Below are 72,089 nucleotides of genomic sequence, written 5' to 3' on the forward strand. Positions count from 1 at the left end.
TGTGTGATATGCAGGCACCACCAGAAAGTGGACAGCTGCAGCACTGCAATTCCTCTCTGGGACATGCCTGAAGCACAGTGGTAAAGAGAAATCCCCCCAGTAGCCAGAATTTTTGAGCAGGGCTCCAGGTTGTTCACTTTGCCTCGGAGGAGAAATGCCCAGATATGTGATCATATACTGATTCATGGGCATGATCAATGGTTTGGCTGGATGGTCAGGGACTTGGAAGGAACAATATTGGAACATTGATGACAAGGATATTTGGGGAAGAGGTATGTGGATAGACCTCTCTGGTCAAAAACTGGGAAGACATTTATGTCCCATGTGAATGCTCACCAAAGGGTGACCTCAGTAGAGGAGGATTTGAATAATCAAGTATATAGCATGGCCAGTTCTGTGGATACCGGTCAGCCTCTTTCCCCAGCCACCTCAGTTGTTGTCTAATGGGCTCACGAATAAAGTGGCCATGGTGGTAGGGAGGGAGGTTATGCATGGGCTCAGGAACATGGACTTCCACTCACTAAAACTGACTTGGCTATGGCCACTGCTCAGTCTCCAGTCTACAAGCAGCAGAGACCAACACTGAGTCCCCAGTGTGGCACCATTCACCAGGGTGATCAGCCAGCCATCTGGTGGGAGGTTGCACACGTCAGACTGCTTCTATAATAGAAGGGGCAGTGTGCTGCTGCCTAAGTATCATCTGTGGACTTACAGAACGCCTGATCCGCCATCGTGGTGTTCTTCACAGCACTGCTTCTAGTCAAGGAACTCGCTTTACAGCAAAAGAAGCACCGCAGTAGGCCCATGCTCATGGAATTCGCTGGGCTTATCACCTTTCTCATCGCCCTGAAGCAGCTGTTTGCATAAAATGGTGAGTGGCCTTTGAAGACTCAGTTATAGCAAGTACCAGCTAGACAGCAACACCTCACAGGACTGGAGCCAAGCCCTCCAGAAGGCTGCATATGCTCTAAGTCAGGGTCCAATATACGCTGCTGTTCCTCTTGCAGCCAGAATTCATGGGTCCAGGAATCAAGATGTGGAAATGCGAGTGGCACCGTTCACTGTTACCCCTAGTGACTCACTAGCAAAATTTTTGCTTCCTATTCCTGTGACTTCATAGTGTACCGGCCTAGAGGTTTCAGTTCCAAAGAGAGGAATTCTTCCACCGGGAAACACAACGGTGAGTCCATTAACTGAAAGTAAAGACTGCCACTTGGCCGCTTTGGAGACCTCATGCCCCTGAACCAATAGGGAAAGAAGAGAGTTACTGTGCTGGTCTGGGCAACTGATCCAAACTATCAAGAGGAAATTGGACTATGACTCCACAGTGGAGGTAAGGAAGAGTACATCTGGAATACAGGAGATCCTTTAGGGCTTCTCTTAGTATTTTCATGCCTTGTGATTAAGGTCAATGGAAAACTAAAACAATTCAATCCAGTCAGGACTACTAATGGCCCAGTCTCTTCAGGAATGAAAGTTTGGGTCCCCCCATCAGGTAAAGAACCATGGCCAGCTGAAGGCAAAGGGAATACAGAATGGGTAGTGGAAGGAGGTAGTCATAAACACCAGCTATGATCACATGACCAGTTACAGAAATAAAGATTGTAATTGTCATGAGCATTTCTCCTTATTTTCTTATATCTGTCTATCTGTCTCTGGGTTTTGTTTATATTATATATCTGGGTATCCGGATTACGTACATATTTTATACATGGGATCTATCTATCTATCTAGTTTTTTATTCTATTTCCCTTATCATGTAACATGATATATTGATTTAATATCATAGTATTTAAGTATTGTTAATTTTACATCATAGTATTTAAATTAGGGATATCAAGAAAAAGAAGTGAGCATTGGCCAAGGACTATACCTCCTCTTCTGGGGAAGGAGCTAGTGCATTATGGGTTGTAAATAGGATAGTTGTATTATGTCAGGCAGAATGATGACCTTGGTATTGTGTGTATTTGGAGATTAACTATGATCTAAGGAGATGTGTATGAATGCCAAATTGACAAGGGACGGACTTGTGATGATCAATATTATGTGTGAACTTGACTGGGCCACTGGGTGCCCAGATATTTGGTTAAACACTATTTGGGACGTGTCTGTGAGGGTGTTTCTGTATGAAATTAACATCTGAATTGGTAGACTGAGAAAAGCAGATTGCCTTCCCTAATGTGGGTGGGTCTCATCCAGTCCATTGAAGGCCTGAATAGAAGAAAAAGGCTGAGTGAGATAGAATTCTCTCTCCCTGCTTGACTGTCTTTGAGCTGAGATATTGTTCTTCCCTGCCTTGTAGCTCAAACTTGGACTGGAACTTACACCATGAGTTCTCCTGGGTTTCCAGCTTACCTAGTACAGATCTTAGGACTTCTCAGCCTCTACTATCAAGTGAGATAAACTTCATATATTTATAATAAAAATAGTATATATATACACTGTTATATATATAATATATATAATTACTATATATACTATATATTATATAGTTATATAATAGGATAGTAGTATACATCTATACTATAGCTTTTGTTTCTCTTGAGAACCCAGATTAATATAATCACTAAACTCTATAATTACAGGATTATTGACATAAGGCCTCTACTTTTCAATTTATAGTTAACCTATGGATCAACATTTCTACAACACTTCGTCAGCTCACCATCGACATTTTTAAAGGTCTTTCAAGTTCTATTTAAACCCTAGGACTAAGAATTAAAGTGTAGCACTAAGGGGAAGCTGAAGAAACAGAGGAGAGAGCTAGAATGCTGTTTTGATGGAAGCCAAACACCAGGGATGATGGGGTCTATGGTATGCAGGTTAATTTGGTGTAAAAAGGAGTTAGATTCTCCTACGTGTGAAACAGGCATTCACTAGGATGATAAAGGAAGAAGAGAAACATTAATAATTTGGGCTTTACGTTTGATGGTCCTATCATGAGAAAAGATTTTATTTATATTATAAATACTATTTCCAGGTAAACATAATCAGCATATTATGGACATTGCTGTGGGAATAAGAGAAATTTCGGAGTTAAATGGCTGCAATAAATTATGTAATTCTGTCCTGTTTCTTTCATTTTCTTATTTACTACTTGTCATCAATTTCCGAGTCTTTTGTGTGGACTATGCACATTCTCGAATGTTCGTTTTCAAGAACATATTCTGGACAAAGTAGGAGTGCAATGCGTACAATCAATTGACAGGAGGAAAATATGCACCTATTAATCCTCTAAGGAGCTAATGTTGTACATCCTAATACAAAATCAGGATTCTTGTGCCATGCCATTTTTTTCTCCTGAAATGATTCATCAGCATAAGTTACAACTAAGGATGAACGAGACCAAAGCAGTTCATATTGATTAGGTACAGGTAGACCTTCATTTAATTAGATTCTCTGAATCTATTTTAAAACATCATCTCCTTTTAAAATTCTAGCTATCATATTCTTTAATGTGGCCACATTATTCATTTTAACCATCAGAGGTGTCATATTCCCCTTGAATTTCGAAAACGTTGTTTCTAGTACCATATAACAAAGGAGATGTACAAAATGATGTATTAAAACAATTCATTCTTTAAAACATCATTTTTAGGCCTTGTAAATTTAAAAAGTATGTTTCAGTGTGGAGCAAAAGATCTTCCTAAATACTTTATTTCTTCAGATTCATTCACCCCTAGTAATAGCTTGAGCAAAGGACGTACACAGCATGTACTTCCGTGAAAAGTAAAGTGCCCTTACATTTTGCCATAGTACTTTATTTTAACAGTCTCAATAAATGGGAGGTCAAATTTAGTATTCATCACGATATTTTTGAAAATTTATTAAGTATCATAGAAACCCACAACTTAGCTGGAGAAATAGATCTTTCCTTTTCTTGATCATATTTTACTCTTGGTAATTCTTATAGTTCAAGATGACTATTATGTGGCACTATAATTGTATTTTATGTTCTTGACATAAACAGAGGAATTTTATGATTCCCTAATTTGGCAGAATAAGAACAGCACCTATATTATAAATTCCAGGTTAGTGTTAACCTGATTTGGGAAACCAAGAAATGACAGAGACAATTAATAATTTGTGTTTAACCAATCTAATGTCTTTCACATTCAGTTTTTATTATTTATCTATAGGTACAAAAATCATTACCTGTTGCAACAAATTAAAGCCAAATCTCCACTTAACTCATATTATCTTTGTATTTTTCTCTTGCCCATGAGAAATGTATTCCATAGAAGAAGGGTCAGCATTTTTGAGTGTGAATATAATTTCATCAGATATTCTCAAAACTCTTTAATATAACTGTGGTCAGCAAAATTCACAGGAAATATGGCTGGTCACATGTAGCCTTATTCCTAGACTCCAAATTTTCCTGGCAGTTCCTTTTACTGTAAACTTTCAGGCACACTGGAGCTTCTAATGGTTGCCCAAAAGTGATGTAGAAAATCTAGAGACAGAGCTGACAGAGGGTTGGACCAGAGTGCTTCATGCATGAAACTTTACATAATAGAAAGAACATGAGTGATGCAGTCACACAGATGTCTGGCTTCAAGAATTAAAGACTGAGTGACAAGTCACTTCAGCTCTCTGAGGCTCAGTTTCCTATACATAAAATGGGGACCTTGTGAAAGGCAAAAGAATGGATCCCCAAAGATGTTCATGTCCTAATCTTGAGAACCTGTGAATATGTTACCTTACATGGCAAAGGGACGTAGAAGATGTGATTGCTCAGAATTTTGAAATGGAGAGATTATCCTGGATTATCTGTTGGGCACGATATAATCACAAGGGGCCTTATAAGTGAAAGAGGGAGGCAAGAGAGGCAGAGTTGGGGAAGGAGATGTGACAAGAGAAGCAGAGGTTGGAGTGATTAGATCTGCCTTTGCTGGCTTTAAACATGGAAAAGAGGCATGTGCCAAGGAATGTGGGTGGCCTCTAAAAACTGAAAAAGGCAAGAAACTGATTCTTCCCTAGAGCCTCCAGAAAGAATGCAGCCCTGCCAACACCTTGATTTTAGTAACTAAGACCCCTTTCATGCTTGAGACCTCCAGAACTCTAACAGTAAATATATAAGCCACGAGATTTGTGGTAATTTGTTACAGCAGCAATAGGAAGTTAATGGACTCCCCATTATGAGATTTGTAAGGGTTAAATGTTCTCAGCTCAGATGAGGGTCTTGAGAAGTGTGAATTACACAAACTGTAAAGGGGACTCGAGCGGAGATTTGCTGAGAACTGAGCATATGGATATGCTTCTGTCCAACTTGTCTTATCCAGCCAAAAATGATTAGAATTACTTTGGAGAGATGAAATTACTTTGGGCCCAGTGAGAAGCATGTTTGTTTTTTCTTAGCATAAGCAGTTTCAGTGTGCTGAACAGTGGAGCTGCCCGGCCTTTCAAGTACAGTTAGAGCTTTTCTGTGTGCTGTACATCACAGCTGAATATGGAATCATTGGGTTTTCCTTCTGCCACCACCACATTATTGACTGCTTCTCTTTGTCTTTGCCTTGTGGAGTTCAATCACAGGTTTGAAGTTTCAATTGTTTTATTGCTTCAAGGCACATTTAGACTCTTTTGAGTTGACCGAGAAATTTATCCTGACAGGATGAGAAACAAACAACTCTGCGTCTTGGATTGTGTATGATTATGTGTTACTGGTTAGAAATTTACTCCCAGTTCCAGGCGAGAAATTGCCAAGAAGGTCACAGTTTCTTGTACAGCTGCAAAATATTCCAGATGACTTAGCTGTTTTCAGTTGCCATCAATAAACACCCACGTATCCCGACTTACGCACATTTCCTTACCCAGAGGTTGATTCTTAAAACCATTGTCTTCTTACACAGAATGAATGGCCTCAATCAGAAAATGAAACAGATTTTATTTAACAGATTGAAAGGCACTATATAGAACTTTACACCATGTTTTATCTGCTATCCTGTGACATGCGCTTTTAATTATTTCAGACATTTTTAAATGTAACAAATGTCTCAGAGACCTAAGGTGTAAGATAAAAGTTACAGTTATGATTTGTATTCATTTCTGGATGATCTGACAGCCTGGAGATAGAAGTGACTCTTTGCCCTGGAATTTAAAACAAAAGTAGATGTTTAATTTAGAAAATAAATTAACTCCATACCTTCATATTTTTAATATATGAAATGAATCATTCAGTATAATTTCACCTGGAGATGTACATATTTTAATTGCCCTTTTTTTGTAGTAATCACTTTTCTTTTATTCTCTGGCACTGAAATATAATTTGAATGACTTCCTTATCCAGGGGCCATGTAAATCCAGCATATTTTCTTAGATTCTGTAGAATCCACTAATGCATATTAAAATGATTAAAGTTAGCTATGCCAGTTTTGACCTGTCGCATTATCAGGATATTTAATTTAACAGCGCATTTATGTAGAAGGGTTTTCTTAATAGTAATGTTATTGAAAGTCGTGGGGATGTGATCTCTTCATGGAGAGAAGCAGCCACTAGCAGCTGGAGGATAAGCTGTGAGGGAGGTTGTTATTTACAGTCCTGCACTGGTCGGAGGAGTGACTTCGTATTGTATAATCACCTTCCTGTAGAAATAAAAATAAAGCTACAAAAGACTAAATAAATTAATTAGACATAAAGGAAAAGAGAAAAAAGGAAAGAAAAGGATAGTACACTATATTTCTGCTTAACCATTGTGTTTCAAACAGAATTGGGACAAAAGATTATGCACATTAATATAAGTGAAAAATTAACTTATCAGATACTAGATTCTAGGTATGCTTTTGACATGCCCAGTGTACTTGTCACCACACCACTCTGCTTCTCTCGCATTCCACTGCTTCAGCTCCTACAATGAGGCTACAATTCTTCATGTGAGAACTACAGACCCAGAGGGAAATTCAGCAATCTCAGTGGCTTATGAAACCCTCAGGCTTTCTTTCTTTCTGGGGTTGGGTGGGAGGAAGGAGAACAGCTCACTTCACAACAGTACACGTTGGCAAGAAGACAAAAGCATATCTTGAAAACTGAAAAATATGAGTAATGCAGAGAACACAATTATTTTTCCAAAATTTGATATAGATTGGAAATATAAAGACTTCCTTACTATACATAAATTTGTTACTATACGTAAATTATTTGCTACCACATTCAGAAGAAAAGTTAGGTGAGTCAACAAATGATGGTTCTACTATATATAAGCACGTAACCTATGAAAGTGAGGGCATTGAAGCACAAGAACTATTCAATGAATTATACTAGGGCAATTTAAAGACATTCATGAAAAAAAATCAAGTTTTAAAGAGTTAAAAGATTAAACACCTAAATAATGTTTATTAAATTTAAATGCTTAAATAACATTTATTAAATTTCTATACTGTAGGGAAATATTATAACAAAATAATAGAAAAATTCAAAGCGAAAGTTTTTATAAAGTCTATAATATAACTTTGACATGTACATCATTGGCAGGTACTCACTCAGGAAATCATTGAGATAAAAAAAAATACAGGAGGGTTTGACAACTTTAATATATATGAGAAGCTCATACACTTTGATAAGAAAAATGCTAAAATACAAAACAATAACCAGACAAAGTGAGTAAGCAGCTAATTAACAAAAGAAGAAATCTATTGATCTAATAACAAATATGGTGTACAAATCAACACCATTTATAAGCAAATAAATGGGAATTAAAACAAAACTGATGTACCATTTTGGTCCATCAAATTGCCATTTGTTCTATGAGAATAATTACTCATGACACAAGCCCATATAATGTGATATAAAATGATGCAAAACACCTACAACTTCACTGACTCTAATGCTACTGTTAAAGATGGGCTGAGATGAAACCAACCCACCTTCACCCTCAGCTCCAACCTTATTTAGCATTCCCTCTTCCTCAGAGCTTCTCTGTCAATGAGATCCTAGAGTCTTGTTATTCTATGAAATCACATATTTTAAGAGCCGTGAATTCAAATACTTCTACAATGTTGCGAAATCTGGCAGCTTTGGCATGGTCACATCTGAAGAACAGCTATAGAGCAGAAACATGCCAGAACAATAGATAGTGAATGCCTTCTTCTTCGAGACTGCTAATTTAAAAGATACCAGCATAATAAAGTGTACGTTCATCTGTCTTTTATCATCCCCCTTAATCAAGCAGAATTACCCCATGATTCAAGGTTCAAGAATCAGAAGATAGAGTGTAAAATGGAGCGAAGTATTCCACCAGCTCTTTCCTTGTATTTACCTACCTGGTTGAAAAAATGCTGTAAAATGAACATTCCAAAGCTAAGTAGCTGAAAATATGCTTTTGCATCCAAGTGATTTAATGACAATAACCGAAGAAACTTTTTTAAACTCTTATTGCAAGGCCATGACTAAGGAACAAAGAAAACAAAAGACTTGAAAACATACAACATAATAAAAAAGTACAGTAAAGACAAGCCTGATTCATATCAAAAATTCTGTTGGTCTTTATGCCATTAATCACTGGCACTTTTCCAATTAGGAGCGCCTCTGTTGAATAATAACAAAAATTTAATTAATATGAAGAAATGCATTCATCTGAAAAGGTAGATAAGGGAAGAAAACAAAAAAGAGACAGGCAGAGAAAGAAATAAGGACTGAGTCTTTAAGGCTATTAATCCATTTTCCGTCTTTCCATTAAGTGCATATGATGCTGAGTTCAAAAGCCTCCCTTGTTCTTTCCATTTATTTAGCTATGTTTATTAACAATATCTGAGAGAGACAAATCTGTAAGCAAATTAATATAGCTTATGTTATTTAATGTGATAATTAAAGAGAAATTAGAATTTCTCTTTCCATATTCATATTCTCCAGAGATCCACCAATTAAAAATGTATATTATAACTGGAAATAAAGCAACAAAATTTTACATTACATTACAAACCCTTGAATTTTACACCTCCTAATACTATCTTACACATATTTTATTATGATAAATATAAGTGTAACTCAATAAATAGATTTATTTTTTACCACCTAAGAAATTTTAATTAAGAACAACCTCTAGTTTTCAGATCCTCCTTCAAAATGTATATTTAACTTTTAGCAAAAGAAGTTATTCTTTTTTAAAAAAGGTTGCAACTGAGTACTTAGCCAACAAATCAATGTCTAAAGTATGCTCTGGAACCAGTAAACATTTGTTACAGCTTCCAATTTTTCCTATTGCTACAGTATTGTACCAGGAGATAGATGAGTCTACACTATTAAAAGATACTTAATACTTAAAATTCTTTAAAAGATAATTGATTCTACTGCTATATTATACTCTTTTCTTTGGAATGGTTCTTCCCTCACCATTGCTCCAGTTACTCCCATCCCCTGTATCATTTACTACAAACATTTTCAGTATTTTTATTCATCCAATTCTAACCCCCCCATTCCACTCTTATAATTGGCATTATTTCTTAAATTTATGAGATGGAGATCACTTAACATGAGTCTTCTTAAGGTTATTTTTGTCACCCCACTCATATCCTGTATCTTGACCAATTTGTCGTCCTTCTCCCCCGCATCATGAAAAAACAACTTTATCCTTTGCAGATCTGTTGACCAGCTTTAGCTGGTTCCAAAACTTCACACACACACACCCCTTTCAACGAACACACCCTTTTCTCTTCTGTTTTATTCCTTTCCTCCTCACGGTATCTATTCTGTCAGCTACACTTTTTTCCCCCCCGATCTGGCCATAAAATGCTTCAGTTTGTCTTATAAAAAAAAAAAAATCTTGGTTGGTCATAAGTCCCATCAGTCATTCCATTTAAAGAGGGAGAAATTAGTATTTATTGAAGGCATAACATCTGTGCTTTGTAGCAGATATAATACTTCAAGTTTTATTGATGAGTTAATTAAGATCTAGAGGGTTAAGGGTTAATTGATTTGCTCAATGTCACAAGTAAATGGTAGAAGTGGGATTAGATATGACTCTGCCTGACTCCACATCACACTGCCACATTAATTATTTTCATAATAGCAAGATTATTCCCCACACTTCCTTTATACAATATATGCCTCATGAGTTTTGCAATCAACTGCTGCTCCCACATTTCTTTTTAAACTCCTTTCTTGAAGGTAACAAAGGATATGTTTGTCACTAAATGCTATAATATCTTTTAGCATCTTATATTCTTTAAAAATTCTGGGAATTATTACTTATGACCTCTTCTTCATTCTTATAATTATCTGTATTCTTGGCTTTCATGAACCGTAGCCCCTTAGTTCATTTTCATTCTTTATGGCTGCCCTTTTTCTCTTCCTTTCCTTTCTCCTTTTTCCCAATCCTCAAAGTTCTGTGACTTGCTTCTCTATCCTCTAATCTCTCACCTGGACTTGTGATATTATATCCCGGCTGAGCTATTATAAGGGCTGAGCAATTGATAATTTTCTCTCTCTTCATTTTTTGAAAGGCCAAGACTGAGTCTCTCTGTAGAATAGGGTCTGTTTAGTCAGCTAGCAATGAGAGGCTGAAGATGAAAGAAACCTAATTTAAAAAAAATTTTTTGGAGAAAACATACCTACTATTATTTATATCTAAAAAAAGGTACAGTAACAGAATGATAAATAATATTCCGAATGCAAACCACCATTCAGCAAAGAAAAAATGATTTATTGAAACCGTATTAGTAGCTTACAGAATTGTTGGAATAAGGAACCAGACTTGAAACGGAGGCACAAAGGGAAGCCAGGTATCCAGAACGACAGCCCAGTCAGGCACAGAAGCAGGGGCAGTGAGGGAGCTCTGCCATAGCCACTGGGCAGTAGACCACAGCTGCACTTACCACTGCTCCTGGCTCCGGACCAGGATCCCATTGGTATATCATATGATGATGCAATTGGGATCAAAAAACAAAGAAAATAAAAAGTTTTAAAAATGTATTGCTAGAGATGGGTGAATGGAAGTGAGGGATAGGATAAAAGAGCTGTGCAAATGAGGTCATTCTCATATAAAAAGTTTTATATTATTTCTAGATTGGATAAATCATAAAACAACAGCATGAGCAAAATATCTGGGAAATTGAAGGAACTCCATAGAAAAAGTGAAAAAATTATAACTGGAGATTGAGACTGGGCATGGAGGTTACAGTTAGGAAATCCTGACTTTTTATACAGCTTTTTAGACACGGACAAGAATTTCCTAAACAAGCAAATTAAAAAAAAAAATGTAACCTATATATATTTCCATAGTTAGCTTTTCTATCTTTTCTGCTGAACAGATCTACTTTCTCTAATTGCACATCTACTTTTTCTTAGAACTGAAAAAGATACTTATTGGATTGATCTCCTTATTCCTTACTAATATGAAGAAGGCAATTCCCAATAGTATTTCAGTTTTCCTGTCAATAAGTTCTGTTTATATATATACTTTTAAGTTATTGCAGCTAAAATTTTCTTATATTTTTGTCTCCCCATTAATTTTGGCTTGTCTCTAATGATTTTTTTTACATATATAAGCTGCAAGGTATGGAACTGCAGTGTCATAGAAATCTGAGGAAGCAGCATGTTGATGAAAATGCTGTCTCTTCCTCAAACAGGAATTCCATTCAAGGGAAAAATTCTTTCGCCATTGGATTGGATCATGTGGTTTGTGTATGTATCAGAGCCTCTTGGCTAAATTCTGAAAAACTCTTCAAAATTCAATAAATCATATACTCACGTCTGTAGAAAAATTGTAGTAATACCTTTAAAAAATCTATAAACTCACATATTTGCCTCTATATGTTTATGTTAATAAATTATCATTTCAAAAGACATTACATTCAGATTCTGTCATTCAGACTCCCAAGTCATTCCAAGTGAGTGCTCAAAACGTGTTTCCCAAATGAGCAGAGTTGAGCTCAAGGTCAAATTAGATAGTTGTTACCAAAACACTTGACCTACAAAGTATATTGGGATATTTAGTCAATAGTCAAAAAGGCATTTGGCTAAAACATAAAATTGACTTCAACATTTGTACCATGAATTTCTTGAAGAGGATAGAACATCCATGACATGGAAGTAGAAGTCCATTTGAAGATGCTTGGACGAATCCACACAGTATAGACTAAATTATCCATATTGAAGAAACTTTCAAGATGGGGATTGTGACATTACAGATGCACTGTTCATTTTCGTTCTTCTATGTATTTTCTTTTGCTGTTTTCTCTGTCTAGGAGGCTCTTATTCCTGTCTGGCAAACTCCCACTCATTCTTCAAAACAGTTTGAATGTCATTTTATCTGTGAAGCCTACCTCTGACAGAACTAGTTTTACCTCCTTTGGTTCCTTAGTTCTTTAGTGCATATCACCATCTGAATTTTCATATTTTAGTATTAGATAGATAGATGATAAATACATGGGTAGATGTTGAGGTGTATGTGGTGTATGTGTGTGTGTGTGTGCACACGTGTGTGTGTGTATCAACACAACTAGACTATGCTACCTGAAGGGCATAAATTGTGCCTTATTCGTTTATGTATTCCTAGTTCTTGATGCAAAATATTTCACATAACAGGTTTAATAATAATCTATTGAATTAAATTAAATTAAAAGTAATTTGATTATGTTGATATTAAGGTTCCATCATACCATAAGGAAATCATTTAAAGATATTATGTAATTAATGTTAAATATGTGTTAATCTTAGTACATGTAACAAGTTATTAAAGTATTTTGAAATGACAGGGTGTCATGATTAAACACAGATATTTTATCAGTTTGACAGACTTTTCTGTATAATGAACACATGACTTTGGTCTGATTTATCACCATTTCTGCATTAATCGTGAAAATACTTTTGTAAATCTTGATCCATTTCAAAGCATTTGGATATCCATCATCTTATCTGATTGAATTGGTTCAATATCCACAACCAGATTGTGTGACAGTTTGAACAAACGTTATTTTCCCAATATATAAATCTAAAATCAACTAACTTTCCCAAAGTAGCAGAACAAACTACTGGCAAAGTCAGATGTTTACTTTCCACTCTATGCTCTTTATACTTTATCATTCTACCTTTCTCTAATTTGTAATTTGCCTAAATAATACTTGATTTTAATATAGTTTCTCAAAAAATTTTTGTCGTTTTTCAAATACTTCTATGGGAATAGTCCTTGGGCAAGAGGCAGAGTCCAGCCCACAATAATATTCCATCCATTAGGCAATTATAAATCTCTTTTAAACCATAAACTCCTTTCAGTATACTTACAGTTCCTGATAACAAAGGGCAATCTTGCATTTGTTTCCTTAGTGCTAAGTGTGGTGCTTAGTGCATATTGGTAACTATTATATGTCTTTTCAGTAAATTAATTATAATTTTGAATACTTGCAAATCTCAGGCTTTAATTTGATCAAAATCTGATTTGTTTTTAAAGCTTCCCAAGTGATTTTAACATGTAGTGAGGGTTGCATACCGTCTATTGGCTACAGGTGACAGAATACAATAGAGTAGTGGTTCTCAACCATGGATACACATTAGAATTACCACAGGAACTTTAAAAAAATCCCTATGGACAGACTCAACCCAGATCAATTAGAGGAAAATCCCTGGAGTTTGACCTAGGCATCTATAGTGTCAGTGTTTCCCAGATGAAGCTAATGTACTTCTAAGTTTGAGAACCAATGCAATAGAGGAGATTTTTAGTGCTTTAATTGATTTACCACTATCTGAGGATTTCATAATAAATTATGTCCTTTGCTGGATAACAAACACATATTTGAGCAAAATAGCTATAAGTTTGACATGGACAAATCCCTTTACACTTGTTCTTTTCAGGAAAACTCCAATTGTCTTTTTGCCTGTTGAGCTGCTCTCAGTAAATCGTCCATTGTCTGGATGTACGCTTCCTTCAAGAGCTAGCTCTTGCTGTCTTTCCATCTCCATAGCACTCTGCCGAGACACTGCTAATGCAGAAGTGCAAGCTAATTGGTTCGATTGGACCCACGACACTACAAGCTGCCACTCCATTTACCTTGTGCACTGCTTATCCGGGTTGAGCAGTCTTTCTCAGTATAATGTGTCATAAGAAATGCTGCAGCTAATGGTGTCCAGTTCTAGCGCTCACCATGCTAAATTATGCTGCCATTCCACACTATCATTCTTCTGCACCGTGAGGAGATCCGTTTATTAAAACAGATCCTTCTGTGGCACACACCAATCATTTTAGCAAAGGACACACTGGAAACAGGTCCCATAATAGCATGCTGGTCAGCCAGTCAAGTCTGTAAACAAAATCACTCACTCCCTTATTACCTCTTTTACCTTTGTCTACGATTCACTGTCTATTGACTGGAGGTCTTTTCTTATGCTTAATCTTCTCTTTAATTCATCGATAGCAGAACACTTTCAGTCCAAATATCTTAAAACTTTAGGAATTGCTTAGGATGTTTCCATACCTCATGCTTGCTTGCCTATACTGAGAGTTAATGTAGGAAAGCCATTACTGGGACAATGAACATCAGGCCCGAATAATGTTGCTAATTAGCAGATTCAGATGCTGGTAAGAAAGTAAGTTTTTTCTTTACCACTGCAATGACTGGGAGGGAATTAGAGCGGATATTCCCCACAGAGCCACATCTTTCTTTTATTACTCTCGCGCACAATCAGTCTGTCTCCATTGGTTCTCTATGTTCTTATTTTATGTATAGCAGATTAATTTTATCTGATACATATAGAGTCAGCAAGTTAAAGTTCTGACTTTTAAATAAACTGTGGTGACTTCTGCTGCTTCGTTTCCAATTTCTCTCCTAACACCGCTCTGCGGTCAGTGTACACGCTCTGTATTTTAGAACATCCACCTTGTTTTTTGAACTGCGTTCATTTCTTCTGCCTAATCCCCTCCCCGCCCCCCCACCCCAGTTCTATTTGTTACACTGTCTGAGACTTTTGGGAGGGGGTTATTGCCTCACTGTAAGTCAAGACAAAACAGGCATGGCTGTCCTGCTCAAAGTGTGAAGTCTCCCAAGTACTTGCAGCTGCAGGGACAAAGGCTAATTATGGGATCTCCTTGGAGATCTCTCTTTTTTCTTAACTGAAAAATAAAACAAAGCGCAAAACCACTCATTTAAGGGCCTTCCTGCTGCTCTCTATTCTGCACTTTCCATTTGAATATGTAATCAAGGGGCCGCACTGGGGACTATTCTAAGACAGTCCAAACACAGGAGTCAGTTTCCTGCTTTACCAGGTTCTTAAAATGGTGGTCTTCTCTGGGCCCTAAAAGTGGCATGATTGTGAGTGAATGGAACTAAGGAGAGAACGTTTGAGTTAGGCTCCAGATCCACACAGAAAAAATTCACTCTCCTCTCTCATTAGCAAAAACTCTTCAGGAGAAAACATTAAGAGGCATGAGCTGATTACAGGGCAATCGACAATATTGACAACAGCATTAACAAAAATAGATACTAATTATTGATCACTTGTTGTGTGGCAGATCCTATTCTGAACGCTAAGATAATATTTCTAATTTATTTTTACCAAGAGTTCATGAAGAAGGTAGTATGATGACTGATATTCAAGGTGAGGCAGTGGATGATTAGAGAGGCAAAGGCTCTCTAGGAAGAGACCAGGATTTGATTTCAGATATAAGACTGACTTCAAGGTCCTTCTCTTAATCAATATGTTATATTGCAGAGACACTTGAGAACTTCATTTTATAACTTAATGCTCTAGTTTCACATTGATTTAGAAATGATATGCTAGATGTCAACAGGTAAGCCAGAAAATTAAAGTTTATTGCCAATAAAATCTTATCTTAAATAATACTTTATTTTTTTCTTATGGAAGGGCATAGTCATTCAAAAAGTTAATAATGTTTATTTTATAGATAAAGAGACTGAATGAACTTGGTACTTTGAAAAGAAATGGATAAGTGGTGAACTTTTTTGTGATTTTCATGTCTATGTTACAGAATCAGACTATAGCTTCATAATGAAGGACATAGACATTTCCCTTGTTTCATTCTGGAAGTGAATCAAATATTTTTCTGTTTTTGTTTTTGTTTCTTTTTAGGCAGACTTGGAGAAGAGATCTTGCAACTTAGATGAGAGATACACTTTCTCTATCTTTGGGCCTGTGGCAGGTTTGTCCCAGTAGGACTCCAAGAGGTAGAAAGGCCTGCAGCATCTTCAGTGTGAAGTGTGTGGGATGAGGTGAACTGTCTGGGTTTTAGAGTTTCTGGGAGTCAGGATGTAAAAGACTGGCCCTTGGATCAAGCGTAAGTCACACGAGGCAATTGTAACTGTTTACTGTTTAGTACTCTGTGTTGGTATCCACATGTCTTTAGTAAAGCCCTGTTAACTGTTAACAACCGCTACCCACGTGTGCCATGGGAATTAGGGAGGCCTGTACTCACCCTTGGAGGGAAATTATTCAGTGGGAGCAATTTCAAAAAGCAGTTACTTTCTCATTTATTGTTAAAATGTCACTTTTACCCTGGGACAGATTGTGTTTATTTTCTTAAAGTACTGCTACGAAGCAAATTACTGCCAGTTATTGTTCTGAGAGAAAAGGTCAGCAAATTTGGAAATGCATAATTCATCATCTATTCAATAACTTTTAAAAACTTTGCCACGAGATCATCAACTTACCACTGTGTGATACCAACACTGTTCATCAGTCCTGTCCTTCTTTTATTTCAAAATGTTGTGATGAGTAGATTATGTTTTAAGGTCTTATTTTATAAATTAACCATGTTGTGAACTCATACACCACCTTATGCGCATCAAAGTCTTGATCCCACTTTCCCGACCAAGTATCCTCCTATTTATTTTCCCCTTCTTTTTATAGAAAAGCTGGAAAGAATAGTATGCATTCACTGTTTGCAAGCTTTCTTCCTTTGAATTTTCTTAAGCCCACTCATTGAGGTTTTTGATCCCACCAAACCACTGAAACTGCTTTTCTCAAGGTCATCAATGATGTTGAAATGGTTAAACCCCATGGTCATTTCTTGGTACTCATTTTACTTGACCTATCCACAGCATTATACACACTCGATTAATCTCTCCTCCTAGAAATAACTTTTTTCCTTTTGTTCCTGGGAGACCACACAGTATACACCTTCTCCGTTTTTTCCACTGGTACTTTTTTATCTCTTAAACCACTAAATATTGAAATGACCTAGTACTATGTCCTCATACCTCTTCTTTCTTCTGTGTACACTCCCTCTCTTGGTGAGCCTATCCAGGAGCATGGCTTTCAATGCCATTTATGTTCATGACTGCTCAATATATAACTTCAGCCCAGAACTCTCTCTTGAAATCAAAGTACGTATATACACAATTATAATACATATATACATGTGCACAATTGCCTACTTGATATCTCCACTTCAACATATAATAGAAATCTCCAGTTTAACATGTTCAAATTGAACTTCTGCTCTCTCCTTATATTCCAAACCAATATCTTCTTAGGTTTTACAGATTTCAGTTTATAGCAACAAGATTCTTCCAGTTACTTAGGCCAAAATCTTTGTCATCTTTGACTCTTTTCTTTCTTCTTCTCTTCAATCTCCATAGCTGCTCATTCCAACAAGTCCTACCATCTCTACCTTCAAAATACATCCACATTGTTTACAGGTAAAGAGTTTCAGTTTTTCAAGATGAAAAGAGTTCTGGAGAACGGTTTCACAATAACATGAATGTAATTAATACTACCAAACTTAACACTTAAAAATGGTTAAAATGGTATATTTTGTGTTATGTGTATTTCACAATTAAAAATGATTTAAAAAACCCAGCAAGTTTCTAACAAAAAAGTATGTCCAGAATTTGACCACTCCAAACTACTCTCACTCTCAATACCCTCATCTGGGCCACCACTGTCTGTTGCTAGGATTCCTACAATAGTCTTCAAACAGGTCTCTCTGATTCTGCCTCTATTGCCTTGCAAATTTCTTTATACAACAGCAAAACTGACCCTATTAAAATACAAGTCAGATCATGCCTTTCCTCTAATGATCTTCCTTCTCATTTAGGGTAGAAGCTAAATTCATCGATACGACCTATAAAGCTCTATGTGATTTGGCCTTGTTACTTCCCTTAGCTCATCTTCTACGACTTACCTTTTTACTACCTCTGCTCCAGCCCCACTGGCCCCTTCGCAGTCTCTCTGACACTCTCACTTAAGGTCTTTGCACCTGCTTTTCCTCCTACCTAGTATCTGTAAGACTAAGTTCTTCCTTTTAGATCTCACTTCCTTAAGATCTTTACCTAAAATTCACCTTCTCGGTGAGTTAGGTTTTAACTTAAACCTCTGCAAATGCCTGATATTTTATTTCTCCTTCTTTCCTTTTTATATTCTCTTTAGCTCTTGTGTAAGTCCACATAGACCAACTGTTGCGATAAAAACAAAACAAAACAAAAAACCCAGAGAGTTGCAGTGGCTGAACTCAATAAGTTATTTTCTCAAACATGTCAGAGACCTATGTGAGTCGGCAGAGTGGGATCCTTCCAAGTCTGTTCTCATCTATATTCACTCGGGTAATAAGGAGGAGAATGTGGCAGATGATATTTTCAAAAAATAGCCACAACCATTTCTCCCATTTCATATGCTCTTCCTGCACATTGATATTGACACTTCTCCAATCAATAGTGGATCTATGTTTCCCTCCTCTGAATTTGGGTGTGCTTACAAGTGTGAAAGAAGTGAAACAGCGTGACTTTGGCAGTTACGTCTGATTCACTTGGAATGCTTCAACATCTGTCCTGTGAGGAAGCCTCGGCCACATGAAGATATAACGTGTTGGTCTTCTGGTACAAAGTTCCAGATGAGTTCCCAAATGACAGCCAGCATTAGCTAAACAAGTGAGTGAAGGAGTCTCCACATTATAAGCTCCCAGCCATAGAATCACCTCCAGCCGTCTGGTATTGCCAACTAAAGACACAGACATTGCAAAGCAGACACAAGCCATCCCTGATAGTCCTTGTCCACATTTCCAATCTACAGGCTCTGTGAGCATAATAAAATTGTTGTTTATACCATTAAATTGGGAGATGATTTGTTGTGCAGCAATAGGTAACTGGAACAGAGTGAGAACCTAAAGAAGGCACATCTGCTTTTAACCATTTTGGCTGAGACCACATCATCTCTACTATCATTCCTTTAATCAAAATTCAGTCATTGGCCCCATCAAACCGCAAGGGCTCCAGCCACGTTGGAAGTCTGGAAAATGTACTTTCACGGTGTGGCGAAGTACAGGAAGATGCAATGTCAACCACTGCCCTAGCCCTTCACTATTCACCATACTGTATGCCATTTAATTTATCTTTACTTTCTGACTCCTAACCTAGAAGATAAGCTTCATGGAGATGAGATTTTTTTCTGCTTTGCTCACTTTTGCCTGGCACATAGTGGGTACATATTACATGACTGTTAAATTGAAGGGAATTTTAATGCAGAAGTTTGCTTTTGAATGGCAGAGTGAATGGATTTCTGGCTGATGCATTCCTTGCAAATTTACCCTAGAGTCTCTTTTGTTTCCCAATCAAAGTAACCACACTAACCTTACTTACATTTAGATAGCTCTCATTTATTATTTTTATTTAAAATGATATTTATTCTTAAGAATATTTCCTTTCTGGTACATCTTTTCTTTAGTGGCTAGACAAGAACATATATTTCCATGTATTTCATTGGTGAAAAATAATCCAGCAAATATCCTAAGCTATGTTATATAAAAAGTGTATTCAACTTCCCACAACACATAAGTTTTCTGAAACTTGTTTCCTCATAAATTAAGTAATATTTTCTATGGTTATTCCAACAGTATTTGCTGATTAAAGAATGTCTTTTTTGTCATATGGTTTTCTGGGTACTCACTTTTTAAATATCTTCATTGTGTGACTAGCTAATATCTCAAGGCACAACATACAACTTTGGAACATTTTATTATTAATGAAAGTAATTTTTTTCATTAATACACTGGGTGTAAATCTATATTTCAATAGTCTCCTCGAAATTTTTTGTATATTTTTGATTAAACTTCTTTTGTCAGATTCAATTAGATTGTAGTTATTTTTATTTTGTATGTGGTAACAAAGACCAAGAATTTTTAGTTCTTTTATTTTCATCTTCTAGCTTTATTTTCATCTGCTAGCATCTGACTAGTAGTCATATTAATAATTTGATCCTTAATTCACAGTTTCTTTGTAGGAATAGATTTAAGTCACCCATTTATTATGTGAAGAATATTTTAGTTACAGCAAGATTATTTAAACCAGTAATCCTTTTAAGCAGGCACAATTAGAGTGTAAACTTTTGCAAAATATTTGTCCCTTGTGTTTATAAGACTGAGACCTCCTTTTTCTTTCTGGTTCTCAGTCAGGAGCCACTTCCAACTCCTAGAGGCTTACCACAGTAACTTGCCTTTTGGCACCTCCATATGAGCTCTCACATTTTGAATATCTTTTTTCAAGAAGGGCCCAGGGTCTTTTAGGGGCTCCTCTGTTTAGCCCAGGCCTACCTGGATAACCTGTCTCCCTTTTGATTAACTCAAAGTCAACAAATTAGTAGCTTAATCACGTGAGTGATATCCCATCCCACGCAGAGGTCTCCCCTACATCCAAAGGAGCGAATTATCCAAGGCACATACACCAGAAGACAGCAATCTTGGGGTCAGTCTTAGACTTCTGCCTACCCAGATGCCAAAAGATAACCAAAAAATGGGCAACGCAGCTGCCTCCTCAGCGTTATTGAACTGCACTCTTCCCTTAAGAAATCTCAGGAACTATGTGTGACCTGTGACTGAGTAGAGATGCTGGAATTAATCTTATTAGTTAGAGGTAATACTTAACTTTTCTTATTATTTAAATAAGAATGATACAAACAGAAGCTCTAATATTTTGTTCCCGTATACAATGGACCATCATGTCTATATCCTGGCATATACCCACTTCATTTGTGAGTCCATCCATGTAAGATATGTACACATCAAAAATTCAGAATTGTGTTGGTGGATGTGGATCCCAGGTCTTGTTGCCTATATATATAAGCATGTTAGATGGGTCCTGGTATGTTGTACCTGAACAGTGCCTGGGATATATTAAGCGCCCCATAGAAAGTTATTGAATCAACAAAGAAGGAATTGAGGAGGTTGTGAGAAGAACTTACCTGAAGAGAAAAAAGTAGTGGCTATAAGCTTAGGACCAAAGCAAAGGCTCGTCTGTTAGATGAAATCTGGCAGTAGAGGGCTCACTCAGGAGCACATCACTCACAGATTCATTAGCTATGCCTCCTTCCCGCTTTCTCTCACCCGTTACTTTTGGCAGGAAAACAGGTATCATTTGAATGAACAAGAAAAAGCAGAGTTATTAGAATGGATCACACAAGACATGCAGACAAAAGTCAGGGACCAGAGCAGCCAAAACCAGACGAAATGGAGGCATTGCAAGTTATAGGATCAGCTTCTGAAGCTGGAGAAAGGATGATCAAGGGAGCTCTACGTCTAATGACTTAGAAAGTGTTGGGAGAGAATTGGGACTGCCAGATCGCTGGCCCTGGGCTTATACAGAAACTCAGCCTAAGAGACAATACTGTTACTATGAGTCTGTTGTGCTCCCTTCCCACCCTCCTGGCTGTTGAAGCTATAGATACAGCCAGAAAGATAAATAACGGCTATACAAAAGTGACCTTCTCTGTTCAACCTCCGAGAATGACTGAAAGCCTCTTGTACCTTTCAGACAATAATCCTTTTGTTTTATTAGAACAGAAACTGAGAGGGAGGATATTTTTCATTGGGGGTTATGTCCTTCACAGGCCAGGGACTACTTATCCTATGTAGAGACAATGCATGGTTTTGAGACTTGATCTGTATATATTCATTCACACATAACTTCATCTGACTTTCCCTTAACACAATTCTCACAACTTCATTATTTTCTTTCTATGTCCTATGAATATGCATAGACACTGACTACTTTTTAGACAAGAAACACCATTTTTTCCCATCGTCTGTGTTTTATTCTCACATTCAGTATATTTTCACCTCACTATTTGCTTCCATTTGCACATAGATACATACATAGGCTTATTCTTGATTTTCTTTGAAAAAGTCTAAGTGATTAGACTCATTAATGATTTCGTGCTTGCTATTTTTTCAAATTCTGCATTATTACATTGCTATTTCATAGTCTAAACTTTTTTTATCTCAGCACTGAAGGAACCTGCCTGTAAGTTCAAAAACGTTTCATGTTAAAACGTGGCAATTTTTGTTATGAAGTCCATGGTAATATCTATGTAAAATAAATATGTAGCTATATTAATAGATGTGCCATTAAAAACAAGGAAGTTCAGGTGGTATCAATAAATTGCTAAAAATGGAGCATAGGACTAAATGTAGACATGACCTTAGGGAATATTAAATGACAGAAACACACAATGAAAGTTTGTTTTCTTGAGGATGCAATTTTTAAAGAAAAATTTCAAACTCAACTTTCTTGGGGGCAAATTTTACTTTTAAATCTTAAAAGGAATTGTGACTAGTGTTTAGATATGCGTTTATATGATTCACTACTCTAAAGAAAAAAGACGTTCTGTTATTATACAAAAAGGAAGAAAAATTTGAGTAATAGTGCAAATTGTTCTGACTAATTTATAATTCTTGTGGTCACTTCTGCATCCTTGAAATCTGTGACACTGCTGATGGTCATTTAATTAACTACCCTTCCCCCTCCTCCACCTGTAGTGGTAAATGTATTTCCACGCTTCTAAAATGCCATTTGTTTTCTGATAGTAGACTACCCGCTTGTAAGCCCTACACATGTAAGGAAGCTGGATAAAGTGAAGAGCAAGTTTATCTACCCAGAGGTACAATTACAAGAGGATAAAGCAAATTTGAAAATGTTTATTTCATACAGTGCATTCGACAGAATCACAATTCATCAGGCTTTGTATTATGTATTACTTCCTGATAGCACAGTGGAAACCATGGCGTTTAGTACGACTCAGAACATGATTTATAGGAGACATTAATGAACTATAGCGCATGTAGAATGCCAAATTCCAAATTTCCGATTTATTGGGTTACACTACAAAGCACTTAACTGAAAAGGGCCCCAGCTGCCTGGGGAAAATGTGAGGCCACCAAGAAACGTAATGGAACTACCCTCTATCCTCTCTTTGTAGTTCAAGGCCCTAGAAGCCTGGGGCAAATTCACTAAAATTTTCCCCAAAGACAAAGATCAGAGGTTTCTAGAGACACTTCTAATTTAGAGGTTACCTCTACTGAAATATGTCTTTGTCAGATAATCTGAGTTTCAGATCCTTGTGACACAGAGTGTCAGGCAGTAGGGAAGTTAATTCTATTGATTCTGGGGTCAGGCTGCTTGAGTTCGAATGCTGCTCCATCGCCTTATGGTTTTCTGAACATCGTCTCACTGTGCTGATTTCCTCAGTTGTTAATTGAGGTAATAATAGAACCCATTTTATAGAATTATTTGGAAGACTAACAAATAATACATGTAAAGTGCTTTGATCAGTGCCTAGTACAAAGTATATGTTCGATAAATGTTAACTATTATTATTTTCAGCAAAAAACCTAGTCTAATTTATTTTGTATTGTTTGCATCTTTGAGCCCAACCAAATTGGAAAATTATATGTCTCTATTTTCCATAATCCTAAAGTCAACACAACAACCAAATCCATTACATTGGTCCTGATATTGCCACAAGATACTCCCTTTATTTTCCTCCCCTTCAAATTTTTAGGACTGCCAACTCTACTTTATTAATGCCCGGTCATACTCTTCCATGAAAACTGCTTTCACCACCTTTAATATACTGAAATTGTTTTCCTGTATTTCACTGCAAGAATTTAAAAGGTGGCGTGGAGTCATGGGGAGAGCAAGGACTTTGAAATCAGACCGGCTCAAGTTTAAAACTCGGCTCTGGAAGCTATCAACACTGTGACCCTGTGGAGTTGCTTGACTACTTTGAGCCTCAGTTTCCACGTCTATAAGATGCACTTCATTTGCATTAAATGAGAAAGATACCTGGGAAAGCGACTTATGAATATGAGATGCTCAGTAAATAGTTTTCTGTCTAGCTGAACTTTTTCCCCTAAAGTCAAAGGCTCTTTCAGACTTCACTGCAATTTTTACCTGCTACAGCATCATTCCAACATTTAACCCTTCACATTCTCCTGTGTCTTTCCATCCGTAACATGGACCTCTTGCTTTTCCCAAGACGTGTCGAGCATTTCTTCCATGGCTCCTTTCTACTGCTTTTACTTTGGTGTTACACTTTTCTTTCAGATTCCATATCAAGCCCACAAATATATCTATAACACCCTTCATGGATTTCATTCTCTGATATGACACCAGAATCCAAGACTTTGCAGATGATTCCATAATCTAGACCATTAGTCTAGAACCTCTATAAAGATTCTAACTTCCAAAGAGATGTCTTTGTTATCATACTTTAGGCCATGTTAATTTCCTAACTGTCCTATAGTAATGATATCAAAAATTTGGGGGGTTTTAAAATTTTGTTTTATGTTATGTTTTGTTTTATACTATTTTCCCTGTGGCCTATGTTCCTCTTTGTCCCATACCATGCTATGGGATTAATAGTCTAATTTCAGTTCACTCAAAATTGGGAAGGGTCAAATTAATCATCCTGAAATTATTAAAATAAAAGACGTAAATTTACTCTTCCAGCCTCTCCCTATAACCCTAAAAACTTGACTTGCCTATTTTCTGACATTGTTGCTACAGTTGCCTCAGACTTATATGCTCCCCTCAGTCTTCATAACACCTCTCTACGTAATAAACTCAATGATGTGACAGTTTCCACATATGAAACTGCATTCCCCTCTCCCTCTTTCTCCCAGCTATTTAAAAACAGTTATCATTCACTTTTTCTGTTCTTTTCTTACTTCTCGTCTAAACTCTTAAGCTCCTTGAGGATAAGGTCTGTCGACACAAATAATCCATAATCAATCTATAAGTCAAAAAAAAATCAGGGGGAGTTTATTTATGAGCCAGATCTGAGGACTAGCCCAGGGCCTTCCTTCCTCAAGGGAGGAAGGGCACCAAAGAAGTGGAGTGTACAAGGTGGTTATATACCATCTTGGAACAAAGAGCATACATCACATATGATAGGACTGTCCCACTTACAATTGTCACGAGATGCTTAGCTGACACAGCAGATCAGTGATCAGCAGGTCAGTGGTCACAAGGTGAGCACAGCAGGTCGGTAATTAACACTTAGTTCCCAGGAAGAAATGCTTATCCTTAAAGAAATGTCAAAATGGGGGAAGTTACATGCCTATCTTTAAGGGCATCATTCTTGTCTTTGGGACATAGTAAATATTTAAAGCAGAGGCACAATGCGTGCTCAACAGGCCGTGTCAGGACCTTTCGAAAAATAAAGTCATGCTGAATTAGTTTTAAACCAAATGGCTTCCTCATATACTCCAATATATCCTATTGTTTTTCATTTATTTATCAGGTCATAATTATTTTTGGAATTATATAGAGGGTAATAGAAAGAACACAGACTTTGGAATCAAACAGAACTAAATCTAAATCTCTGCCCTATTACTTTCAAATTTTAAAACTTAAAGTTACCTTACCTTTCTGAACGTTAGTTTCTTCACCTATAAAACAGAGGTGCTCCACTGTACATCAGAGTACAAGGGCACAGCGGAGTGATGAGCAATAGATGTTCACTAGTCCTTCACCACTTTTCCGTCCTATTAAAGCTCCTGAACGGTTTGATAAGTGCCTTAAATGTAGCGAGTGGTCAGTAAGTTTTCAGAGCAGGAATAAATTATAAATATGTTATAAATAGTATACACGCTGTTTTAAATATTAAACATAATATAACCTTAAAATTTATTTAATATTAATTTAATATTTCAAATATTATAACATTCATTCAGATAACTCAGAAAAATCTCATGATAATTTCATAAAATTTTTATCATTTCCTTTAAAAACTGACCAAAATTTCTGCTAATACATATTTTAGTTTTTCATAAGCAAACACAGGTATTCTTGAAACGACACTAAAATACAATAGGGATTGGCTGAGGAATACTTTCAAGTGGATATTTTTCTACTGAGGTGTCCATATGCTACATTTTCAAAATTCTTAGCTACTTTTTGAAAATTACCATATTTCAACTGAAATAGTAATACTTTTAGAACATCTCTCTGGTTTGTTCATTATTGTACTTGCTGGTACAAGAAAAAACTTGCTTATAGCAAATTTGCAAAAATTAACTTTGTCTCTCATTCAAATGGAGACATTTTTTCTCAGGTATTAGGATAATTTTCTGGAAATATATCAATTACAAAAATTGGTATTATAGAAGATAAAATATCTTAATAATCCAATCACTCTCCCAGACAAAATGTAAATCTCTTTCTGCCTCTCTCTCATGCACACATACACACACACACACTAGCTTTTCCAAAAGCTCCATGCCTAGTTAGTACATAAACAATTTATATCAAATTTTCAAGAACAGATAATGTCCAGGCCTAATGTACCTTTCGGGGTGTAGTGTATAGCAGGAATTTTTGCTGAGAACAAAATCCCATCATTGTAATATGGGGGAAGGCAGATCTGAAGCACTCCTACCTTCTCCAGGGAAAAAGAAATGAAAGCTCTACCTTCAATATGTTAGAAATCAGGGATAATTTGACTAACTACATCAATTTTTATGGAATTAAGTGCAATATAGAATGCTTCAACATTGCATTTAGCCCAATAAATTAAGAATGCTTGAATCCTGCCTTACTTTATCAAATAGGATTGTTGTTATAATCAACATAAACTGACACCATTTAAGAAGAGAAGAATCAATTTCTTGAAAGAATAAAGGTGCTGAAATAATAAAAGAAAGAGGCGAACAGGTAGATACAGGAAGGATAAGAAACAAGACAGCAATGGTGATTTTAGCCACAGGAACTCATTAATACATCTCTAGACCTAGGGCATTGCCATCAAGATGATTTATCTTCTTGCATTCTTGACTTCATTTAAAATCAAATTCCCATGAAAAGCTAGAATGAGATTCTACTTGTTTGGATCACATCTGCTTCCCCAGACTGGGTTCTGACTTTTGCTTTTACTCACTTCTCTTGCTTTGAATGCACAAGATGTTTGCCTTCTGGTAATTCCCTAGCGAAAGAGTTTAGGAAGGAGACAGCAACTTAACTTAGACCATGTCCCGAGTTACATTCCTCAACCCAGTGGACTTGAGGGCACTGTTCTGATATTATGGAAATCTGATTAAAAGTAAAGAGTATTTTGATTTCCCAATTATCATCACTACTCATCTTACGATTACTTAGGGAAAACAACAGGAAAAGTTAGTGGTTTAAAAATGAATTAGATTTTCCCTAAGATTAAGGAGTATTACAACAGATAGAAGAATGGAACTATAGGAAACCATTAAAAACACTCATGGGGGAAGAGGGTAACATGTACGAATATAAAAGAGCATTGATTATGCAGAACAACAATAATAACTATGTCATATGAGGTTTGTAATATCTGTAGAAGTAAACTATATAAAAATAGTAGCTCAAAGAGCTGAAGTGGGTTAATAGAGTTAAAAGTATTGTAGGTTTTTGTGTTTTCTGTAATGTGGCAAATATACTAATTTAAGGAAGGTTATAATAAGTCAAGAATGTATACAATAAATATCTAGGATAACCACCAAAGGTGGAACAAAAGTTAACAGAGAAGGTAAAAGGGAATAACAAAAGTAATTCTGCACAGATGTCAAGGAAAAAATAATAAAGAAACTAAGAATAGGTGGTCAAGGAGAAAAAAATATATAGCAAGATGGGGTTTTTTGTTCATAATAAACTATTTTAAATAAAAACAAACAGATTTGTAGTAAAAGTATGGAAAAAGTGCAAGGATTGAAAAAGATATACCATGCAAACTGAGGTAACGTAAAGGATTTTATTGTCAAAACAGATACATGTGAAACAGAATTACTTTACTAGTCAAGATCAAGCTTTAATAAGACTTTTTAAGAATGCACATGATCACGTGTAGTACCAAGTGAGTCAGGACCATGAACACAGTTCTCTGTCTCTCCTCATCCCACTGCATGCACGCTGGCTCAGGTTAACATGTGAGGTCTCTAACTGTTGTCTGCAGTTCATATCCCTGATACAGAAGAGAACAATTCTAGCTGTGAAACATCTCCAGTTTTCACTGGATAGTTATATAAATTTCATTACAGTTTACAGGAGTGATGCATAGAAATTCATAGATTCCAGGATTGGTTGCCATAAGCAATTCTAGGCAAATAGCGTAATCTTCTAAAAAGTATTCCATAGATAAGGATATTCTCACTAACAAATATACTCTTTTGTTTGCTAGGAGGTCTGTCATTAGCACATTTAGAAAAAGAACCAGGGTCACCTGTCTTCTTTATTTCCTTTGGTCATTCCCCTTTTATCAATAGAGAATGTATTGCAGAACTATAGTTTAATCCTTTCCTTCCTACAAATGCTAACAAAAAGAAAAAATACTAACAAATACTAACAAAAAGAAAAATGGCATGGATATGTTATCATGAGACAGAATAGACTTATGACAAGGGATATTAATAGAGGTAGAGAGAGAGATTTTGTAAAGGAAAAAAGTACATTCAATTAAGGAAGACATAATCATGATGAATATGTAGGAAACAAAATAACTTCAAAATATGTAAGCTAAAAATTGAGAAGCATTCACAGAAGAAATAAAAATATTCTCAATTCTATTTGGAGATTTTGACGTGTATCTCTTGGTAGATGAAATAATAAATATGTGAAAAAAAGTGTAGAGATATAGATTTAGAAATCAATACTAACTTGAACTAATTGATATTTATAAAAGAGTATGCTCACCAACTGATGATTCTACATTGTTTTCAAATGCACATATAACTGGCTTCAACATAAACCGTATGAAAAGCAAAGATACCTGACGTCTGTAATCATCCAGATAAATTAAGTTAAAATGCAATGACATATCGTTACATAGCCACTAGAAATACTAAAGTTAAAGGACAATAATAAAATATAGAAGACGGTACAAAGCAACCAGAACTCTCATACATGCAGGTGTTATTATAAGGTGGTAAAACACTGACAGTGTTGTCATAAAATTAAACACACAATCAACTTATCATCCAACAATTCTTCCCTAGGAGTTTACTCAAGAAAAATGAAATCATTTCTATAAAAATACTTGCATGTGTTTGAGAATAAAAGAATATTAATTGAAGAATGCTAATTGAAGTTTCATTCATAATAACAAAAATTTGAAACATTCTAAATATCCACCAAAAGGAAGACAGAAAAATATATTGCGGTATATTCATGCAATGGAATATTATTTAGCAATAAAAAGTGATGAAATGTTGATATAGGTTATAACATGGATGTATTTCAATAAGTTTTTGTTACATAAAATAAAAAATTCAGATTCTGAAGCATACGTACTATGAGATTCCATTTATATGAAGTTAAATAACAGGAAAAACAAGCCTGTGAGAGTAGAACTCAGAAAAGTGCTTGTCCCTGAGATTGCGAAGAAAGAAAAGATGGGAAAAATAGATAAAAAGATGGAGATTGCCAACAAAGAATTGTAATCTATAAAAAGGTATCAAATAAATATTTTATAAGTGAACAATAAATTATTTAAAATTTAATAACTTAGTAAATGTAAAAATTATTGTAAATAAAAAAGATTGATTAATCTAAAAAAATGAAAACAAGAACAAAGAGATGTAAGTGGGTGGTCTAATGAGAAAATAGATGTTGATGTGATATATAGAAAACCAACTTTATAAGTATTTATAATTATTATGAATGGACTACATAAATCTAAGTAAAATATACAACTTTTGAATGGTTAAAAAATATAAACTTACTTTTATGTTAATTATAGGAGTTAGAATATGCATAATGAAAATTGAAGATAAAAAGATATAAAAAATTTATCATGCAAACATTAACTAAAAGAAAGCCAGAGTAGCTATACTATTACCAGACAAAGTAGAATTTAGGCAAGAAGCATTACTAGATATAAAATAAGATTTTTTTTTAAGATAGTCCTATGAGAGATTTATACTGGCCTTTTTTTGAGGGGCTGACACATGTAATGCAATTTTTTTAGAGTTTCTTATTGGAGAGACCAGTAGAAAATGGAGAAATATTAGTTTTATGCATTATTTTAAAATTTATTCTTAATCGTGGTAAAACAGGGTATGTTTAAATGATAAAAGGTTAAATATAACAGGTAAATGCCAAACTCCTAAATGTGTAAACCATTACAACGATCAGACAATAAATCAACAAAGATATAAAAGTTTTGAAATAGATCTAGTTATGAAATTACACTAAATGATGTATGTAGAACACTGCACACAGGTTTGATGGCATTCACAATATTTTAAAATGCACATGTAATATTCACTAAAAGCAAATATATAATGCTTTCTTCCCCAGCTTATTAGATATAATTGACATACAACATTGCATAAATTTAAGATGTACATTGTGATGATTTGAAATGCATATGTATTGTGAAATGATTAACACAATAACTTTAGTTAACACATCCATCATCTCACATAGTTACTTTTATTTTTTTTTTGTGGTGGGAGCTATTAAGATTTACTGTCTTAGCATTTTTCAACTATACAGTATGGTATTGTTAGCTATAGTTGCCTTGTACATTAGATCCCCAGAACTTGTTCATCTTATAATTGGAAGTTTGTACCTTTTGAACACCATCACCCATTTCCCCCATGCCTCAACCCCTGGGAACCACCAATCTACCCTATTTCTATGGATTCAGTTTTTTAGATTCCACATGTAACTGAGATCATATGATGTTTGACTTATTTCACTTAGCATAATGCAAGTTTCATCCACTTTGTGGCAAATAGCAGGATTTCCTTCTTATTTGGGGTGAATAATATTCCATTACATATATAAAACTTTTTAAAATCTATTCCTCCATTGATGGATGTGTAGGTTGTTTCCATGTCTTAGATACTGTAAATAATGCAGTAATGAACATGGGGGTGTAGATATCTCTTCCAGATGGTGATTTCATTTCCTTCAGATATATACCCAAAGTAGGATTGCTAGATCATGTGGTAATTTTATTTTTAATTTTTTGAGGAATCTCCACACTGTATTGCGTAGTGGCTGTAACAATTTATATTCCCGCCAATGGTACGCAAGGATTCCCTTTTCTCCATATTCTCACCAGTTATCTCTTGTCTTCTTGGTAATAGCCATTCTAGCAGGTGTGAAGTAATATTTTACTGCAGTTGTGATTTGCATTTCCCTGGTGATTAGTGATGTTGAGGACCCTTTCATGTACCTGTTGGCCACTTCCTTGAATGTTTTCCTTGAAAAGTGTCTACTCAGATCCTCTGCCCATTTTTCAATCAGACTCTTTCTGTTTTGTTTTTTTTGCTATTGAGTTGCACTGTTTCCTTATATATTTTGGGTATTAACACTTTATAATATGCATGGTTTGTAAATATTTTCTCCCGTTCTGTAGGTTGTCTTTTCATTTGGTTGATTGTTTCTTATGCTATGCAGAATCTTTCAGTTTGATGTCCCACTTGTTTATTTTGTGCTTTTGTTGTTTGTGCTGTTGGAGCCTTAGCCAAAAAATCATTGCTAAAACCGATGTCAAGGAGCTTTCTCTACGTTTTCTTCTAGGAATTTATGTTTTCAGGTGTTATATGTAAGTCTTTATTAATTTTGAGTTAATTTTTATAAGTATGCTAGAGGTCCAATTTCCTTCATTTGCATGTGAATGTCCAGTTTTTCAAAAACCGTTTATTGAAGAGATTATCTTTTTCCCATTGACTATTTTGGGCTTCCTTGTCAAATATTAGTTAAATGTATATGCATGGGTTTCTTTCTGTACTCTAAATTCTTTTCCATTTGTCTATGTGTCTGTTTTTATGGCAGTACCATTCAGTTGATTCTGATAACTTTGTAACCTAGTTTAAAATCAGAAAGTGTAATGATTCCCACTGTTTTCTTCTTTCTTAAGTTTTCTTTGTCTATTCAGGGTGTTTGCAGTTCCATATGAATTTTAGGATTGTTTTTCTATTTTTGTAAAATATTCCATTGGACTTCTGATATAGATTGCATTGAATTTATGGATAGTTTTGGGTAGGATGAATATTTTAACAATATTAACTTCTGATCCACGAACACGAGATTTCTTTTTGTCTTCTTTAATTTCTTTCATCAATGTCTTAAAGCAGTCTTGCTTCTTAAAGAAAGCCTAAACAAATGCATAACATTTTAAACTTGAAGTGTGTCATCTAATATCAATGGATGCAGATATAATTAACATAAATAATTATGATTAGAAATAAAAATGTGGAAACTAAGCAATATACTTTTAAATACTCATGCCAAGAAAGAAATCACAACGAAAACCAGAAAGTATCTTGAAATTAAAGATAATGAAGGTATACAACATAAAACCTTATTAGATGCAGCTAAAGAAGCAGTACAGGAAAATGTATAGCTCCAAATGCATGTATTGGAAGAGAAGAATTGGAATGCTGGAATACAATGATTTAGCCTTCTCATTCATGAAACTAGAAAATAGAAAACATCAAATCATATCTAAGGATGTAGAAGAAAAAATAAGTGCAAAAATCAAAGAAATTTAAAAAACAGACGTAAAATAGAGAAAAAACAGAATTATACTGAGGAAATAATATAAACAAGCTTATACTAGTAAATTTGAAAATTTGACATTGGATTAAATATACAGATTCCTCAAAAAAATTGACTTACCAAACAAACAAAAGGAATAAAAATTTTAATGTTCTAGTCTCTATTAAAAAATTTACATATGGTATTGAAAACCTACACATGCACGTACATACACACACACACACACACTCAGATAGCTTCATCATTTAATTCTCCAAATATTTAAGGAAGAAATAACACCAATCTTAAACAAACTATTCCAGAAATTAACATAATAAGGATCATTTTGTAACTCTTTTTATGAAGTCAGAATCTTTTTGATTTCAATATTTCACGAGGAGATTAATAGTAAAGAAAATTACAGAATGATCTGTGTCATGAACATAGTGGCAACATTCTTTTACAAACTTTTAGCAAAATGAATCCAATACCTTTTACAAATGAAAATATAATCAAAAAATATAAAGATTTAACATAGGGCTTTTTCCTTAAAAGAAAATGACTGTTTCTATGTAAAGGTAATTAGCAAAAAATAACCAAGGCAATCAAGGGAAAGAATAGACCTGTAACATTTAATCTGTCGGAGCACTAAGAATAATATAAAGCTCTCATAATTAAGAAATTGTGGTACTTGCATAGGATTGGAAAATGGCAAAAAGAAGAATTCAGAAGCGATCTCAGAACCACAGTGCATCAGCGAACAAATGTTTATTTGTTTGTTTTGTTTTAAATAATTAATGTTTGAACAATGAGATATGCATATGGACAAAAATATGTCTGATCTTATCTGGAATAGACCTATGCCATTAATAAAAATCAATCTCTGATGTATTGCACCTAAATGTGAAATTTAACAATGAAGTTTTTTAGAGGAGAACATTTTTGTGATATTGAAGTAGACAAAAAAATTCTTCAACATGACACAAAAGTCACTAACCATAAAAGACAAAGTGATTAATTGACTTACATTGAAATTATGGACTTCTGTTTCTTCAATATAAAGTAAAAATGCAACCCATAGAAAGGAGAAAGATACTTGAGATATATGAACTTATATACCTATAGGTATATGTTTGACAAAAAACTCATATCTAGAATGTATAAAGAACTACTATTACTAAACAAGAAAAAAAAAAAAAAAAAGCCCAATAGAAAAGTAGGCAAAGAACTTGCATAGACACTCAAAGTAGAGTATGCAAATTGCCAAAAATATCACTTGCTTCATTAGTCATCAGAGAAATGCAAATTTTAACCGAAATGAGATATACAGACACACATACACATTCCAGATATTTATAAAAAATGTATGTAAAAAACAAAATATTAGTGGGAATATGAAACATTCAGAACATTAATGGACTGTTAGTAGGAACGTAAATGATACAAGTACTTTGTAAAGCAGTTGAAGATACACAGAACCTATGTCTCAACAACTGCATTCCTAGGTGCATTCCAACAGAAATGCATACATTTGTTCACTAAAAGGCATGCAGTAAATTCTTAGCAGTAGAATTTTTTGTATTTCTAAACTGAAATCTACTCAAATGTCTATTTTAGGTAGGGTAGACAAACCAGTTGTGCTACATTCATACAATAAAACGTTTTACAGTCACGAGAATAACGTGCAAGTAAACACAACAAGAGGGATGAAATTCTTAAACATAATGTTGAGCAAAAGAGGCCAGAAACAAGAATCTGAAGGTCAGTTTCATGTGTCAATTTAGCGAGGCTATAGTCCCAAGTACTCAATCAAACACTGCTCTAGGTGTTGCTGTAAAGGTATTGTAGATGTGATTAAAGTTCATCATCAGTTGACTTTAAGTAAGAGAAATTATCCTAGATAATTTGGATGGGCCTGATTCAATCAGTGGAAAGTTCTTAAGAACAGAACTGAGGCTTCTCTGAAGAAGAAACTCTTCCTGTGGTCTGGAGCTCTAGCCCGTGACTGAGAGCTCCAGCTTGCCATTCCCAAAGGCCTTGCCTAAGGATTTTAGACTTGCCTAGCTAGCCCCCACAATCGTGTAGCCAAATTCCTTGCAATAAATCTCTTTATATACATCCTACTGGTTTTCTCTGCTTGAACCCTGACTAATACAAAGATTCTGTTTATATAAAGTATAAAAAAGGTCAAAACTAATTTGTGCTGTTAAAAATCAGAATAGTGGTCACCCTTAGTGGAATGTAGTAACAGGAAGGGAAAAGTAGGTACCTTCCAGGCCAATAATGTTCTCTGTCTTGATCTCAATGCTGGCTACAAGGGTATTTACTCTGTTAAAATTCAATAAGCTCCAAGTGCATTTACTATGTATACTACGCCACTTTTCTGTATGTTAGACTTTAATAAAAAGTAGACATAAAAGAAGAGCTTGGGATTATGAGACTCTGGGAGCTCACAGGATAGGTGAGCAGGGGCTCAGATTTCTCATTAGGGGAAATTGCCCAGATGCTGATACAACTACTTAGGTGTTGCAAGAGGCTGCTTTTTTGAGTGTTGAAAGATTCTGGAGGCTAGACTCAACTGCCACTACTGAGGCAACACAAATGGAAAGAGTCAGCCAACAGATTGAAGGAATTCTCTTGTCCTTTTCTACTGCCTTTTAAAATTCCTTGAGTAGCTCCTACTTTCAGAACCTAACAGGAAGCCACTTGCAAAGCAATCTGGGCACACAGTTCGGAAGTTCTAGCTTCAGGATCACAGAGGAGAGAAAAATTGATTTAGAGCTGAAAGTCAATAGTCAAAAACAATAGCAAACAATCTAAGATTTGTTGTGAGAATAAAACGAGATAATGCATTTGAGGTTCTTAGCCAGTGTTTGGAACAATTTTACGTATAAAAAAGATTAGTAGTTATTTGTAATGTTATAAATAGGACTTAAGGAACATCGGATGTATCTTGGTTTAAAACATTTGGGCAGGTGAAATACGTTAATTTCAGTGTATAGATATTTGTTTGTTCTCCCTGTAGCTAACAAATGTCACTGGCAAGACAGGTCAGAATAAACATAAGACGTTCATGGGACAAGCCATTTACCAAGATTATAAGGAGACGAATTGAGGCAAGAAGTCTATTAGTTTCTTTGATAAGGGACTCTAAAGTACTAAACACACACTCTCACAAGAGTAACACTTGCCCTCATGAATTATCAGTCCAGTATTTTTAGAAATGGTAGTCTATTAGAATCAATCTAGCTTTGATCTTTGATTTCTGCAATAGTTGTATCTCTTGAAAATAAAAGGATGTTAAAAGATTCCGATGGTTTTCAAACTAAAGATTATAATAAATATCAAAAGAATTTTGCATAGAGAGAAGGCTACTGTGTCAGTCAACTTAAGGTTTGCTGCAGTAACAAACCGCTTCCAAATCTCAGTGCCTTACAATAAAACAGTGTTACATTTCTTAGTCATATTACATACCCCTCATACGTCACATATATCTGCTACAAATCTTCTTTAACTAATACCCAGGATAGAGGCTGGGCACATATCTGGGATATCCTGGTAATGTAGCAGAGAGAAAGAAAATATGCCTCTTAAAACTTTGTCCAGGAAATGGAACAAGTTACTTTTGTTTGTATTTTATAGTCCAACACAAGTCATATGGCTAAGTTTGACATCAGTGGAGAAAGAAATTATAATTGTTGGATAGGGAGGGGCAGTGGATATTTGGAACAGTATTGAAATCTACCACATCTACTGTAGCATAGCACTCAGGCAATCCAGAATTGCGCCACCAAACGAAGACCCCAAGTTGGTTAAGAGTCAGTCATTGAGAGTTTGGTGCAAACATTATGGATATATTAGAGATTCAAACATATCTGTTTCACAGAATATGGCCAGGAAGTCAATTTATCCTTTACAAAAATGTACTGAAAATATTGCAACAGAGCAAGGAACTCAAGGAAAAATGAAAATGGAGGTTAAAAAAAGTAAACATAGATTGAGTGGAATAAAAATTTAAAAAGACAATAAAATAATTGGTAATTTTAAAAAACTTGATATTAAAGGAGAAAATAAAGATTATAAAATAAGAAAAGGAGATCTAGGGAAAAATAAGAGAATTATTTGAAATTTGGATAGAGTTAAGAAATAGAGAAAGAGATATGAATGCATTGTTCCTAGTATCTTCATTTTCCAATTTTAAAAGAGCTGATGTACCACTAGAGAAAATTCCAGAGGGTAATGGTAAAAATTTGTTTAAAAATTAAGAGGATTGGAATTCATCTCCTGGTTCCTAAAGCTGATGATTAGGTAAGAGAAATTTGGAAACCTGGGAATCCAACAAGAGCAGCAGAAAGATCAAATTCCTATTATTCAGCTCATTCTTCATTATCCAATGATTGATGTAGGGTAATGTTGAATGCTGAAACTTTACTATTCATGAATCTCAACTGCAGAAACAGAAAAACATCAGCTATGCTGGAGGACTTCGTGATATATTACATTCCTGGGTTCCCATTTGTTTGAGAGCTTTGATTTAAGGAAGGAGGATTATGATCACAAAACATTTTGTAGAACTTATTCTCAGAAGAGACTAGTAAGGACTCTAGTTTTCATTGGTATTTCACACATTCATGAGATAGTAAATTGAAACATAAATAGCTATAATAATAGCAATGGAGATGATTGTTTCTGTGCTATTGAAGCAGAAAACTGTAAGTAAAACTTGAACTTTGACAAATTGAGCCAGGAAATTGAAAATTATTTTCGATGATGATATTATTCTTCAGTGGGAAGCAATCAGACCAAAATGCAGCAGCATGGGCTCCCAAAGTGGACAAGGCTGAATAAAGGATAATGCAAAAGAGAAAGGCAAAGGAGATCAGAATTAAATTCTCAGGTAGACCTGAAAACACGTTCCTCAAACACATTCCTAATGAACAATTAACACGATAACTGTGTTATAATTATACATAATTGTGATTTTTATTTTAAATAATACCCTTTCCTCTTTATCCGTCTTGTCCTTCCTGGGGTAAACAAGTCTCTAAGGGTACAGGTTGTGATCTATCCTCCCAGACTTTTGGCCATTCTCATGCACTGTGTGCAAACTAGGTGCAACATAACTCCAGGACGATTGATATAGAAGTAATTCATTGCCTTTGAGAGCCACATAGTATATTATAAATTTTCTAGCATTTTTCTAACACTTTTTCACAGAGGATTATGTTAACTCTTTCCACTGATTTAGATATTATTTTATACCCTATAATAACATTTTATACTTTTCTTCATACAAATTCTATTTCTTTCTTGTTAAATGACTTCTAAGTGTTTTATAGTTTTTGGCACTATTGTGAATAGACTATTTTTCATTTTCATTTTCATTTCTAACTGATAATGACTACTATGGAAAAAAATTCTTATATCTTGGTTACCTTACCAAATTAATTTATTACTGATAGAATGTTTTATTATGTTGGTAGTAATATTATTTCCAAATAAAGATAATTATAACTCCTCTTTTATGATATATTTGTCAATTATTTCATTTTTCTTTCTAATTTTATCGCCTAGAAATAGCCGAGCAATGTTGAAATATATTAGTGATAAGAAGCATCCCCTATTGTTCCTGAAATTTAACATAACACTTTTAGGATTATTCACCTTTGAAAATAGGCTTTTATTAAAATTTAGCCATATTTATATTGTTTGCTTCTTTTTTTTCCCCCCCAAGTTTTATTGAGAAATAATTGACATACATCACTGTATAAGTTTAAGGTGTACAGCACAATGGTTTGGCTTACGTATATTGTGAAATAATTACCATAATAAGTTTAGTTAACATCCATCATCTTGTATAGATACAGTAAAAAGAAAAAGAAAAAAAAGAAAAAAAATTTTTCCTTTTGAGGATCTGCTCTAACAACTTTTGTATATGTAATACAGCAGTGTTAATTATAGTCATCATATTGTACACTACATCCCTAGTACTTATTTATCTTATAACTACAACTTTGTACATTTTGACCACCTTGTTTGCTTCTAACCCTATCTTACTTAAATTTTTCTTTTAAGTAAAGTAGGAAAAAATGCTATACATTTATAACATAAAAGTGTATGCAGTTATAAAAAAGAATGTTATATCCCTACCAATTTAATAAGGGCTGAATTTTATCAGATGATTTTTTTCTAGTATATATTATGAAAGTAAATATCTTCTGTCCTTTTTGTTGAGAATGTATTATATTAACATATTACTTGATGTTGAAGTATCTTTCATTTCTGAAATAAATGCAATTTTCCGTATTTTGGTAGCAATTGACCTGGGATATGCATCATATTCATCATGATTTGCTAGGTTATAAATTAATATGCAAAAAAGAATTCATATGTTATCACACCACCACTTTGCTAAAGCATATGCCAAGAACTCCATTTAAAAGAAAACTGTTTGCATAGTGGATGCCATTTAAGGATACCTAGATACTTTGATGGTACGGATATTTTAATTTGTACATTTACATTCATATTCTGAATTAAGAGGCCTCTGGATGATAATTGTGTACATTTTATAGGTTTGTCGATAGCACTAAATGAATTCACATGTTTAAAGCACTTAGAACAATGCCTAGGCATAGTAAGCATTAAAAAATGTTTGTTTTGCCCATTCATGTTCAGCTACTTTGGTGGTGTCCAGGCAGAGGCAGAAGTTTGGATTTTACAAAGAACAAGATTTTCCCAAGTGAATAAGACTGAGAGAAGGATGGAAAAATTTGAGAGCATTTCCAGAAGAGTGCTATAACTTCCTTCATGGAATCTAATTTGGGTGAGTAGGATAGTGAGAACAGGAAATAGATGAAGGACAGAGAAACAGTGTTGAGATCAAGGAATTTGAGGACCTTAACGGTGTAAAGAAGTTTCATAGTTGGTGTACTAGAAAAAAACCTGTAAAGAAAGTAGGGGGTTTGTTAGGGAGTGGGACACTCCAAATTAAGATAATGGAGACAGCATGACTTTTGGCAATGACAAAGTATAATACCTGTAGAAATAGATGCTTGAGGTGAAATAGAAGTCACTATCTTTGGAAGTGAGATGATCAACAAAATCAGAATCCTAGACAGTGTAGGAATCATTTAGATTTTGAAATTATCAATAAAGATGATAAGACTAATGGTAGAGAAAAAGAGAGTGATCCCGGTACTAAAACATTTGGTGAATAAGAGAAAGCAACAGGCAAATAGATGGAAATAGAACCAGGAAAGAGTAGCATTTGGTATAGTCAGAGGAAACGGGCTCCACAGGGCTGACGCTGATTTTATTAATATCCTCATTGTCCTTACTTTTATTTTAACTGGCTTTGTCACATTCTGAGAGTGTATTTAAAAAATCGCCACCTGTAATTATGTTTGTCAGGTTCTTGATATATTTCTAGGAATATTTCCTTTTTATGTGTTACTGCTATTCTTGTTCTATATAAAAAGATTTATGGCTTTTATATTTATATTTATAGTTTCTAAATTATACCTTTTGTTATTGCATAATGTCTTCCTGGATCCCACTTTCCCACTGAATGCTTTGACCTTAAATTTCACATATTTTGCTATTAGTATTGCTACTCAGACATTTTCCCAGTTTCTGAAATCTCTATTCATCTCTTTACTTTAACCATTTTTTATCTCCTGGCTTTAGATTTTTGTTGTTTTTTGCTTATAAAAACATATAGCTGGAATTAATTTCTAATCTACTAGTGTACTCTCTGTATTTTAAAGGAATATTCTATCTATTCACAAATGAGGTATTAATAATGAATATACTTAATTATTCTTTCTACTTTGTATTTCTTTAATGTGGACTACTTTGATCTTTTCTGTTTTTTAGTGTTATTGGCTTAGTAAGTATCAATTGTTTTCTTTCTGTTCTGATTAATTTGAAAATTTTCTAATGATTTATTTTTATTTAGTAGATTGTATTTTTTTATAAGAGTTTAAGGTCATAGCAAAATTGAATGGAAAAGACAGAGAGTTCCCACATATCTCCTCTCTCCCGCCATGTGCAGCCTCCATCATCATTAACATACCAGGTGGTACATTTGCTGCAATCCATAAACCAACATTGTCACATCATTATCAAGCAAAGTCCATATTTACATTAGGCCTCATTCTGTGCTGTATAATCTATGAGTTTTGACAAACGTCTAATGACATGTATCCACCATTATAGTATCATACAGAATAGTTGTGCTACCCTAAAAAATCCCTGTGCTCTGCCTATTCGTCCCTTCTTCCTGCCCTCCCCCAAACCCCCGGCTACTACTGATCCTTTTACCGTCTCCATAGTTTTGCCTTTTCCAGAAAGTCATATGGTTGGAATCATACACTGTGTAGCCTTTTCAGATTGACATCTTTCACTTAGTAATAAGCATTTAAGGTACCTCTATATTTTTTCACGGTTTGATAGCTCATTTCTTTTTAGCACTGAATAATATTCCATTGTCTGTATGTACCACAGTTTATTTAACCATTCACCTACAGAAGGGCATCTTGGTTGCTTCCAAATTTTGGCAAATATAAATAAAGTTAGTACAAATATAAACACGATGGAGGAAGAATGAGAAGTGACTGCTTAATGAATACAGAATTTTGGGCAGGCTGATGAAAGTGATCTGGAATTAGTGTTAATGGTTGCACAACATCACGAATATACTAAAAACCACTGAATTATGTACTCTAAAGTGGTTTTTATATATAACCACTTTATATATTATATGTGATATATTATATACATCACATATATTTATATTATATTTTAATATAGTATTTATATATTATATATATAGAGAGAGAATGAATTATATATTCTGCTTCTAACAAAAGTAGAGTAAGTAATATTGAACTAATATAATTATTGAAAACAACTACAAAACCTGAAGTTAAAAAAAGAGAGAGACCTGTTTGATGGGATTATATAACAGCCGGTAGGTCTGTGACTTGAGCTTCTACTCATCACAGATACCTTTAAAACAATATAACGGTGATCTAAAGAGAAAAATACAGTATTTGCAATTATATATTTGTACATATACTTATACACAAAGGACAATAATTCATCTGACAAACAACTCAGAACCATTAAGAATTGCCGTTAAGTCACTAAGAAAAAGGCAGACAATCCAATATAAAAGTGGCAAAAGATTTGAACAGCCTCTTTACAAAAGAAGATACACAAATGGCAAATAAGCATATGAAAATTGCAAAGTATCATTCATCATCAGAGATATGGCAATTTAAACCACCTTGTAGTAACTCTACACCCAACAGATTGGGAAAAGCAAAGAACCCAAGTGAGAAATGTTGGAAAGGATGTGGAGCAACTGGAATTGTCATTTAATGTTATTTGGAATGTGAGCTGGTACAGCTATTTTGGACAACTCTCTGGAAGTGTCTACTAAGGATGAACATATTCATAACCTTTGACTTAGCAATTCTCCTTGCAAGTATACACCCACAAGAAATGCATGCATATATTTACCAGTAGAAATGTACAAGCGTGAATAAATGAGAATAAACTACTACTACACGCAACAGTAAGGATGGGTCTCTAAACATAATGTTGAGTGAAAGAAGCCAGATGCAATAGAGTACATTCTTTAGAATTGCCTTCATATAAAGGTCAAAAAACAGGTAAATGTAATACGATAGAAGCCGATAATGTTATTTTTGGTGGAGTTAATGACTGAAAGGAGGCTTGAAAGAGTCTTCTTGGGGTGCCATTAGTGTTCTATGTACTGACCCGTGTATTCTCCAAGGTATGTTCACTTTGTAGAAATCCATCCAGGCTATACTTAAAATTTACTTTCTTCTTTATTCATATCACAATAACTTTATTTACAACAAAGGAGTGTATGTGAGGAGAATAATTAAAGGTAATTGCAGTGGGTCAGGTAAGAGATAATATTGGCTTGAGTTAAGGTAGTTGCAGTAGAAATGTAAAACATTAGGAAGAACTAGGATTGACAGGTCTTGTTGAGTTACTGGATGTCAGATAACAGAGAGGGAGCTTTAAATGTGTATGCTGACCCCCTGTATCTATCCTTAATCTTCTCATAGTCTCAGTCCTTCATTGTAACTGTTAGAGAAAGATAAATTAATTAAGACAGTAAGTGGTTAAAAGTGTAATACCCTAAGCCAATAAAATATATCAGAATAATGAGTTTTACTATTTGCCAATCATTAGCCTCCATAATCAGCAGGCTCATGAGAAGAACAATGTAGATTCATATGAATAAGTTAATTTCACAGACTATGACGTTGCCAGCAAGAGAGAGATCAGGTCTTCAGTTCCAAAGAAGTTCTTGAATTCACAGGCACAAATATCTTCTACATAACTGTTGGGACAAGCAGAATGCACTTCCCAGTTCTCTTACTGGTTTTTATTGTGTGATTTTGCACAGTGCAGTGATTTTCAGAAACCTGTATACTGTGTTTAGTGAAACTGACAGTATTTAGATTAAAATCCAAGGCCCATAATACCCTCCTTGACTGTACTCTGCCCCTCTGTGACCAAAACTATTGCCACAGCCTCCTTGCCCAGGTCTTGCTAGCCCTCATAATGGTCTTTCTCTTCCTCAAAGCTGTCAAACTCTTTCCTTCTTTAAATCTACGAACAAGATATTTGTTATATTTAAAGTACTATTTCCTAAGACATTGGAATAGCTGCCTCCTCTTGTCATCCAAATTTCATGTGAAATGTCACCTATTTTGAGAGACATTAATTGCCAAAACATTTTAGAGTAACTCCCCATTTTTCTCATTGTGATAGATTGTTTCAAAAAGTGGCCTTAATACTCCACGCCTCTGTATATCCACACATTTTGTAATGACATTTGATCTTTCTTCCGTCAAGATTTGGAGTCCCTGTCACCACGTTATGAATCTGAGCTGGCCTTCCTTTGACCAACAGGGTATCGCTGTTGAGTACAGTCCTCAAGAAGCCTTGCTCTCTTGGAACCGTGTGAGTAAGCCCAGGATAGCCTGCTGGATGATAAAAGGCACATGGCCTAGTCACACCTGTCGTGCTAGCTGATAGCAAGCCATCCTGGATCAATCACCTCTAGTCGCCTCATCACAGTCACATTAGCAAGCCCAACTGAGATCACCTGAGCCTGGCTCACATCAGCAGAACAGTCTACATGAATCATAGACTTACAAATAACAATAAATGCTTATTTTAGGCCACTAAGCTTGGAGGGAATTTATTATGCAGTAATAAGAAGATACAAACAAGGGTTTTATTTTTGATTTGAGTACTTATCACTATCTGATATAATTTAATTATTTGTTAATTAATTTCATCACCAAATTAAATGAGAGGATGTAACTTTATCTCATGAGAGGTAAAGAGGTTCATGAGAGGAGTAACTTTTGCTTTATCCCCAGTCTAAACATACACACACATCTCTATCCATATTTATAGCAACATCTATATTTATTTCTATTTATCTTCTGTGAGGGAGTGATTTCAAACAATGTTCATCAAAATATTATTATGATTTTTCCTCACTTCAAAGATGTGTGCTTCTGGTACATTTTGTTTACTTATTCCCTTTTTTGATGTAATGTGTGTTTTAAAAATGAGCATTCATTTTATTAAAACATAAATTTATTCTCAAAAATGAATTATTGCAGAAGTTAAATACAGATCTCAATTATGATGACAATTGTAAATGGATTAAATTTTTCTATTAAAAGGTAAAGAACTTTGAAGTACATAAAAACATTGACTGGATAGAGTATATAAGAAATAGACCTAAAAACGTGATTTGGAAAGAAAAGTATTAGAATTATGTCAAAGATAATGTCAGGCAACTGTAAATAAAAATAAGATAAGATAAATTAATATCAAAAAAATAGCATTTAAAGAAAAAGATGTGAAATGAGACAAAAAGGATCAGTGCCTTTTGAAAAAGAGTATAAAGTACTATGAATATATATCATTTTGAACATTTTTGGACAAATTACATAGAATTGCAATTTAAAAAGCAAAATAGTATAGAGGTATAAAGAGAAAAGTGCCCTAAAAATAGGAGTCGGCAGTATAATTTGCTCTGAAAAATCTATTTAACAAGGATAAATAATATAAATAATAATAAAATAGACTTTATATATATATATAAGTATTTGAAATGTGATTAATTACCCAAAGAAGAAATAAGAGTTAATAGTTTGCAGTGACATGATTAAGACAAAAAATATAAAGAAATAAAAAAGAACAATTAACCACAAAAAAGGAAAGCAATGGAAATGGACTAAATTAAAAAGATGAAAAGGAAGGATAAAAAGAAAATAAATCATGAGTTAAGAATGAACTCAAATAAGTAAAAGAACAAAAAAACTAGCAAACAAAATAATGAGATGTAGCAAAAATATATATATAAATAAAACTTATAATCCTAAATATTTAAAATATAGAACAAAAAAGAATAAATTATTCAAATCCAACATCCAACTAAATAACCAAAATAATAAATAGTAAAAATATATCAAAAATAAAGTAGAATAATTACAGCAGCAAAGAAGACTTGGGTAATTTAGAAAAAAAAAATAGCACAAATGACAAATCCAGAAAATAGATAATTCTAAAGACTGACTATATTAGACATATTTCTTACAAATAAAATCATGGATAAAAAAAGAAAATCACAAATACATGGCAATATCAATGAGTACTGTGATATAGCTGTATAGATTAAATACATTTCAAAAATAAAAGATTATATCAGTTTGCTAATGAATTTAAAAATCATAATAAACTGTAGAATAGTCTAAGAAAATATACTTGATCTAAGATGAATTAACTAGAGAAATAAAATTTGAATACGTCACTAATTAGATGAGAATAACAACCAATACAACAGCAAGTTATCTTTCAGTACCCTCATAATGATAGAGTCCAAACTGTTTTATGTGAGATTTCCATAATAATTTTAGAAAATAGATTAAGCCTACATTATTAAAATTGTTTCATCACACGGAACACTTAAAAGAATTTCTCATTGCATTTTTGAACTCAGCATATACCTTATAAACTTGCAGAGGGAAACATTTTTAAAAACACAGACAAAACTCTGTATAATATACTTGTGAATTAAATTATCATGTAAAAATTAAATAGACCAGGATCAACTTTTGTTTATCTCTAAAATTCAAGGATGATCCAATTAGGAAATTCATTAGCTACAAATTAGATTAAAATGAGCTAAAAATAGATTTAATCAAATTCAACAACCATTTCTAGCAAAACAACAAAACCAGAACAGGCTATTTCTCCAACATAATAAAATAAGTATTACATCAAGCCAAAAGCAGTAAACGTGGTTAATGTTTAAATATTCCACTGACAAAAGCATTTCTATAAAAACTCAAAAACAAGACAGGATGCTCACTCTCTCCCTAAATCATGACACAAGAAAGAAAAGTAATAAAATAAATAGTGAAAAACAAGAAGAAACATTTTAATGTTGTACATTTGATTGCCTATTTGAACAGCTCAAAAAAGGGAATTAAAAAATATGAGTCAGTTTTAAAATATTTTGAATGCAACTTTCCTAAATAAAAGAAATAATCGGCTATATAAGATGATAATAAATGATAGCATTAGCAAAAATTGCCCAAAATAAACAATAAACTTAATGACATCTATAAATGTACTATGTAAAGGGAATAGGAATTTAACTGATGGATAAAATGATTTAAATAAAAGTAATGGGATATCAAGTCCCTAGATGAGAATGTTCAATATTGTCAAAGATGTATTACTTCTCATGCTAGCCTATTAATTTATTTATTAGCGTTATAATGAACGTTGCCATTAGATTTTAGAATTGGAAAATAATGACTCAAGTTCATCTAGAAATGTAATACAGAGACTCATGTAAGAAAGGGTGATGGGAAGCCTTGATTTATCATGTAATAAAATTTTACAACAATTGAATCAATGGATGCAATTATTATGAAGTTATATAGTATATAATAAATACATTAAATTTAAATTTAAGAATATATTCAAATATTAAATATAAAGGTGGCATTTCTTTTCAATGGGTAAAGGATAGATTTTTTGTTTTAATCCCACAGCAAAACTCAGATGTATTAAATATTTAATATGAAAAATGATATATATATGTATCTTCATTAGAAATCCATATAGGTAAAGCCACGTGATCATCAAGTGAGAAAGAACAGGTAAAATAAACAAATCATTTGCCTATATAAGATACAAAAAAACCCTATATGATAAAAGACTATAATTATTAAAGGGGGTACAAACATCAGGAAAACTGTTTGGAACAAATATAATAAACATGGGGTTAATATCTCAAATATATAAAAATATTCTGGCAAGAAAACAAGAAAAATTTAGTCCCCAATTTTATAATTCACTAAGTATATATCATGACAACATGTTAAAATACAAAGACTAACATATTCATAGAAACATCTCATTGTGTCAAAGTTAATTACAATATTAAATATTTAATGACTATATATTAATAAATATATAATAAATAACAAGGGAAATCTAAGGGTAAGCTGAACTTAAAAAAGAAGGGATTTGCTTAAATAAATTTTCTTACATCTAAAGTGATATTACAAAGTTAATTGAAATGGTATGCATTTTACTATAAAAATAATTTCATAACATAGATCATGTGCAGAAAATATTAAAAATTTAAACTTCTGTAAAATAAATTTATTTACAACTTAGTCATAGAAAACTCAGTAAGAATGTATATATATACATATATAAAAATATAATAATAGTTATCATTGGCTGGTAGAATAATAGTTATTTCTGGCTGGAGATATTATATATTCTCCTTTTTTCAGGTCTTTCCTACATTCTTAAAAGTCATGGGTTACTTTTATATTTTTAAATGAGTTTCTTGTCATCCAAGTATGCAGGCTAATATGCACAACTGTGTGGCTTGTGAAAAATATCCTTTACACTTTATCTCACAAAGCTACAACCAAACAGCTAGGACTTAAATCCACTCACTCTAAGTCTTAGCCTCGTGCTCTCTCCGTTATATATTTATACACCTGTATGTTGCAAGACCAAGAATGTGGGGTGCTGCCTCAGTAGGGTTGAGGCCAGCCTAGGACTGGAGAAAGGGCCTATCTCTGTGAAGTCAGTAGCTTGAGAATTAGTGTCAGGAAGAGGAAAAATATCTCAAAGAAGAAGAATGTTGAAAGAAGTTAAACATTTTGAAAGACTTAGGTGCTGATTTCGCAAATATCTTTATGATCCACCCTGTGCCCCAACTAAGGTAATTGTTGATGTGGGCTCACTTAGCTTCAGAAGTGAAGGCTAATACTAGATTCAGACTAGAGAAGCGACATCACCACTGCTGTCATTGATGTGAATTTAGAAGTTAGTGTAAACAAAAACGTCGGCCCCTTCTCTGTACACTGAGTGTTACCCCTCTGGTTCTCATTCATTTTTCTGTGATATGTGGGCATTTTTTAGGACAGGGATTAGCATTCAACAGTCAGCAACATTAATCACAATACTTTCTTTTTCAGATATAAGACCTTATAAGTTTTAATGATGGATAAACTTTATTCAAAATGAGATTTGTAAAAAGAAAAAAAAAAGTTACCTAAAATCAAGTTGTAAGAAATCTTCATTTACTGAGCAATATGGCATTTAAACAAGTTTGTGGGAAACCATACAAATCCTGATGTGAGATGCTAATACGAATGTTTCTGATTATGTTTATGAAAAAATATATACATATTCATTCTCAACTTCATAACATTTTTGTGTGTGAGTAAAATTAGTATTAGACTATAATCATTGGGGCATGGAATAGATGGTAAGAATAATAAAATTTTCTTTTCAAAATTAATTTTTTAATTTTTGTCATGGAAAATATATACTCAATATGGAAAATTTGGGCTATCTAACAACACAGTAAGACTCAGACCTCCCACAGAAGTAGGACACTTACTACTCTTATTACTTCCAGGTAGCTCCCCCCTCTCTCCCTCTCTTCATCCCTCTCGCCCTCCCTCCCTCCTTGCCTTCCTTCTTGATTCCTTTCTTTTTCTCTCTTTATCTCTTTCACTTTTGTTCTTTTTTATGTACTGGCCACTCTATCATCAATCTAGCTTCCCATCTTTCAAACTATTTGTAGTTAAGATCATATTGCCTTTGCAGCTTTCAATTTTGCTTGCCTTTTTTTTAAAAAAAAAATCACTTCATATCATGATCATTGTTCAACATATTTAAATATTTGTTGTGAACACAATCTTAAATGATATTTCACAACAATAAGTGCTTAATTAAACTATACCATTAATGTTGGCCTGAAATCCTTCTTTACGCATATGTTTTTAAACCTCTTCTCTTTCGTGTTGCTATAGAACAATGCCAGAATTTCTGTCCTCCAAATGATTTACAAATGTTGCACACATCCGTAAAAGGATATTTAGAGTTTAGATTAACTTTCTGAGTATACGTAAAAATATTACCTCAACATATAATTTAGTGTGTGTGTAATTTGTATGTTTGCGTGTATGTGTTTAGGAAGTTCAGATATTCTAAAAGAGTCATCTCTCTCATGCAAAGATCATATTAATTGATTATACTTTTAAGAAATTATAAAGATCAATATAACATGCACCTAATTGCATTATTTTTCAGCTATTTTTCCTAAAACTCTTCCAAGTTAACTGTGCCTACCTGACTTCAATCAGAGACATATAAAAAAATTAGATTGAACCGTATGAGTTAAAAAATATGAATTTCTGTGAAATGAATCAGTTCATATAACTACATGTTTTTCTCATAGTCTTATTTGTCAGGTAGAAGTAGTTATACTTTCAGAAACAAAATCATCTATGGGGTCTTGGGCAGCAAAAGAAATAACTGTAGCCATGAGTTATTTCCAAATCAACACTAAAATGCCGTGTAATGACCCTTCAGTCAACAACAGACCGCTTATGCAGCGGTGGTCCCATAGGATTAGTACCATGTAGCCTAGGTGTGTAGAAGGGTATACCATCTAGGTTTGTGTAAATATGATGTTTGCACAACACGAAATCACCTAACAATGCATTTCTCAGAATATATCCCCATTGTTAAGCGATGCATGACTAAAGGGTTTGAGACAGAAAATTGCTCCAAAGTAACCTATTTGAAAGTGAAGGCTGTTGAGCCACCACTCAGAACCATAACAATCATGTCTGGGGAATTCTAGACATTCTGTAGCTGTTTCCTGGAGTTCAGAGTAATCAATCCAAGCCATCTCACTTGCCTGCCTACTGTACAATGGTTGTGCCTTAATTTTTTTCCTTTATTTTTCCATCTGTGACTCAAGATTAAAACGTACCAGACCGTGAAAGAATGCTACAGTGTTAGAGTTCATATTGCTGTAATTTCTCTTTGCTTTGTGTTGTGAATTCTCCTCCCTTTGGTTCTTGCTTTTTTTCTCCTTTTTATAAATGACGTCTGAATCAGTTATTACTGCATAAAGAGTAGGCCACTGATATGAACATCAAGAAAATTGTGATTTAGTGAAATAATTATGCATTGAACTTGGGTGGCACTTTTCCTCACTACCTTTCTTGAACATTAATCATCTTCACACTTTGCTCATCGGACAGATCAGCTCTCCCTGTTTCACAGCAGGGAAATTTGACAAAGAGGCAAAATGATTTGCCAAGAATTGTCAAACTTCTTAAGAACCAAAACGAAAACAGATCCCAGAGTTTCTCAATAATAAACTACAGTTTTGTACTGGTAGCTGCCTGTCTGATTTTTCCAGGTAGAGCGTCCCAGCTAAACAGAGAGAGTGCTTATTAACAGATTGATGCATGGGGAACAAAACGTGCCTGTGTTTTGACATAAATATCTGCAAAGAGGCGCAGGCAAAATTTTCAGAGGTCAATATTGTCTGAATTAATTTACACTTATTTCTTTTTTAATGGGATATAGAGCTGGGTGTGTGTTTAAAAAGAACCTCCTCTCTACCAAAGCAGTGTGGACCATGTACTGTATCCACCATCTGAGCAAAGAAATTCTGACATAATAGAATTGAATTTCAGAGACTCACTTAGAAAGTAGACCTGGGCTTAGAGCTTTTAGTGGAACACTACAAAAATTTAAAATATTTTGGATATCCCTCCTGTGGCTCATTTTGAGTGGTTCTTTCTAAGTTGTTTTGTGCTTCTCTTCCCTCTCTATTTTTTCAACATTCTTTAACCCAAGAGCACTAGGAACACACCTGTATTTGAACAAGTTGTCTATTTCTCACTTAGCAAAGGAGAACGCACATTATGAGAAACTGTGGAGCAGTCTCACTAAGTGGAAAAAACTTAGACTATCTGAGCTTGATTTAATGATTTTGGGAGGATTCAAAGAAATGGGGCTTATTCTGGATCCGGTGCTTTCATGAAGTAGGGACAATTCTATGATTGGGTCTCTTCATAAATTTTATCTAGAAGGATGAGAGCAAATCTAACACTGTGATTGGTGAAGAAGTAACAGTCCCCCATATTAACCAGGTTAAGGGAATGGTTAGTCAGGTTTCTGATTTAGACAATGCTCATGTTTTTCCTGAGTACACACCTTATTATTAAGAGGTCTTGTCTTTGTCTTGACATATCATTGTCACAGTGTAGCCTTGTGTCATGTGATATTTTGTGAGGTTGTTTATGTCCAACAGAAGAACACTGAGGCCACGTTGTGAGGGCCAGGCCAGCTCACAGCAACACTATGCCTGGTTGACACTATCAGGCCAGCTCTGGGTATCAGGGGCTGACATTCTCTTTCTCACTAGTCACCACACAATCCCAGGCCCGAAGAGGATGTGCTAGAACCTCAAGCAGGCACTAGATGAGGAATGTGGGAAGGCAAAAGAAAGGATGTAGCTTAAATTACATTCTAGACTTCACAAATAGCCCAGCCAATTTCACCAACAGAAGGGACTGTGTAGGTGTTTGGGACAAAAGCCAGCTGTATTCATGAGCAGTGTTCATTTGACTTGAAGAAAAATGAAGAGACTGAGAGACAGATAGGGAGAGTAAGAGGAACAAGGAGAGGGAAAAATTTATCCAGGAACCTGGGGCTGAGCAAGATTCAGAGACCCTGATCCTAGTCATATAAAGACCAGATTTTTCCACAGAAATTAAGAAGCCCTGTGTAATTCTCATGTGTACATATAGCTAATTACAAAGCAAAAATTCATGTATTTCATTGGTGAAACGTGGAATTTGGACTCAATATTCAGATGTGACAATTTTTCTATGTGTTTAAACATTTGGATTTATTCATTCCACCATGCATTAAGTATTAATTCATTCCACAAGAGTTACCAAAGACACATGATATAGTAAGTGGAGCAGATATTGAATGATGCAGTCAAATATGGTTCCTGCCCTTTCAGAGCTTTCATTTAATGTGAAAGATGAATTTTAAAAGGAATTAGAGAAATATTAAAGATTACTTGCTAGAATGTGCTGCTGTTTTTTCCCCACATGCAATCTTGAAGAAGTTAGAAAAATGAGGGAGATGTGAATGGATTTGGGGAAAATAAAAACCCATATTAAAAATTGTGAAAAACTCTGAAGGAGAGAAAATTTATTTGTGACTTGTAGAGGAAAGAACACTGCAGACCAGGGCAGGAGACAGAATGCCACATCTGGGAAATGGTTTCTGGATAGCCATGTGGTTGGCCTCTTTCCTCCCCCCGCCATGCTCAGCTGAGCAACACCAGGAAGCCAGAGACTCCCAGGAGAGATGAATAGATAATAAAGGATGATGCTATCCACCTCCCCATTCCTCACACATGCCCAGCCACACACCAAGGCTGAGGCATCATGATGAATAGACAAAAGCTCTTGGAAAAGAGCACTATCTAGAGTGAAAGTTTAAGGAGTTATTGTGGAGAAGTGGTAGGATTGATGTCAGGGAATGGAACAACCAACAGAGGCGGTTCTGCTTTAAGTAACCCCCATACAAACACCCTCAACACACAAACACACACACACACACATACACACTTAACCTCAACGAGAAGGGCAAAAGTTAGGCCTGAAGCTTTGAAATCTCACTCCAGTATGTATATTTTCAGCCAAAGTACTTGATAGCCCCGGGGAAATAGGAGTTGACCTGCAGAAAATTACCACAATCATTATGAAATAAATAAAAAAATAAGTAGCTGGTCAATTTGTATAAGTATAATGAGAATTAATAGAAGAAAGAGAGAGAAAGCTCAAATATTTCACATAAATATAATAGATATCTCAGAGAGATAGGAATTATAGGTAACATAGAGCATGAATAAATAGCTATGAGATGAACAAGGAATAGATACAGATAAGGAGTAATTCAGTGAACTAGAATACCGGGTTGAGAACATCTCCAATGTAAATAAGTAAATACATATAAATGCACCAGAAAGGTAAAGCAGGATGAAAAATAAACAACCAATTAAATAAAATAAGAGACAAGAAGCATATAAATTGACTTGTTAACATCTATGTAACTGGAATCCCTGTTATGAGAGGTTCAAGGGATTCGATCAGAGACGTAAAAGAAACCTTCCACTCCAAACAAATGGACTGAAGGTGTATTTTACTATATAGAGGATAGTAAAGGCGATAGTCTGCAAACAGATCTGAATAGGTCAAACATTAAGAGGGAAAAACACCAGCTCGATCGGAAAGGAAAACACCAGATCGGCTGAGATAGCGGCAGATTCGAATAGGTCATATAATGAGAGGGAAAAACATCAGCTCGATCGGAAAGGGAAACACCAGATCGACTGAAGGGAAATGACACAAATCAACCAGAAAGAGAAACACCAGGTTGACCGAAAGAGAACACATCAGATCAATTACGTCACAATAAATCAATTACTCACAACATCCACGCCCCACTGCCGGGAGAGTCCCTTCAATCGACACGGCTGGTTGGGAATCACACGTCCTGGGCAAGGTGTCCCTTCCACAGGTGGAACTCTCACCAGGCCTCGGTTTTCAGCAGTTTATATAAGCAGTTACAGAGTTTACAGAGCAAGCATTTAGTGTTCCCATCCACAAATGGTTATCAGTAGCGTACGTGCATTGAGCTCCGTGGCTATCGTCCCAGCCCAGTAGTTGTGTACGTGCGTTGTTTTCTCTGGTTATTGTACCAGCCTGGCACAGATGGTCAGCCTGTCCCAGGCTGCGGTGCCCAAAGGGGCCTTGAAATTTTTACACATTGCAACGATCTCCATGGGAGAAGGGCCAGTTTCCACCATGCAGAAAGCAGCTTTTATATTTTTTTTTGTGCTGGTGGCTGTAGGTCAACGGAGCGGCCAAACATGGCTGTACACATGTCAAGACAATCCCAAAGAAAAAAAAATAGCAAATGTAGGAGGACGAATATTTGAAAAAAAAATCACTGCGAATTTCCCGAAATTGATGATAGATTTCAGGTTGAAAAGATGCATAGAGAGCTAACCAGATTTATGAATAAAACCTACACCTAGACACTTACAATGAAAATTAATAAAATCAAAGGATAATTTAAAGTTAATGTAAAATATTCCAAAAAGAAAAGGATTATTCACAAAAGAAGAAGAAATATATTGGCATCATATTTGAAAAATTTAGATCGGCATAAATAAGAAAATAGAGTAATATTTTCAAAGTATTAAAGAGAAAGAATTTAAAACATACATTTTTACATTAAGGTAAACAATTATTAAATGTGAGGGCACAATAAAGCTATTTTGAGATTTATAAAACTGCCAAAATTTAACTATCCGAAGAATTATTTTTGAAATATTCTTTGAGGAAATATTCTAATTAGAAGAGAGGTAAATCAGAAGAAAGCATCAAGTTCTAAGGGTAGTAAATATATATATATAGTTTATTTTGCAAAATATCCAGTACAAAATAAAAATGATATATTTTATCTCTCTCCCTTTTTTTTTTTTGTGAGGAAGATCAGACCTGTGCTAACATCTGCCAATCTTTCTCTCTCTCTCTCTTTTTTTTTTTTTTTTGCTGAGGAAGACTGGCCCTGGGCTAACACCCGTGCCTCATCTTCCTCCACTTTATGTGGGACGCCGCCACAGCATGGCTTGCCAAGTGGTGCATCAGTGCACGCCCGGGATCCGAACCAGCAAACCCCGGGCCGCTGCAATGGAACAGGCGCACCTAACTGCTTGTGCCACTGGGCCAGCCCCCCTAAAAATGATATATTTTAAATTAGAAAACTAAACTTCTGAAAATGTCCAAAAATATGAAAATTAGTTTTTATAAAGGAAAATGGAAGGCTTGCCTGAGCAGATAATAAGATAGCAGCATATACTGTAGTACATGCAATGAATTCTCTATAATAAAAATAACATAGAACTAGTTTAGGGACAGCAAATAGACCAATGATATAGAATAGAGAAGACGGAGAAAAATCTATGTGTACATGAGACTATTATGTGATAAAGGTAGGAAAAATATGGATAACTTTAGTAGATATTATTGGGGAAATTCATAGTATGTGGATAAAAATGAAGCTGGATTTCTACCTTTCACCATATGTGTAGTTGGTCTCATGAGTGGAGTCAATTTGTGTGCTGTCAATGGAGAAGTATGATTAACTCAACTTCTCTGAAAGTACAAAAATAGAAAAGAAAGTGGGTAGTCACAGAAACTGTAAAAGGTAATGTGTATTTGGTGCTTTGCAAACAATAAGGGATATGTAAACCTTACTTATTCCAGTCTCATAAGTTTTAGAAGCAGATTTAGAATCTATACGCACTTGTAACAACAATCTAGGTGCCTCAATTTGATTGTCATTTTTATCCATTATGCATAAAACTATGATACCATAGAAAATATTCTCATGTATAAATCTAAAAATCTCTTTTGGTCTTAATAATCTCTACGAATATTTTCCTTTCAAACAAGGAATAAACATTTTCTGCTTTAAGTTCAGAAAGACTAGCAATAATACCATTTTGTAACCTAGTTATTTTAAAATTCAGTATTTACATTCATTTTGTATGGTATTTCATATTTAACTTAGTTCTCAGAAGAAAAGAAAGAAAACCATTCATAGTCATCATCATATATTTAAGGATAAATAATTTGAAACCCCGAATTATGTTCTTATGAAATAAATTAGTAATGGATCTAGCTTAAATTTTCCTAAATTTGCTCCTGTTTTCTTGGCTAAGATTAGTCATTTTTTTCTGCAAATAAATGTACAAGGAAGATTATTAAATTAAAAAAATAATTATTTCAGACCCTAACCAAAACTTACATTTTATACAAGTTTTCAGTTATTCCTTTTTCTCCAATGCGCTCTACCTAGCCCCAAAGTGAAGGCATATTTAGTTTTACCACTAAAAGTCAGATATTTTCTGATTACTAGGTAACATTTGGAAAAGCAATAAAATTTTTGTCTCGAATCGTTTTGAATATTTTTTCAACTAAATATTCAAACTTATTTCCCTATCAGCAATTTTTAATACTTTAAAAAAATTTTGCCCTCACAGTTTTAATTTCTTTGAAACAAAACAAAAAAAGCAAAAATGATAACAGGATTAGAGTAAATGCACCATTATTCTAAGATATTTTTAGGACATAGAGTTTGCTAGAAGTACATTCACATAAATATTGTACTGGAGTCCTTTTTCATTTTTTTTTAAATTAATAAAAAAGTCTTTTTCCACTCTGCTTTGGGTATATTTATTTGAATGAAATCTGTGTTTACATTTGTTAAGTGAGAGAATACCGGTAACTGATAATAAAATAATGCTGAATGCTGGTGAACCATCACGTGCTTCAAACGCAGAGTTATTGATCAGCATTCTCGTACTTATTCTTCCACTTAAAAGTGTCTCTGAAAGTTGGGTCCAATTTTAAAATAAAGATTTTCATCAGTTTCTCAATAATATGTCTTATTTGCATCTGGTTATGGACACTAAGCTCTCCTAAAACTCAGACATGACTTCTCAAGGAGAGATCATGATACAGAAGTTATTGATTCTTGGAGAAATTTTGGATATATCAAAATAATTTTGAAAGAAAAACAGGAATATTCCTATGTTATAAACAAACACATGTTTCAAGAAGCACTTGGAAAGACTTTCTCTGACTTACAAATCTTAGATATAAAAAGAACATTACATTGGGGCCGGCCCCGTGGCGCAAGCGGTTAAGTGCGCGCGCTCCGCTGCGGCGGCCCGGGGTTCGCTGGTTCGGATCCCGGGCGCGCACAGACGCACTGCTTGGCAAGCCATGCTGTGGCGGCGTCCCATATGGAGTGGAGGAAGATGGGCACGGATGTTAGCCCAGGGCCGTCTTCCTCAGCAAAAAAAGAGGAGGATTGGCGGATGTTAGCTCAGGGCTGATCTCCTCACAAAAAAAAAAAAAAAAAAAAAAAAGGAACATTACATTATCTGAATCACAGGGTCATCATCCCATCAGGGCTACATGTAAATGTATTAATTAGATTTGTCTGGAAAAAGAGAAAGAGAGGGAGAGAAGAACAGATCCAATCAGGATTTCTAAGACTTGTTTTTAAGCAATCAAATTTGTTAAGCTTTAGTTATTACCATTTTTCACCAATGGAAATCAATATATTGAACAAATATACACTTAAAATAGGAAGTATATCTTTAAAGTACTTATGTTCCCTACGGCATCCAGTAAGGTTCGAGTATTGACTTGAAGTCTGTTGTGGAGTTTTGGCCTTAGTACATGACCACTATGAGGTTAATAGCAATCCAACTTTCAAACAAGCTCTTCTCCAGTACTTTCTAGCTGCCTAATCTTTCTTCATACTGCTATTGCCATCTATGATCATAACGGAGAATTCAGGAAATTTTTAAGTAGTAACTATCTATCTATTGCAAACCAATCACAATGTTCCATGCAGAACAGATAGAAGGGGCCCAGAGCCAGAAAATTCTGACATTTAAAAGGTCCTGACACTAGTCAGAGACTCCTACCCAGTTACAAGACAAGGATAGTTCCCCCTGACAATGGGGCTATTATGTGCTGGGCAGCACAGCTCTGTTTCAGATTATTCCCTTTGTGACAGCGTGACTCCAAAGGTCAAGGGTTTGCCATTAGATTTTCATCCTACGTTTTGAAATGGACTCTTTTCAGCCATTTATTATGATTATTCGCTAGGAAATTCTCTATATTATTGGAAAGACATGTCCCTTGATTGAAAATAGTTTGAGGAACTGATTATTAAATAATGTTTCTCCTAACAATGTCATTCTTTCTATTCATTTTAAAATCCATACGTCTGTCTTCCTATTAGTATGATTTCCATCTTGAATTGGAGTGCTAGAAATGTGTCTCTTTATCTTCTCATCTGGTCTTCATTAAAAGCATCATTAGAAGAATGGCACTTATTGTTACATATATTACTAGTAGCGTATTTGTCTATGACTATTTATGTGATAAGTATTGGGTTCAAACAATGTATCTAATTGGAAAAATTCAACTAGGAAAACTGGAAATGAGAGAAATGTATTTGAACTAGCCAGGAACTAACGAGAATGCATATTAAGGGTACAGAGCTGCCCCAGAGAATCTCAGGACGGAGATCCCAGACCTCAGGACTGGATTAGGCTATGACCTCACACAATTATTTCCATGATCTCAGTTATTAAATACTGTAATTTGGACTTAGACTCTGGTTTTGTGAGTCATAGTCTAGTGTTCATTCCAGCATAAAACTGGGATTAATCTAAAGTGATCGCAAGTCTCATGGGTGTTGTATATAACTGAACTATATGTCTCTGAATAGCCCATTCAATTTTTTTCCTTTTGAATTAAGCTCTTATCCAAAGATATGCATTCATATCAAGAAACCTAGAAGGACAATGGTGGATTTAATGGCCTTAAATAGCAATCACAATGAACATTTGTAGACCTTTCCTGAATGCATTTATGCTTCTTGGTACAAGTGCACTTTAAATAGTAAAGTAGCTATAGGTATCTTAATTCCTTATATGAGTGTTATGTGAAACAATATATGTGCCTCTAAGAGGAGACGCACAAACATCATACCCACACATAGCCACACACTCATAACACTTTGCTGCCCTTGTGAAGGGCCCTGGTTCAGGGAGAGACTAAAGTGCTGAATAGCCCACGCTGTAGAAGAATCACTAAATAATCCCTTTGTTTGGCAAGAGCTCCTCAGCATTAGACAAGCAAATTTCTTCTTAGTTGTGTCTGAAAGAATTGCCTTTTTGAGTGCCTAACTAGTTCCTATGACAACATGGGACGAGTTGGAGGTAACTGTGTAATGAGTATATTGCAGACATTGGGTTTTTGGAATGGAAACATATCTAGTTGACAATATCCCATTCCATTAAATTCTAACAAATGAATTTTCTGTTTAACATATCAAATGATATAAATGCTTCGTCTTTCTCTGGTAAATCCTTATTATGGAAGTCTGGGTGATTTGCCACTGAAGATACGGGCAGGAAAAATAGAGATTCTAAGTCTTAGAGAAATTTTGGAACATTGGATGTTATGTTCACATATTCCTATGTGCTACAAGAAATTCATAGCAAAAAGGAAAAACGAGAGAGAGAATAAATATTTTCCCTAATTTTACCAGGTAAGAGTAAATGTTCTCATCTCCTGAAATAAGATGTTCTCTATGACACTTTATCTGCTATCTTATCTTATATACTTTAGAATATACTTTATTTTAACTCACTTTTCCTATCAAGTGTAGATTTTTAAGGTTGAGAATGGACTTAATTTTCTTTGTAACTGCTGCAGTACCTGACTCACTCTGGATGTTCAGCAAACTGTGCCATTGGACATTTTGTGGATTATCATGCATAGCCCCAGAGAGATCTGCTGTTCCAACAAGGGGCAAGGAACAGTAGGGCAGACTTTGACAGCAGAGTCAAGGCCACTGAACTCACAGATTACAGAAGGGTGCCTCCCTATATGTCCGCAGGAAACTGTTGGTGAAGCAACATTGTTCTGACTTGGAGAAAAGAAGGGGCATGCTCCAGAAAGGCTGCTATTCTGGGAACAAAGAATTTGACTTGAAAAACAACAAAAGAAAAGTACAGTGTCTGCTATTTTTGTTTTTCTTTTGGAAAACATGTAGTGATGAGTAAACTCGAAAGTAAAATCTCCAGGACGTTCAACAAATATTTCACATATGATTCTATAGATGCTTTAACACAAGGGTTAAAACATGCCTGGAAGTCCCTAAGATGAAATTGTAAAAAATGAGCTGTCAGCAGAATGTGAGAAGGTAGAATATTGATGAGGAAGAAGAATACAAAGCAACAGAGACCTGAGATTCCCAAATGGATTTTGAAAAGATATCACATGCAGTGTATTTACATATTTCTTAGAAAATAATACAAATAGTCTAGTTAGCTCAGTTTGTGGCTGGGCTTACAATCTGTCTAATGTCTACTTGCTTTTTGCCTGGAAAGTCAATTTTCCCCTCGTGTAGAAAGCAGATTGGCTAAAGGAACAGAGAATTGCAGATACACAGACTGTATTGAAAATGGGGTTTATTAACTTCGCATTTTCTCACTAGAAAGCCTTTCTACTGTTGTGAAAAGAATAAAATCCAATACATGATTTTGGAAGCACTTCCTATAAGCCTCCACCATGAGCTATCCATTTGTCTCAGAGGGAAATTGAGTTTTGTATTGGAAAATATTACTAGAATGCATTCAGTTTCTACATTTCCTATGCTTTGATCTGGAAATGTGAGATATAGTGTAATATATTAACTAAGTCTAACAGTAGATCATATACGTATGTTTTAAAATTTCAAGCCATTTTATTTCATAATCCCAAGTATGTGACTCACTGAAATCAAACCATGGATAAAGAAACCCCAGAAGATGGCTCAACTGAAAGGAAATCCACCTGATTAAAACTAATTATAGTATTCCTCAAATGTCTCCAGATATGTTAGTTTCTATCTTAACAATGAGATTTCAGGTCTGGTGAACTTACATATTTCATTTCTCCTTAAACACAAATTATATGTAGTTTACAAGTAAATGAGGAAGACTGGCTGAAACACTAGACAGCATTCCCTGATGTTTGAACCCTGTTACCTGCAGAGCATCATTCGTCTAAGTGCAGTACACACAATGCTTTTAGGGAATAACTGACGGTTGTGTTGTGGTTTTTTTTTTAATTTGAAAACATAAAAACAGCACTAAGAACCACTGATTTCATAGACGTGTTACTCAAAAAGATGCTAAAATCATTTAAGCAAAATATGAGTCAATTAATTAAAAAAAGTATTTTTTCCAGCCAGCCCTGATGGCCTAGGGGTTCAAGTTCAGCATGCTCCGCTTTGGCGGCCAGGTTCGGTTCCCAGGTGTGGAACCACACCACTCGTCTGTCAGTAGCCATGTGGTACCAGCAGCTCACACAGAAAAACCAGGACTTACAACTAGAACATACAACTATGTACTGGGGCTTTGGGGAGGAAAAAAAAAAATGTTTTTCTATTTGTCTCATCTGTTCTTTTCTTCCTTTCCTGTCTTCTTTTGAAATAATCAAGTTTTTATTTTGTTTTGCATTGCACATTATCTTCTGTATTGGATTTTTTAGCTATTCCTCTTTGAATTACTTTTTTAGAAGTTGGTCTGGGGATTAGAATGTATCACAGTCAACATTAATAAATATTACATCTGTTTACTAATAATGTAAGAACTTGACAACTGGTAATTTCATTTATTTCTTTATACCTCTTTACGCTATTGTGCATACTTTAAAATTCCCACCATCTGTTGCTATTACCTTTGCTTTAAGCATGCAATAATATTTTAAATACTCTTTTGTATTTCTCCACATATTTACTGTTTCCATTGGTCTTCCTTTCTACAGACTGAAGCTTCCATCTGGGATTGTTGCCCTCAAAATAAAGACATTTCTTTTGTATTTATGTAGTACAACAAATTTTCTAAGCTTATGTTTGTTTGAAGTGTCTTTACTTCACCCCCAATTTTAAAGAAGATGCTGGATATAGAATACTAGTTCGATTTATTTTCTTTCAGCACTTTAGAAGTGTCGTTACTCTGTCTTCTGACTCCATTGTTTCTAACACAAGGGCAGCCATAATGCTTATCTTTTTTTCTTTTTTTTCCTCTGAATGCATTGCGTATATTTTTTCTGACTGCTTCAAATTTTTCTTTTTTCACTTTTGGATTTCTGCAGTTTACTTATGTTGCACTTAGAGGTGGCTGTCTCTGTATTTATCCTGTTGGGGTTCATTTAAGGCCTTGGATCAGTCACTTAACATCTTTCATCAGTTTTGGGAAATTTTCTTCCTTATATTTTCTCTCCTCTCCTTCTGGAATGCCACTCATATCTAGATTCAATAGCTTGAGATCTTTCCACAAGTCTCAGAGCCTCAAACCTTTTATAAAATTATTATTATTATTTTCTCTGGGTACTTCAATCTGTATAATTTCTATTAACCTTATTTTATTTTGCTAATTCTTTCTTCTACTGTATATAGTCTTTCATTATTTCCATCCAAAAAATTCTTTATTTCACGTTTTATTTATCTCTTTTAAATTTTTATTTGGTTCTTTATTTAGAGTTTCCTTTCCTTTCTTGTGTTTCCCTATCTGTTCTTCAGGGTTCAGAACCCTATGCATTCTGCTCTCTAATACCTGAAAAGAGTCACTTTATACGTTTTTTCGAAACTTAGAATTGTTCAGAGCAGGAAGGTAATTCTATTACTAACTCTGTTGTCACAGTCAAACCCAGAGGTTAACATGAATTTATGCTTAAATAGTGCTTTATTTAGCTTTTAGTGATTCTCTTATAAGCTGCAGAAAGTTTGCTGTTGCTGTCTTTTATTGATTTAGTTCAAATTATCATCATGACTAATATTTTTTATTACTTTTTAAAAATATGACATTTTACTTTCTTGTTTTAAAAATCTCTAAATTATTTTTATTTTAGGTTTTTCTCCTAAATTGTACAACTTTTGGTTTTCTTTTGTTCTGCGTATGACACATTTTATTTACTTTATCATCAGCCGTTAAATTCAATTAAAATTTATAACACATAGAATATATAACAGTAGCTGTCACCTGATCTGAACAACAGAGAAAAAATAAATTGGAAAAATCAGAACCTGAGGAACATGTGCAACTATAACAAAAGATCTAATATTCATGTCACTGTAGTCCCAGAGGAGACAAGAAAGAGGATGGGATGAAAAATTATTCAAATAAATAATGGCTGAAAACTTCCCAAATTTGGCAAAAAACAAAAACAATAGATTCAAAAGCTGAGAAAACTGAAAATATTGTAAGCTAAATGAAATCCACATCAAGACCCATCCTACTCAAAGTTCTGATAAAGTGATAAAGAAAAAGAAAAAAATCTTGAAAATAACCAGAGGGAAACAATGCATTACATACAGTGGAAAAACAATCTGAATGAGAGCTGATTTCTCATCAAAAACCATGGAGGCCAGAAAGAAATGGCATATCATTTTTCAAGTGCTGAAGGAAAATAACTGTCAACATAGAATACCATGATATTCAGTGAAAATATCCTTCAATGATGAAAGGGAAATCAAGACAATCTTAGATGAAGGAAAACTAAGATAAATTATCAAGTTCTCTAAAGAGAAAGCAAATGATAAAAGAAGGAATCTTAGAATATTAGGAAGGAAGAAAGAAGATGGTAAGAGCGAAAATTTAGGGCCGGCCCTGTGGCTTAGCAGTTAGGTGCGCGCGCTCCGCTGCTGGCGGCCCGGGGTTCGGATCCCGGGCGCGCACCGCACCGCTTCTCTGGCCACGCTGAGGCCGCGTCCCACATACAGCAACTAGAAGATGTGCAGCTATGACATACAACTATCCACAGAGGCTTTGGGGGAAAAAAATAAAAAAAAATTAAAAAAAAAAGAGCAAAAATTTGGGTAAATGCAATAGATTTCCTTCTCCTAATGATTTTTAAAAAATGTATTCTATGGTTGAAACAAAAATCATATCGTTGTCTAATGTGGTTTGTAACGTATGGAAAACACTAAAGAAAGAAATCAAAGATCTAAGTAAATGGAGAGATACATCATGTTTATGGATTGGAAGACACGTCCTAGTAAAGATGTTAATTCTCCCAATATGGTATACAGGTTCAATACAATTCATACCAAAATCACAGCAAAAAGTTTGGTGCATATAGACAAGATTATTCCAAAACTTATGTGGAAAGTAGAGGAACTAGAATAGCTAAAACAACATTTACAAAGAATTAAATGGAATCAATCATTCTGCCTGTTTTTTTAAAAGTAACTATGCAGCTACGGTATTATGTTGTATTGGTTGAGGGATAGACACATAGATCAATGGAACAGAATAGAGCACTCTGAAAGAGACCCATGCAAATACTGCCAACTGATTTTTGATAAAGTTCACAAGTAATTCGATTGGAGAAGGATAGCCTTTTCAACAAATGGTACCGGAGTAATGGGATATCCATGGGCGAGAAAATGAGCTTGACTTACATGTCACACGTTATATAGAAATTAACTTAAAATGGATTGTATATTTAAATATAAAATGTAATCCAGTAAAAGTTTTAGAATATAACATAGAAGAAAATTTTCAGGATTTAGGACTTGGTGAAGTTCTTAGACATGACATCGAATGCATGATCTATAAAAGATAAAAATCTATAAATTGTAATTTACCAAAATTCATAATTTTTGCCCAGCAAAAACTCTGCTCAGATGATCAAAAAACATGCTATAGACTGGGAGAAAATATTTGCAAAGCACGTATTTTTGACTCATATACATGAGTCCTAACAAAAAACTTATACCGAGAATATATAAAGAAACTTCAAAACTCAGTGGTTAAAAAACCAAAATATCCAATCAGAAAATAGGCAAAACACTTGAAAAGGTATTTAACCAAAGAGGGTATATTGATTGCAAGTACAGAAAAATGAGTCCATTAAGAGATTTCAACATCACTAGACATTAGACGGGAAATACAAATTAAGATCGTTCTAAGTTGTTTCAGAACAGCTAAAAGAAGTAATCAGAACTTGAAGTGCTGGCAAGGATACAGAGAAACTAGATCTCTCATACATTGCAAGTGGGCATGTAAAATGGTATAGCCAGTCTGAATAATAGTTTCTTTTTTTTTACTAAGGAGGATTCCCCCTGAGCTAACATCTGTGCCAGTCTTCCTCTGTTTTTTAGTATGTGGGCCACCAGCACAGCATGGCCACTAACAGAGCAGTGTAGGTCCACGCCCAGGAACCGAACTCTGCCACCAAAGTGGAGCATGCTGAACTTAACCACTAGGCCACCTTGGCTGGCCCCAGTTTGGCAGTTTATTAAAAAATAAACATACACTTACTATTTGACCTGAGCATTTATCTAAGAGAAATGAAAAATTGTGTCCACACAAAACTGCACATGGTTGTTCATAGAAGCTTTATTTATAATAGCCAAAAACTATAAACAACTAAAATGTATCCTCAAGGGGCGAATGGTTAAAGAAACTGTGGTATATCCATATAATGGAATACTACTCAGCAATAAAAAGGAACGAACTGGTGATACATGTAACAACCTGGACGGATCTCACAGGCATTATAATGAATGAAAAAAGCCAGTCTCAAGAGGTCACAGACCATATAATTCCATTTATATGACATTCTCAACATGACAAAATTAAGAAATGGAAAACAGATTATTAATTGACTCATGTTAGGAATGGTCAGGGTGAGGGCTGTTGAGTGGGATGATAAAGAGGTATCCCGTGGGAAATCTTTGTGGTGATGGAATAGTTTTGTATCATGAACGCAATGGTGGCTACATAAATCTACACACGTGATAAAACGACATAGAACTATGCCCACACATAGTACCAATGTCAAATTCCTAGTTTTGATGTTGCAATATAATAATGTAAAATGTACCAATTGGGAAAAATTGAGTGAAAGTTCTATGGGACCTCTCTTTACTGTTTTTGAAATGTTTTGTCAATCTATAATTATTTCAAATTGTTTAAACATTTAAAAAATTTTAAACAGTACGATAACATGAAAAAAACACAGTTAGTACTAAGATTAGTAAATGGAAAACAGAGAGGTAGTTTTTAGATCAATAGGTGATCCTCTGTTAAATGGAGGTCTACTGGTTTCTTTTTTCATATGATAAAAAGAAGATTTACCTGGCTAAATATTAGCACCCTCTCAGTAAATGAGTTCAAGCTGATATTAAGAGAAAACTTGAAAAATGCGGCTCTTAATGTTCTTTCTGACAAATATTCTGTGATGAATCTGATGAGGCAAATTTTTTCTACCCTGTCACTGATATGTGAAATAATTTTCATATATCAGTAGATAGAAGACAGATATGTAGAGGTTGGAAGAACTCGTCTAAGAACATTACCCTCGGGTTCACAAGATTTTCTGTTTTCACTTCTTGGTTAATACCTTACCCTCATTATGTTCCAATCCTAGCAGATGATATAAAGTGAACCTATCATCAACAATTTTTTGAATTAGTATCAGAATTAATAAGTGAGCAATCACTTCTCAGATACCATGGACTTCCCTACCGTCTAACAGTAATGACTCCTTTGGAGTCACTAGGATCAGGATGTGAACACATCAGACAAGTCAAGACTAGCCTCACACTTTATCCTGAGGTCACAGGAGTAGGGAAACACAATGATGTAAATATGAAAAAAAGGGTTTGATAGGCTGAATAATGGCATCCCAAGAGGTATTCGTGTTCTAATCCCCTGTGAAAGTTACTTTATATGGTAAATGGGATTTACAGATGTAAATGAATTAAAGATTTTGAGATGGGGAGTATCCTGAATCAAGATGGTGGGCCTTAAATATAATCACAGTGGTCCTTGTGACAGGGAGTTAAGAAGGTCAAGAGAGGAAGAAGGAGATGTGACGTTGATAACAAGAGATTGGGGTGATGAGAAGAAAGGGCCTTGATTCAAGGAAAGAAGGCAATCCAAAAGCTGAAAAAGATTTTTCCCTCAGAGCCTGTAGAAGGAAGTAGGCCTACTGATACTTTAACCAAAGCCCTGTATGACTCATTTATACTTCACACTTTCAGAGCTCTGAGAGGACAAGAATTTGTAAGCCACTGAGTTTGTGGTAATTTGTTGCAGCCCCAATAGTAAAGTAATAGAATTAGTTAAGACTCTTCCCACATTTTAACATTTTCACCACTTTCTCTCCTCTTCAAAGCAACCCAAATATTATAAGAAGTTGAGTGGTGTCATTACTAAAAGATTTAAGAAGAAAGTAACCTGCAAATGTGAGGCTCACACCAAATTTGGAGGTGTTTGTTTTCAGAAATCTTACTATGGAATTGCTTAAATTCAAATGAAATACCAAAGTGTGCATTTGAAACCATCATCATAAAAAGTGCTCTCCTAATTTCCTGATTCTAAAGGTATTACCCAAAGCCCCAAGTAGTCTCTCGAATATCTATGATCAGTAGCCATCATGGTACATATATGCTATATTGTATATGTGGGTAAACGAAAGAAGACCAATTCAAACTCTTCTCTAATCACAAAAGGAGACTTCTAAAATTTCTAAGGTAAAATGGAACACTAGATTTTTGTGTGTGTACATCCCATATTAGATAAAGAAATGCAATATATAGAGGATGAAAAAATAGCAACACTGCTTGTGGAAAATGACATGGTTCAACTATGTTGGAGAATAATTCAGCAAAACTAGACTTCAGCATGGCTTGATGAGCAGTGTGTAGGTCCACACCCGGGATCTGGGCCCGTGAACCCTGGGCGGCCGAAGCGGAGCCTGCAAACTTAACCACTACACCACCCGGCCAGCCCCAAAACTTGATTTTTTTTTTTAATGCGGTAACTAAGTATAAGCTTTTGAATCTCACCTTCCCTGATATTTTTTTGTTATTGTTGTTGTTGCAATTATTTGAAGTCTCTATGCCACAATTTAATTATCATTAAAATGATGATAATACACACCTTAGAGGGTATTTGTGCAGATTAAAAAATAACAAAAGTTTCTAACATAACACCTAGAAATTAAGAGGTGTTAAATAGAATTTAGGTTTCCTTGTTTCCTTTTTCTTTTCTTTCTTTCTTTTTTTTGATTGAGGTAAGATTGGTGTATAACATCATGTAAATTTCACACGTACATCATTATGTTTCTACTTCTGTATAGACTACATCATCATGTCCACTCTCTTGGTAAGGCCCACAGGAATACTCAATTTTTTTTTTTTTTTCCTTCTATGCGCTTCATCTGTCTCTTATCTGGAGCTCCAATTTCTGGAGCATTTTTAATTCCTTTTATTTTTGATTACCCATTCTTTTAATAGAAATACAGTGTCTCTCTTTTTTTTCCAAATTTGGTTTTTTATGGACTATTACCTAACCACCTGACCAACAGGTTGAAGTTTCTGCTTTGCTATTACATCATTATTGCTGTGTTGGGAGGCCTCTCATGGGTCACAAACATGATTAAGATGTAAAGAAACCCTCATTTATCCTTTTCTCTAAGGATATTCTGTTATTCTCTCATGATCATTGTCACCTTGAACACACAAAAATCCATCATAGAAGCAAAAAATAATTTTTATATATTTAGATTTTTTAGGCATATAAACTTTAAATTTTATTCACTAAAAATATTTTATAAGAAATTTGAGGATCAAGGTATTGTTTACACTTAGAAAGCAGAGATCCTATTTCAATATTGCTTGGTGTTACATCTTAAGACTAGCTGGATTGTTCCTCTCCCCAAAAAAGCATACTCAAATCACCAAAACAAAATTAATCTTTCTGTGGGCATAGAAAGAGTCAAGATTTTCTTACATATTTAAAATTCAGGAGGGACACCTTGAGAGCTTTCCACATAGTTTAAAATTGCCAGCAGTACATTTCTGCATATAGTACTCTCACATACCAGTATTGTAAATACATATAAAATATATTTTGTTGGTATTTAATTACCTCTCTTCATAACAAATCTCTTTGTCCATTATGGATAGTTTATATTACTGATACATCATTATCTTGACACATACTGAGGCAATTACTTGTGTTCACAGGCTTCTTAGTCTTATTTATACTTAATGAGTAATGAGCAGCAAAAGAAACTCAATATTTTTTAAACTCCCAGACATTGAGCATGAAAAATATATTTTCTTTAATCCACAGAGTTTCCAAACTTTCTGTTATATAGGAAGGTGGAAAATTACAATGGGAAGAAAGACAAAGAACGAGCTAGGTGGCTGTGTTATGGCAGCCTGCCAAATAGCTATAAGCCTGCACAGTTTACCCCGCAGCAAATGAAAACAGTGTTCTGCATTGTGCAGAAGCAATTAGGGAGTGGTTCCCTAGGCTACTTTAGTCAACACTATGTATTTTGAAGAGGTAAAATAATATCCAGAATCACTCTCATTAAAGGAAACTCGAAGCTAGGGGGATGTATTACTAACCATGTGTATGTAGGTTTCTTTACTTGAAAAAAATTCTTACTGGAAAAACATTGTATTTTCTTTTTTACTTGAAATGATCAGAAAGGATTATGGCTCAGAGGGCGGACACCGTGAGAACACCATATAAAAACAAGTGAAATAGAGGTATTAAATATTTAATTGGTATTCAAACTTAATGCAAGCTAAATTTCAGTTTTATGTATGAATTCCAACCAAGAAGCATTTTTCAAAATCAAAAGTGTGAAAACTATTATTGGTATTAGTTTCTCTTTTATTGGATTAAAATTCTGTCTTTTTATTCTTTGCTTTTCTAAGTTTCTATTCAACCAAAAATATTTACATAATACAAGTGACGTGGCTGGGCTTCTCTTATATTGGTTTATTCTATTCAATCATGAAATGGAATCCTGTTATGAGAAAAGAGTTAATCAAAATTTGTGAACAACATATATATAAGCACAGCAAATACATAAAGAGTGATGTGGTGTAGTTTCTCCTCCACGGAGAGTCAAGTTTCTTTAAGGAGAGGAAACGACTAGAAGGAAAAACAAAACAAAACAAAACTGGAGAACAACATATGTAAACTTTATTGTTTTGTAGAGTTAATAGATATTCTGAAATTTTAGCAAAGGAAGTGATGTCTGTCACTAGAGTAGCAGGGTGAGGCCTCATAGAGGAGAAATGTTTGATTTTATGCAGAAGTCCTAGTACAATTAGGGTGACATTAACAGACGGAATTTTCTTTTGATATTTTTAAATGAAAAGTGATATAACATTTGGAAGTACATAATTCAATGAACAATATTTTCCAAATGACTAGTCCATGATGTTTCAAATCATTCATGGGTAAAATATTCCTTCAAAGTACAAACTACACCAATGCAGGGAGTGATTTTAAAATGAGAGCACTAAAGTTTAATGATAAGCTTTCAGATTCCACATTGCAACCTACTTTTAAGAAATTACCACATATTGAGTTTGGTATAGTATCATAAAAGATTCACTACTATCTAAAAACATTATTAAAATACCTCCTTTTCTAAGTACATATTTGTGGGAACCCTGCTTTTCTTCATATATTTCAATCAAAAGAATATATCAAAATAGTTTCTTCTACAAAGCCAGCAATTAAAGGTATTTACATAAATGTAAATCTATGCTACTTGTCTCGCTAACTTTTTATTGTTTTGGAAATACAGTCATCTTTCATTTTTTATAAGAAATATCAGTTTTTATCAAAATACAATGGGTTTTATACTATTATTATTAAATGAATTAATAAATAAATATTTAACATTTTTATTATTTTTATATGGAAAAATATTAGTAGATAAACTCACATTAAGGAAAAGCTGTTTGACAATCTCAATAATTTTTGAGAGGAGGCAAATATTTATTGACAGAATCAAGTTGTTTTATTTCTTGACCTAAGTATTTGTTACACAGAAGTTCACTTTAAGATAAATAATTGAACTGTACACTTTTTGCTTTGTTCCCTGTTGTATATGTAAGCTGTATTAGACGATAAGAAAAGTTTAGTAAGAGAAAGTTTGCTAGAGTCTTTTGGGGAAGACTTTCTTCTTATCAAGCGACTCCCTCTCCTCCGGGAAATGACTGAGAAAGCAGAGAGCTCTGATCGCCATCGATAAGCCACCTTATAACCAGCCTTGGAATAGTACTGAGTGTCCCCAAAACAAGCACTTACTAATTCTAATAATGTGCCTGTACATTTTTGGAGGGGTTTTAAACACATAATTTTATGATCTGAACATAATGACTATAATATTATTTCTTCCTTTCTGATGCTTATACTTTATTTAATATTATTTCATTGGCTAGGAAATATAGTACAGTACTGAATAAAAGAGATAAAAGCTGTCATTCTTGTTTTTTTCTAGATCTCCAAAAGAACAGTTTTAACACTTCACTCTCAATTATGATGTTTACTGAATTTTTAAATTAAAGAACTCTTACTATATTGAGGAAGCCATATTTGTAACTTGAGTTATTTTATTTTATTTTATTTTTTTGTGAGGAAGATGAGCCCTGAGCTAACATCCATGCCAATCCTCTTCTTTGTGCCGAGGAATACCGACCCTGAGATCCGTGCCCATCTTCCTCCACTTTATGTGGGATGCCGCCATAGCATGGCCTGACAAGTGGTGAATCAACACACACCCGGGATCCGAACCCCGGGCCGCCAGCAGCAGAGTGCACACACTTAACTGCTACACCACAGGGCCGGTCTCAAGAGTTACATTTTTAACTACAAATAAATGTTGAACTTTATTAAATGATTTTCTCACAATTGTTAAAATGATTATATATTTTATCTCTTTTATGCCTTTATTCTGTCACTGTGGTGGATTGCAAGACTGATTTTTTTTCTTTATGTCAAAACAATTTTGCTTTCCTGGAATTAACCCAATTTGGTCATAACATATTACTATGTTAAATATATTTCTGAGTTTATTTTGCTATTTTGTTACATATTTTTCAAGTATATTCATGAATGATGACCTATAACTATCCTTTCTCAAGATACCCTTGTCAAGATTTATTTTTGAAGTTAATCTGGCCTCCTAAAATAGATTCAGAAGTGAACCATTTCATATTTATTGAGAGTTTGTGTAAACTTTTTTTTAAATTAAACTTATTATTTTGAGATAATTATAAAACCACATGGAGTTGTAAGAAATAATACACAGAGATCCCATGTGCTCTTTATGAGTTTATCACAGTAGTAACATTTTGTAAAACTATGTAATATCACAATCAGAATATTGACATTGATACAATAAAAACACAGAGCGGGGCCGGCCCCGGGGCTTGGCAGTTAAGTGCGCGCGCTCAGCTACTGGCGGCCCTGGTTCGGATCCCGGGCGCGCACCGACGCACCGCTTCTCCGGCCATGCTGAG

This window comes from Diceros bicornis, chromosome 15 (genome assembly GCF_020826845.1).
Source record: "Diceros bicornis minor isolate mBicDic1 chromosome 15, mDicBic1.mat.cur, whole genome shotgun sequence".
In the NCBI taxonomy this organism is placed as follows: domain Eukaryota; kingdom Metazoa; phylum Chordata; class Mammalia; order Perissodactyla; family Rhinocerotidae; genus Diceros; species Diceros bicornis.